The sequence below is a fragment of the Lynx rufus genome, unplaced genomic scaffold (assembly GCF_022079265.1).
Source record: "Lynx rufus isolate CCGP_SWC_20201006 ecotype Redwood Valley unplaced genomic scaffold, mLynRuf1.p SCAF_2, whole genome shotgun sequence".
NCBI lineage: Eukaryota > Metazoa > Chordata > Mammalia > Carnivora > Felidae > Lynx > Lynx rufus.
In genome coordinates this window covers 111,496,139-111,568,227 of record NW_025814834.1, presented here as the reverse complement: position 1 = coordinate 111,568,227, position 72,089 = coordinate 111,496,139, and the positions used below count along the sequence as shown (strand labels likewise).

The following is a 72,089-nucleotide window of genomic DNA, read 5'->3' as shown; positions in this document are numbered from 1 at the left end:
GGGACCTGGTAGGAAGCACTCATTAGTTAACCTGACACTGCAGAAAGCATTGTGGAGAAATGGGGCCCACGTCACTACCAAGCCGCTGAAGCAAGCCTCACCTGGAGCCTGTTCCCACTGGGCTTTTCATTTGAGTTAGTCAGAATCTCTCTATGGCTTCAGCTGGTTTGAACTGCATTTCCCATTGCTTGTGATCAAAAGCAACCTAACGAATAGATTATCACACATTTTTCAAGGGTTGCAGGCCACGTGTGGTACAGCCCCCTGACATAACTCAGGATGGAAGGTGGAGGCAGGGAGAGGAACGGAGAGGAATTTTATGAGCTAATTGATTTTTATTTAAGAACTGCAAAAGTCAACATTGGCAGGCACAACTCTCTTGGCCCTAGGAAAAAAGTGTGGAGTATGCAAATTTGATCTGAACAATTGGGTAAATATTCATTCACTTTAGGATCCTGCCCTCTTCTCCTGGGAATGGTCAAGCACAAGTTCACTCAGCCCTCGACCCCCACACTCAACAATCCAATGCATTCTATAAACACTCCCCTCCCAGTTCAGATATTGGAGGGGACAGGGCACTGGCTCCTCTCAGGGACCCCCACTCTCTAGGCTGCATCCACAGCCCTCTGGTCATCTTCCTCCCACCAAAACACAACCCCTCAAGATGGGAAATCTGTTGCTACATCTCCATGCAAGCTTCCCAAGCCTGTCTTTATGCTATTAAACTGTGTGTACTAAGTCCTTCTCTTTCAAAAAGCCAGGCTCTTACCATTAAAAACCAAGACTTTTGAGACTATGTCTCTACTATGTGTTTTGGGGCATATTTTGGAATCAAAGTCAATCACTTCTCGGCCTTTTGGCTAAGATCAAGTGTGGAATCAAAGTCAAACTATGACACTTGGTACATTTGTCCATGTTCTCCAGAAAAAGAGCCAATAGGGTGTGTGTGTGTGTGTGTGTGTGTGTAAAGAGATTTATTATAAGGAATTGTTCCATTGGTGATTATGGAGGCTGACAAGTCCGAAGATCTGAAGTCAGCAAGCTGGAGACCCAGAAGAACTGATGGTGTAGCTCTGGTCCAAATGCCAACATGCTCAAAACCCAGAAAGAGCCAATGTTTCAGTTTGAGTCCGAAGGCAGGCAATATCTGATGTCCTAGCTCAAACCAGTCAGGCAGAAGGTTTTTGTGCTATTCAGGTCTTCAACTGATAGGAAGAGACCCACCCACATTGGAGAGAACAATCTGCTATACGTAGTCTATGCATTCACATGATATCATCAGCTCCCTCACAGACACACACAGAATACTGGTTGACCAAATGTCTGAGCACCCTGTGGCTGATACAAAACCAACCATACACTTGGTTCCAGGCTGTATCCACCTCTACGCACTGGAGGCAGGGCACAGGAAAAGTAACCTTTTCTGGGGAAAGATGAAAAGATCTCATGTAACATCTCTAATATTTTCCTGCTGCACTGATTTCCATCTGCAGGTTTTTACTAGCAGGCTTCCCCCAGCCATAAATTCCCTTCTTCCCTCCTTTCTCCCTGTGGCTCATTCTACTCCTCCTGATCCCTGAAGGCCCAGCAAAATGTGTACCCCTTTCTGTCTGAATCCCCCCTCCCAGAAAAGGTAGCAGGCAGGGTTAATGCAGGGTACTCTCTGCCCAAAGCTGTGGGTGGGCGCTGGCCAGCAGAAGCCAGCGTCCAACTGCATCCTAATGGAAGAGGGGTGGGCCAACAGACACGAAAAGCTGGGGGCCAGCCCAGCGATGGGAGGGCAGGAGAGGAGAGCCCACAGAGTAGTCATGGACACCCACTCAGGCCTGCCTCATTTTACAGCACACACCTCTGGGGACAAGATGCACTGAAGACAACTTTGTCTCCTTCACCATCTGGTCAGCACCAACCAGCCGAGGCAAGGAGACACATTTGTCAGCTGCCACCAGCACGTGACCCAAGCCTGGCCCCTCTGGCACTGCCAGAGAAGACAAAAGGGGCCCATTTGCAGGGCTGGTCCAGGGTAATGGTTATCTCCACTGCTGATAGCACCCTTCCCTGAAAAACACATAATGCACCATAAGCACTGCTCAGAGGCAGATAAAAATAGTTTTGGATCAAAGAGGTAGTTTCCTTATTTTGTCTCCAGGGACAGATCAGAGGGCTGGACTGCATGTGGGCAAATCAGTTTTTGCTCTTGGCAGGAGTTCCAATGCTTTCCCTCCACAAGCACGGAAAAGTCTGCCAATGTCGATATGTGAGGCTGAGATAATAGGCTGGGACTGTGTTTTATCTTTTGTTGACCCACTCCCAGCCTTCAAAGTCTCTGCTATCATTTTGTAGACAGACAGGCTAAGCCCAGACATCAACGGCAATAGCAGAAAAGTCCATCAGGCCTGTTGGACCTGGGTGGCTGGGTAATGATGGTAATGACCCCCACCGCAGACATCTGCCTGCAACTCTGCCTTCCCATTTAGCAGGTGAGGAAACCGAGGCTCAGAGGCCACAACATTTTGTGAAGGGCCGGTACTCGACCCAAAGTCCAGCTACATCCAAACCTGGAGGTCTTTCAGGACTCTGCAGAAGTGGAATCAAAAAGTCTGGGCTTGACTGCTGTCTCCAGCACTTAAAGCTGTGCCATGTAGAACCAGGCTCTTAATCTCTCTCAGCCTCCATTCCTTCATCTGTAAAATGGGTGTCAATATTCCCAGGGTGGGGCGCCTGGGTGGCTCAGTCAGGTAAGCGTCCAACCTCGAGTCAGATCATGATCTCGCGGGTTCATGAGTTCAACCCCCTGCGTTAGGCTCTGTGCTGACAGCTCAGAGCCTGGAGCCTGCTTCAGATTCTGTGTCTTCCACCCTTTCTGCCCTTCCCATGCTTGTGCTCTGTCTCTGTCTCTCCAAAAATAAATAAACATTTAAAAATTTTTTTTTTGTTTTAATTTAAAAAAATCTCCAGAGCTGTTTGTGACTCAAAGGAAATCATGCAAAACGGCTTTGTGATCTGCAAATTGATGCGTAGATACTGGTTGTTGTGTTGCTATACTTGTAATTGAGCATTTAGTGCATTCGAGGCATTGCTGCTCACCAGGTCTCTTACAGCTGAGAAAGTCTGGGCAGGAAGGCCTTGCTCACACAGCCAGGAGGAGGTGAAGTCGTCACTGGACCTCCGCAGCTGGCTCCAGTGCAGCCTAAACACAGCGATGGTTATCTCGGATGATTTTCCTATGCTAAAGACTGTCCGGGGTGATGGTGCCTTTGTAACAGACCTCCCCCTCCCTTCGAATCCTCCCAAAGGTCTGTTCTCTAGGACAATTCTCAGTCTAGGGAAAAGAAGATCTGATAAAGAAGTCACACCAAGGTGTTGCTGCTGATAAGGGCTCAGTGTATAACCCGTGCCAGGTGTTCGCATCCAAATCAAAGTCTGAAGGGACCATGTTTAATTCAAAGAGCTTAATCCGACAGGACAGGCAGAGGGTCAGTGCCCATCAAACGAATCTCGGTGGCGCCGCCCCCTTCCAACAGCAAGGAAGTGCCTGGAAACAAGGCAGGACCTTGCCTCCCAGACTGCCTGGTCCAAGGGTTTACCTGGATTTCCTGGGCGCTCAAAGGGCTCGCTCCGACACAAGGACATGGGCGGGGCCTGAGTGGGCCAGCCACGCCCTGGGGCGGAGCTCCCGCAGAGCCACACTCCCGCCCCGCCCCCTTCCTGCCTGGCGCCTGGGAAAGAGCTTGAGCTCAGGGAGCCCCATTCTTTCTATTCCAAGGTGGTACATCTGCCCGCCTACGGACTACGGTGGAGGTTAGGCAAATACATGCACACGAATAATACTTGCAGAGCAAACAATCACGAGTGTTCATTGCTCCCTTGGCCCCCATGCGACACATACCCCACCTGCTTCCCACAGGCTTGGGCTTTCACGGTGCTGTCACTGCCATGCTGAGCCCCTAGCCGAAGGTCTAGCCCCCAGTCCCCCTTGCAGAAGGTCTGCTTGGGCCAGAACAGGGTGGGCCATCCAGAAGCACACACCCCCAGCAAGCAGGGCCACAGACAAAGACCAGAGGAGCCACAGTGAGCACACTCCCCTCTCAGGATTTAACCAGAGGCCCGGAAGAAAGTACCTTTCGGCTAGGGCGCAGCTGGAGCACTGATTAGCCATCCTGAGCCATTCTTCTGGACAGTGCTGAGGGACAGCTGTGAGTGAGGATGAGAGGGAAGGACAGAAAGAAGGAGCAGGCGGAGCAGTGGAGAAGAGCAGAGTCCCCTGACAGACATGCAGTCTCACTCGGGCGCCACAACAAAATACCACAGACTGGGCAGCTCCAACAGCAGGCATTGATTACACAGTTCTGGAGGCTGGACGCCCAAGATGATGGTGCCAGTGTGGTCGGCTTTCGGTGAGAGCTCTCTTCCTAATGTGCAGACTTTTCCTTGTCTGTCGTCGCCTTCTCACATTTGGGGGGGGTGGGGGCGGCAAGGAGAGAGAGAGAGAGACAGCAAGCTTTCTGGTGAGGAACACTCAGCACTGAGCCCATCTGTTATAGACTGAATGTTTGGGTCCCCCCCAAAACTCATGTTGAAACCCCACTATGACTATTTGGAGACAGGGCCTTGACAGTCGTAATAACGGTTGGAGGAGGTCAGGAGGGTGGGGCCCTCATGATGGGATTAGTGTCCTGATAAGAGACACCAGAGGGCTTGCACCTGTTCCTCTGCCACTCTCTCTCTCCCCGGACTGACTAGCTTCATCTTCCCTCTTTCCTTTCCCCTTGCCTGGTCTTATCTAGTCAGGGGGAGAGGACAGTCCAGCCCTACAAGCTTGCTCATCTTTGCAGAATCTTCTCTCTGAAACTCCATTTCTGCCTCTTTCTTCCCTTCAGTATTAAACAAGGGAAGGAAAACAACCTTTAAGACAGAGGGCAGCAGGGCCCAGATGAGTTACCCATGGAGGAGCAGAGATTAAAGAAGAGAAAGTTCAGGGTGGGTCAGAGCCCAGCACACGCCATCCCAAACTATGTGAAGCGGGAGGACTGCTGAGAAGGGGCAGCCAGGGAGAGGGAAGGGGAGCCCGCAGGGGAGTCAGGATGCCCAGATGCCAGGCAAAGAAAGCATTCCAGGAACGGGTAGGAGCCAGACTGCCAAACACTGAGAAGTAGAGAGGGGCACAGAAGTTCAGTGTAAACTTGGAGGTCATTGGTGTCTGTGACAGGTTTGGTTTCAAGGAAGTGGTGGGAAGAAGGATAATTATGGGGGGATGTTGCGTGAGGAGGATGGATGGAAGAAGAGGCAGCCCATTGGGAAATCGTGGGAAGTGAGGCTTCAGGGAGGCTGGGGTCCTCCCTGCGGCTGTGAGTGCCCTGTGGAAGAAGCTGTGGCATTGTCCTGGAGGAGACAATGGCAGAAGTAGCCATTCCAAGCTGGCTAGGCCTATGGTAATAATCCTTCTTGTTTACACATCATCTCTCATCAAAGAATATTTGCAAATCACAAATGTTAATCAGGTCTGTCTTATTTGTTCTTTGTGAAATACCTTTATGGGTTTTTTTTCTGATTACAAAAAAAAAAAAAAAAAAACATATGCTTGCAAAAAAAAAAAAATCAAATGATCCAGAAAAAGCATAAGCTTCCTCCTCAATCCCTCTCTCTAAAATTAACTACTGCTTTGTGTAGATCCTGCTTTTATAAACTAACAATCATGGACATCTTTCCATGTCAGTACACAGTGGTCAAGTTCATTGTTTTAACATGGTGAGGGAATTCTACTGTCTGTTTCCTCCCGGGTTAGGGAGGTCACCCTGATTCCTGGGACATATGATACTAGCTCATTTACCACCACCCCACACTCTTCCCATCCCCTCTGATCTATCCCCCACCCCTTCACAACCTTTGGGGCTGATCTGATTCTTTTGGCAATTGATGACATTTCATTTGATGTCAGTCTATATGCTGTTCCGCATGAATTTCTCATATCTTCTTGTATCTCTCCCCAGTTAAAGTCAAAGATTTATTTACTGACATTGAATAAACTCCTTTGTTCCCTCTCTCCTTGTTTCTCTCTCTATTTCTCTTTTCCTAATTTATTTCACTAACAATTGTTTTTAACAGCTTTATTGTGATATACCTCACATATCTTGCAAGACATCAATTTAAAGCATACAGATCAATGTTTTTTAGCACGTTCACAGGTACATACAACCAACCCCACAGTCATCACTTACGAGTTTTAAAACATTTTCATCACCCCTAAAAGAAACCCTCACCTCTCTCCCCACTCTCCTTTCAGACCTAAGTAATCGCTCACTTACCTTCAACTTCAGTAGATTTCCCTATTCTGGACCTTCTATGTCATATGGAATCATGTAATGTGTGATCACTTGTGACTGGCTTTTTTCACTGAGCATGTTTTCAAAGTTCACCCATGTGTCAGTGCTTAATTTCTTATTATGGCAGAATATTCCTTTGTATAGTAGGCCACATTTTATTTATCAGTTGATGGACACTTGAGTTGTTTCTACTTCTGGCTATTAAGATGATGTAACTATAAAGATTCATGTGCATGATATGTTATCATTCCTCTTAGGTATATACCTAGGAGTGGAACTGCTGGGCCATATGATACTATGTTTAATTATTTGAAGAACTGTCAGGGTTTTCCAAAGTGGCTGCACCATTTTACACCAATAGTGCGTGCGGGTTCCTATTTGTCCACATTCTTATCAGTATTTATTATCTGACCTTTTATTCTAGCCATCCTAGTGTATGTGAAGTGGCATCTCATTGTGGTTTTGATTTGCATTTCCCTAATGGCTAATTCTATTGAGCATCTTTTCATATGTTCATTGGTAATTTGTATATGTTCCTTGGAGAAATATCTCTTCAGATCCTTTGCCCATTTTCTACTTGGGTTATTTGTCATTGCATTATTGAGTTATAAGAGTTCTTTATGTACTCTAGATACAAATCTCTTATCAGATGTATGACTTTCAAATATATTCTCCCATTCTGTAAGTTGTCTTTTTACCCTCTTGACAGTGATTTTGAAGCAAAAAATTTTTAATTTTTATGAAATCCAATTTATGTGTTTTTTTTCTTCTGTTGATCATGTTTTTACTAGAATCCTTTGTCAAGTGCTGAAGTGACAGAATTGAAGATTTATCTGTACATTTTATTCTAACAGTTTTATGGTTTTAGCTCTTACATTTAGACCTTTGATCCATTTTGAGATGTAAAAATGATGTTTGAGTTTTTATATAAAGTTTGAGTCTGGGTCCAACTTCATCTTTTGTATGTGGCTGTCTAGCTGTCTTAGCACCACTTTTTGAAAAGCCTGGTTTCCCCCATTGAATGGCCTTGACACCCTTGTCAAAAAATCAGTTGACCATAGATGGGTAGGTTTAATTCTTGACTCTCATTTCTATTTGATTGATCTATGTGTCTATCCTTACACCAGTACCACACTGTCTTCATTACCATCACTTTGTACTTAAGTTTTGAAGGTGGGAAGCGTGAATCCTTGTATTTTTTCTTCTTTCTCAAAATTGTTTTAGCTATTTGGGACTCCTTGTAATTACATGTGAATTTTAGAATCACCTTGTCAATTCCAAAAAAAGGAAAAGAAAAGGAAAGGAAAGGGAAGGGAAGGGAAAGGGAAGGGAAAGGGAAGGGAAAGAGAAGGAAAGGAAAGGAAAGGAAAGGAAAGGAAAGGAAAGGAAAGGAAAGGAAAGGAAAGGAAAGGAAAGGAAAGGAAAGGAAAGGAAAACAGCTGGTGTTCTGGCAGGGATTGTATTGTACCTGTAGATCAATTGAAGAAGTATTGCCATCTTACCAGTATTAAGTCTTCTGAGCCATAAACATGAGATGTTTTCTGTTTATTTAAATCTCCTTTCATTTCTTTCAATGTTTTAGTTTTAAGAGTATAAGTTTTGCACTTATTTTATTAAATTTATTTCTAAGTGTATTATTTATCTTGTAATTGAAATGATTGTAAATCATTGTAAATGAAAGTGTAAATGAAATTTATTTCTTAATTTCATTTTTGGATTGTTCATTGCAATCATAAAGAAAAACAATTGATTTTTTATTTTGACCTTGTGTTCTAAAACCTTGTTAAGCTCATTTATTAGTTCTTAGAGTTTTTAAGTTGGACATCCTAAATTTTTTAGTATTTTCTATATACAAAGTCATGTTATCTCTGAAGAGAGATACTTTTGTTTCTTCTTTTCAAACCTGGATTTTTTTTTTCCTTGTCCAATTGCCCTGGATAGAACCTCCAGTACAATGTTGAGCAGAATTGGCAAGTGCAGACTTCCTTATCATGCCCCTGATCTTAAGGACAAAGTTGGGGCACCTGGGTGGCTCAGTCGGTTAGTGTCCTTCAGCTTAGCTCATGGTCTCACAGTTGGTGAGTTGGAGCCCCACATCTGGCTCTGTGCTGAGCTGTCAGCACAGGGCCTGAACCCTGCTTCAGATTCTGTGCCTCCCTCTCTCTCTGTCCTTCCCCTGCTCGTGCTCATTCTCTCTCTCTCTCAAAATAAATAAACATTAAAAATTTAAAAAAAGAACAAAGCATCTAGTCTTTAACCATTAAGTGTGATATTAGCTGTGGAGTTTTCATAAATGCTCTTTATCAGGTTGAGGAACTTCTATTTTATTCCTAATTTGTTGAGTGTTTTTATGATGAAAGACTGTTGGATTTTGTCAAATGCTTTTTCTATATCTATTGAGGTGATTATGTGGTTTTTATTTTTTACTCTACTGGTATGACCTATTACAGTAATTGATTTTCTTATGTTTAACCAACCTTGCCTTCCTGGGATAAATCCCACTTGACCTGGTATATATTCTTTTACATGTTGTTGGATTCAGTTTGCTAGTGTTCTGTTGAGGATATTTGCCTCCAAGTTCATAAGAGATATTGATCTTTAGTTTTCTTAGGACGTCTCTCTCTGGTTTTGGTGTCAAAGTAATGGTGGCCTCAAAATGAGTTCATAATTGTTTCCCTCTCTTCTATTTTTTGGAAGAGTTTGTGAAAGATTGGTATTAATTTTTTCAGTTTGGCAGCATTCCCTAGTGAAGTCACATGAACCTTAGCTTTTCTCTGTAGGTAGTCTTGTGAACATCCACTCTTTAATTTCTGATTCTAGTTATTATCTTCTCACTTTTTTGCATGATTAGGCTAGCTAAAGGATTATCAATTTTGTTGATCTGTTTAAAGAACCAGCTTTTGGACTCATTGAATTTTTGTTGTTTTTCAATTCTCTATTTCATTAATTTCTCCTCTAATCTTTATTATTTCCTTCTTTTGCTTTATGTTAGATTGCTCTTCTTTTTTCAGTGGAAGTTTAGGCTATTGATTTGAAGTCTTTCTTTTTTAAAAAATGTTCATTTATTTTTGAGGGGGGGGAGGGGCAGAGAGAAAGGGGGACAGATCATCTGAAGCAGGGTCTGCACTGACAGCAGAGAGCCTGACATGGAGCTTGAACTCACAACCATGAGATCATGAACTGAGCTGAAGTCAGATGCTCAACCAACTGAGCCACCCAGGTGCCCCTCTTCTTTCTTAATATAAGCATTTACAGCTATATACTTTCCTCTAATGACCACTTTTGCTGCATCTTATAAATTTTGATATGTTGTATCTTCATTTTCACTTATCTTAAAGTATTTTCTAATTTCCCTTTTGATTCCCTCTCTTATCCACTGGTTCTTTAGGACTGTGTTGTTATTTTCTCAAGTTTTTTTTTCCCTGATATTGATCTCTAATTTTGTTCCAGTGTAATTGGAGACCACACTTTATATTATATCTATCCTTTTAAGTGTATTGATGTTTGTTTATGGCCTGTGGTCTATGCCAAAGAAGGTTTCCTGTGTACTTAAGAAGAATATGTATTCTATTGTTGGCTCTGTTAAGTCTACTTGGTTTACAGTGTTGTTCAAGTTTTCTATTTCCTTGTTAATCTTAAGACTAGTTCAACCCACTATTGAAAGTGGATAATTGAAGTGTCTATTGTTATTGAATTTCTTTCTTCATTTCTGTCACTTTTTGCCACCTGTGTTTTGATCCTCTTTTATTAGGTGCATATGTATTTATAATTTTATACCATTCTAATGGACTGTCCCTTTTATCATAAAGTGTCCCTCTTTGTCTCTAGTAAAAAAATTTTTTGTTGTAAAGTCTATTTTGTCTGATATCAATATAGCCATTCTAGCTTTCTTGTGGTTTCTGTTTGCATAATATATCTCTTTCTATCCTTTTACTTTCAGTCTATTTGTGTATTTAAAGTGTGTCCCCTGTAGACAGCATATGACTGATCATGTTTTCTTATCCATCTGAAAATTTCTGCATTTTGATTGGGCTGTTTAATCCACTCACATTTAATGTTATTATTGATATACCTGGATTGACATCTGCTATTTTACTTTTTGTTTTCTATATGTCTCAAGTGTCTTTTGTTCCTCTGTTCCTTGTCTACTGCTTTCTTTTGTATTAAAGAGCATTTTCTGATGTAACATTTAATTTCTTTGATAATTTTTTCACTTTTTCTTTTTTTTTCTTTTTAGTGATTGCTGTAAGGTTTACTGTGTGTATTTTAAATTATCAGAATCAGCTTCAGATTCATACTAGTTTAATTCCAATGATATATAGAAATGATACTCCTATGTAGCTCTGTTCGCTTTCCCTCTTTTTTGTGGTATTATTGTCATATATATTATATCTATTAATGTTATAGACCCAACAGTACATTATGATAATTATTACTTTACTATCTGTAGTCATTTCCTTAGCCCAGTGCATCTTTGCTTCCACCCACTTCCTTTGTACTGTTCTTGGCAATATATATTTTTCTATATGTTACACACTCTATAATACATTATAAACATACTATTTTATAGAATTGCTTTCTAAATCAGTTAAAAAAAGAGAAAAGCATGCATTTATACTACCTTTTATAGTTATGCAATTGCCTTTTTTTTCCCTTTTTCATGCCTATGTCTCTTTTCTACCCTTCCTTTTCCCTCACTCTGACTTCCCTCCCTCGGTCCCTTATCAGGAATCTTCAAACCTTCTTGTGACATTTAGGACTAGGAGTATCTGGGTGACTCCTCCCCATGCTGTGGGAACTGTCCTATAGGGGGAGCCCCACAAGACCAGGAGGAACAATGAAGGTCCTGGTGAGCTCTGTGCCTTTGGAGCTTGCCTAAAGGTAATCACACACACCAAAAAATGCATCATAGTTGATTGAGCCCCTACCTCGTGCCAGGACCAGATGAAGCATGCCACATATAAGATCATTATGGTCAGGACAACCTGACCAGGAAGATATCATTCCCATTTTGCAGATGACAAAGGTTAAATGACTTCCTAAAACCACAGCTGAGACCAGATTTTCACACGTGTGTCTGATTACAGTGCCAGAATCAGATTAGCTTCCCAGGACATGGGAAGGAGTGCATATTTTATCTGCATTCAGGACATTCTTTGAATGAAGGCAAAGGGCATCTCCAGGAGGTACTCTGACAAATCCACTTGGCTTTACTTTGTTTCTCTGATAGAATACAATTGTCAGGAGGGGAAATGTATGTTGATGTTGGTTTAAATTACAACTCCCTTTACCTTCTCATGAAATAATAAAACACTTGTCTAAAGGGGGAGAAATTGAATCACATCCATGTTCCATCAAGCTGGGCAGCATCACCTCAGAATACAAATGATCCTGTTACTTTTCAATAGTTTTTAAAGACTTTTGTTCTCATTATAAAAACAATGGAAGCATTAAAATGGAAATAATATATAATTCTCAGAGGAAATTTGAGAACGCAGAAAAGTATGAAGAAAATATAAATCACACAAAATTCCTCCATTCAAAAACAACCAGTATTAATATTTTGGCCCATATGTTTGTTTGTTTTTCAAGTCTTCTGTGTGTGTATTGTATGTAAGGTCCTACTTCTCTCATTTAACATTCCATGGCCTTAATCCATGTCATTAAAATTTCTTCATATATGTTAATGTAACGGCTGCCTGATTTTTCATCATATGATGACACTTCATGTTCTGCAGCATCCTCATTGCACAGATTTACACTTTAACACAATTACAGGACCTCCTCCTGGCACTGGTGATAGGCCAGTGACAGAAAGTCTCCTCTCTGTCACTAAGATGTGGTTCCTGTCCCAGAAGTTGATGGCCTCAAAGGAGTGGACTTAGAATTTGGAAGACATGGAGCTAGCAAGGTTGCAACTCAAAATCAAAGAGAAAAAACAAACCCAGGAGAAAAATAAAATGGCCCAGTCCACTGATAACTCCATCATGGGGGCTCAAAGACACGGGGCTCAGGTCTGGACAGAGTAAAATCCCGGACACTCCCCAAAGCCATCTGCTCTGAACTGGACTGTGATGGAGAGTGGGGTGAGGCAGGGGCCACCAGCTGTGCCAAGGGGGTTCAGGGTGGAGACAGGCAAGGAGAGTTGGAAGAGGAGTGGACAAGTGTGAGCAGCTGAGAGCAATGAGCAGTGTTCAAGTCCTCCCCAAGGACATCTGGCCCCTCCACATCCCTCCAAAGATATGTTTAAGGAGAATATCAAGATGCAATTAAGGACAATTGATTAAGCAGCTGTGTGCACGACTGATTACTGGAAGTGAAGACCACATAGGAGTGGACTAGTTAGGGCCTGCCCACGTCCACTCCTCTCCTCCAGGTGGCAGGACCCCAATGTCTCTTGGGTAACCCATTCCTCACTACATCCAGTCTTGGTGGAAGAGCAGCTAAAGAGCCCATCCTCCCCCAGATGGGAAGGAGCCTCAAACACTGTCTCTGGGACACAAATCAGTGCAGGCACACAGAGCCCAGCATAGGTTGGCAGTCACTCATCTTGCCAGGTCCCCAGGAGGGGACTGTCCTGGGACTCCTGCTCCTGTCCTGGCTCAACTCAAATCATCCATCAGCTCTGGTGGCTGCTGCAAAGCCTTTGAAAACTTTCCCTTTTCTTTGAGTTGGCCACACAGTTTCTGTTACTTTTCCCAAGGAATCCTGTCCAGGGCTCCAGGCCTGGGCAGAACTGAGCTGCTGGGATTCACCCAAGTCATGGGCTGGCTGGTGCTGAGAACTCTGCTCTGTCTGCTCTGGAGCTAGGTGCCTTCCCTGACCCACAGCTCAGGCTTTTTGCATGCTTAGCAGCTGACTGCCCAGTGCTCCAAAACCTCTGAAGCAACCCTCATTCAGCACCACACGATGAAGTCATTCCATAATGGCAGGCATGGACACAGCACACAAAATTGCAGCGTGCTTTGTCTGCCTGAAATTCTCCCCTTTTCAGCCAGAAGACATTCTGGTTAGGGGAGGGGCTTGAACACCAGGGACACTGTCTCAGAGCTGATGTGCATTCTCCCTGCTCTAGGTAACAGGATTCAGGGAAACCAGGGAGGGTGAGAGGAGGAGGTGTATGTCCACGTGAGCATGCTTGAGCATCCGCTGATCTGTAAACCGGTAGGTGTGGTTGAAGGACTCCAGGCCGGAAGAAGGCATGGAGCAGGGAGGAGGGGGGCGCCGCAGAGCTGAGTTCTGCTGGTGGGCACTTTCCAGAGGCTCAGCCTCAGTTTCCTCATCTGTAGTCCCTTTGGGCTTTGATGAAAACACAGTTTGTGAGGACTTGCTGATTATTCTTGGGGCTGTGGGGGGTAGGGCATGTTTTTATGCCTGTCCTGTGTCAGCATTGTATAGGATTTTATTTTTTAAATGGTGGTGGTGGTGATGATGATGATGATGATGATGCCATTTTAATACAGTGGTGTCCAAACTTCTAAAAATATTCATTATGGAATATTCAAACTTTTTTTAACAGTGTGTCCCATATTTTAATGAAATCTGGTGTGGAACCCAGTATTTAAAAGTGTTTACAGAGCAAAGCAGACCCCTCTGGGGCCAGGGTACAGAGCCCACAGCCTCCCTTTTGCCTCCCAAGGCAGTCTCTGTGGCATCCTTATGGGCATAATTTGAAAAATAGTTTCAGAAACAGTTTGCAAACCACTTTCCTCTCTCTTTTTTTAATGTGTATTTATTTTGAGAGAGAGAAAGAGAGCACACACGGGAGGATGAGAGAGAGGGGAAGAGAGAGAATCCCAAGCAGGCTCTGCACCGTCAGCACCAGAGCTGACGCAGGGCTGCATCTCACCAACCTGGAGATCATGACCTCAGTGGAAATCACTTGGTCGGCTGCTTAGCTGACTGAGCCACCCAGGTGCCCCTGCAATCTACTCTCTTAACCAGAGAACATTATTTTATGGAAGAACTGGGGCTCTGGGCCACAGCACAGTGAAGGTACTTTCCACCTCTCCCAGGACCCCATTCCAATGGCTGCTCAGTCCTTTCCTGGATTCCAGCCTCCCGAGAGAAGAGGGCCTTGGCAAGGAGCTTTGTGGTGACAGCGGCTCATAGGTTTCCAGCTGCGCTGAGTCCTAACCTCACTTACTACTCAAAGCACCCTAAAATTCAAATACCATTAGTATCTCCATTTTTCAGATTAAAATAAGAAGAAAAAAAAGAGCTTGAGAAACTTAGCTAAAAGCAATAGCTTCTAAGTGAAGGATTGAACTCCACCCAAAGTCCATGCTCTTATGCACTCTATACAGGAAACAGTGGGGACACCCAGAGCCACAGCAGAGACCCTAGGATGAGAGGAGGGGACAAGCATGCCAAGGTTGGGGTGCCCAGTGCCCCTACCACCTCTCCTGGCACAGCCTCCAAGGGATGGAGGGCAGCAGTAATAAAACCCCTCCCTCCTACCTGGATGGGAACCTGGGAAGTTGAAGTGGCCTTGGCCCCGGAAGGCTGAGAGGAAGGCAGATGGGGTGCAGGATGGAGTTGCCTGGGCTTTAAGGGGAAAAAGTGGAGGCACCCTGAGATCCTATCTGTGGTCCAGTCCAGCTCTCTAGGCCAGAGAACACAGAGGACCCCACCCCTGCCTCTTTTTAAATGTAGGGACCCGCTGCACTTTGATAATGTATATCTGCTGCCCAACCCAAAACAGATCCCTATGAATGTTTGTGCCCTTCCCTCATATGACCAGTGCCTTTCCACCCTGGCAGAGGGCACATCTTGGAGATAAGCGTGTGCCATGAGAGCTCATTCAGAGCCCCTTCCAGGAGCCAGGACCCACTGCAGAGCAGCCAGGAGAAGGGACACTGGGCTAGGTAGCAAGCAAGACTTGTACCATGTATGTCATCCTTTCTTCCTGGCGCCCCCTCCAGCTGGTGTGGCCTAGGGAGCTTTGTGAGATAGGGTGTGTCCCTCCCCAACAGGTGTCCAGACAACATGGGAATTAATTGGCCCACTCTGTACTCAAGCCAGCACCAGACACGTCTAAAAGCACAGCCAGCCTCTGCACAGGGCCACACCAACTTTTCCTTGCGCTATTTTAGGGCCCTGCAAACAGAGGTAAGATGATGGGCTGGACTCCCCAAGGCGTATCTACCCAGGTGCAAACACATAAGGGAGCTGTTCTCTCCTGACTGGGCGTGGCCAGTATGATGGTGAGAGGATGCCCCCTTCTCCCTGTGGTCATCTCTCTCACGTAGCACTTTGCCAAGACAACAGCTGCAAGAAAAGAATAGCCCTGCGAGCATCAGTGAGGCCGAGCATTCCACATAGACAAATAGAACAATCTGCACAATCAGGCAATGTCAGTGGAGATCACCCACTCTGTTTTCAGGAAGCCCAACAATCTGTCATGTGCATGGTGCATGATCAAGAGAGACCTCTCTTTCCAACTTCTAGCACCACATTGTTAATCTCCCGTAATGGCTGGAGACTAGGGAGCATGTCTGTGAACAGTGTGATCGCCCAGCCACTGGCCTTCTCAACCACATTCTTCCCCCAATGGTCATCGCATCCAGAATGAAGAACTGGAAGGTCTAGGGGCAGTCACATGAAGAGGAAATTGGGCACACAAATCAGGAAGCAATCTGACATCTCAAGATCAGCTCAACTGAAAACTTGTCACAAGTGTGCAGAGGCTGACAGATGTTCCCATGAAACCACAGGTGCTTTCCAGCAAAGCCAGGTCCTATAGAGACTGGAGGAGGGAAGCAGACAGAACAGAGAGACAAAAGAAGAGGCAGCCCAGCCAGGGCCAAGGAGGCTTTGGCCAACTCTTACAAAGGTCACTTTTCTGTGATGCACAGCAGTTCAGAGCTGGAAGGAAACTCAGAGATAGTTTATTAATAATTTGTTCTGTTTCCTAAAAACAAAACAAAACAAAGCAAAACAAAACAAAACAAAAACCCTGAGACCAAAAGGGAAATGACTTTAATGGTTCACTAAGTGACAACCTGCAAGAGAAATTCAGGTCCCTTGCCAACACCTTCTCAGACAGACAGAACTCCAATTCTCCACCCAGGGGCAAATGAAATATTCAGTAAACATCATTTAATCATATGTGGTCAAGACCCCATACTAGGTGCCTGGACAGATAGCAGAGGACAAACATATAATCACACAAATCGCTATTTAATATGAATTGTGCTAAAACACGTGTGGGGCTGACACTTATAATCAGGGACCTGACTCAATCTGGGACTGGGAGACAGGGAGAACTTACCTAAGGAGGGGATATTTAACTTGACATTGGAAGGGTTAACCCAACAAAAGGTGGGCAGAGAGTTTCCAGGAAGCAGGGACCCCCTCCCTTCTTCCTCCCTCCCTGCTCCCTACCTCTTGTCTCCTCTCCCTCCTTCTCTAACCAAACTTATTGCTGCAAACCAGCTGACTACATTTCTGGCCTCCATGCCCAGTACAGCCATTACACACCATGGCCAAGCTTCACACAGTCATTGTCTCTTCCTCTCACCCAGCATTTTGGGCCCTGTCCCCACCCCCAAGGGTCCCAGCCTCATCCAAACCCCTCACTGCATGAGATGTGGGTTCCTCCTGCTATAGAGTCTCAGACCCTACCCCATACCAGTCACAGGGCTTTCAGCAATGCATGAACAAATGAATGAATTGAATAATGTACCCATAAGGTGTGGCAACTTGAGGGAAACTCTGAGATCCCTGTTTCCTCTGGCAAGCAGCCTACTGCACCCAGCACAGTAGATGTGCTCCTGAGACCTGAACAAGTATACAGACCCTTCTCCACATGACAAACAGCCATCCTGGAGCCTGTTACCTCAAGGCACTTCTCCGTTCAGTGGTCCAAAACATTGCCTCATTGGAATGCCCTCCTCTTGTTTGTTCATCCCTTAAAGCTTGGTGAAATTCTTATTTCCATCCCTTCCTTTCATCACAGCTCATGAGAAAGGAAATTACTTTGAGCCTTTGGTGTCCACCCTAGGGGTGTGGTAGAGAGTGCTCAGGGTAGGAAGAGATTGGCTGGAAGGATCTCTGAGGGCCTTCCCCTCCAACATTCTAGGACTCCCAGGCACTTAGTGGTCAGGAAGACACAGCCCTGAGCAGGGACAGTGACGTGCCCCAGACCCTCCAGCTTACCTGTGGCAGGGCTGAGGCTCTGGCTGTGGCCTCAGTTCTGGGACCATCATCTCACCTTCCTAGTAACTGTTCAAGAAGCATGTCAGGGCCCCGCCCACATCAGCTTGAGTTTCTCCATGCCAGGTCACAGGGAGCCCTCTGTTTGGGAACTCAAAAAAAAGTGCTCTGAGCATTGCATCCAGACAGCAGACCCACACACTCAGCTCCAGGACCATTTACATTTGGACCTACTGGGGCAGGCTCTGAGGAAAGGGGAAAGAGCCATCTTGTCCAGGTCTGATCTGTTCCATCTGCTACCCCCACAGCTCCCAGTGGAGTCAGGGCTTCAGAATGATTGATAGATAAATATCCTGGTTACCAAGATGCCTTGCCAGAGCCTCTGACACAACCTGTGACCTGCTGGCTCACCTGGATGGAAAGAAAAGGGAGTTCACTCCTGTTAGTTGATAGAGTAGCATGAACAAATCACTTGAGCTTCATGACCTACACATGTGAGGTGCTGCTGCTGAACTGGAATTTAAAAACCAAGACAGCTCCTTCTGTATCTAGGAGTAGATAGAGGATGAGTCACCTCAAAGTCCACTTTGTTTCTGGGGAAATCACAGGAATGGTCTCTCTCCAGTTGTGACATCACTGAGGCACCCATGCCCCAGGAAAGACTGTAAGAGGATCTTTAGTTTTCTGTGTCACACAGTCTCCAGCACAGGATCCCAGGGAACTTCTTGAAGGGAAAGGAATAGCATCACAGCTCTGCAGCCCCAGGGTGAGGCACAATGCAGCCTTCTCAGAGACCTGGAACGAGGCCCCCACCATACCAGCGTCCACCAGGCTGTGCAGGGCTCGTGTGCAACAGTGACACCACATGGCAGCAACAGAAACAACAGTGCTCTGGCTTGGATTCTCCAGCTCTTTCTCTCCCCTGGTGTCTGGAAGCAGAACCAGCTCCAGGTTCTTCAATCATTGAGGCAGTTTCTGCTCTTCCTACCAGTGAAGACTGCTGAACACTCTAGTAGCTCACTAACAGTTAATCATACCTCCCTATCTCTACCAAGCTGTCAAGGAGGCCATTCCACTTTTGCATGCTCTGTCTTGTTTGATGATCACTAACATACCCACACTGTCTGAATTTTGCAGATAAGGATGTTTAGGGGTTAACAATTTCCCCCAAATCACATGTCCCAAATATATGGCAATGCTGGGATCTCAACCAAGCTTGTGTGACTGCAGGGTCCACACTCCTGCCCTCCACAAGGCCCCTCTTTGCCCACAGCAGAAGCCAAAAAACACAGAACATCTCAGGGTGCATTGCTTTCAGGCACTATCACCCTTTGGGTTTAGTCTTGTTAAAACTTCCCTGGAAACCCGTCCTTATCCGCACCTTCTCCAGTCACGTTTGGTTCACATGTGGATCAAAGACCATATGTGCTACATGGCATGGCTCTTCCTCCCCACCCTACCCCCATTTTGCTTAGCTGGTGCAAGAAACATGCCTAAGCAATCAGCATAACTTTAAAAAATCAATTTGTATTCTGTCAGCCTGAGTATCATTAACAACTTCTGCTAATACAGCAGTAATGAACATCTGGAAACACAGCAGCTGTTGGAGGAACGAGGTATAAAAAACACTAAGATGACAGCTTGTTTTTCATAAGTTAGATTGGCTCTGGGCAAATAGGAGAGGCAATGAACAAAAGGGGAACAAGAGAGAGAGGAGGAGAAGGGCGAGGGATTAGCAGGAATGCCCATGAACAGATTCACTGTGCAAAGGCACTCACTGCTTGAGCACCAGTGGCCTGCCTTCTCTGAGCCAGGCCCTGCCCAGGGTAAGGGATCCCAGGGATCCCCTGCCAGTCAGAGGCCAACAGTTCAGCTTATGGAGTCTCCGTGCAGGTGAGCACCAGGTGCTCAGAGAGCTCCCAGCAGGATGGATAGCTGGCTGAGCAGGCTGGGAAGTCTTCCCAGGCTGGAGACATTTAGGCCTGGCCTTGAAGCCTGAGTAAGGGTTTGTGAGATGAGCAAAGGAAGGAAAAACTACTAGTGTGAGGGCAAGGAATCCCCAGGGGATCCTGGGGACGCTAGGTGTGGTCAGAGCAATGTCATTGGAGTAACAGGGACAGAGGCCAGTCACAGAAGGCCTGGGAGGCCCTGTAGGTGTGTGTGCATGGGTCCTAGAAGTAGAGGCTGGCATGGGTATTGTGAGAGTCCCATGAAAGGTGGGACCGAGTGACCATCCCCATGGGACACAATGTCTGAGGCACAGGTGGGCCTTTCCTCATCTAGCACCATGAGCACCCAGCAGGATTCAGCAAGCATCAGGGCAGAGGAGGTCTGCCTTCATGGGACCCACAGACAAGGAGCAAAATCAGCAGGCCAATGTGACACACACCCTGGGAAGGTGCTATTTCAGATGGAGTGACCTTGAGTGTTTTCTTAGAGAAGATTAGAGTGAGAAGGCACTTGAGGGCATAAAAGCATGACCCAAGTGACTTTAGGGGGAAGACGTGCTGAGAAACTAGCATGGGCAAAGGCTTGGTGTGCTCTAGAGAACCCCAGGGCAGGTAAGAGGGAGGTTGGTGGGAGAAGAGAGGCCAGAGTAAAGGAGCACACTCAGGCCCACCTGCCATAACTCAGGCCCTGAGGACCATCTGACCCCACTGGAGAAAGCAGAGCTTGGGCACTTCTGGGTCTTTCCAGGGCTTCTCACTGAGAAGTGGGGCTGCTCCTTCTTCCCTGGGACTCCACTGTGTCTGCTCCTCATGTCTGCTTGGACATCTGGGATGGGTGGGGGCCCGCGGGGGAGGCCTTGAAGGGACAGGATTCCTCTGGGGTTTCTCTTTCCTTTGGTAAGTTCCCTCTTTGTTCAGTGGCCAAAGCCTTGGAGTCGTCCTTCAGTGATTCACAGATTTAATCTAAAATGCATCAGCAGACCCTTGGCCTACACCAGCCCCATGCTGAGTGCTATCAGAGGAAGACTGTCTTGACATTTTTATAAGGTATCTTTCCTTTACCAAAAGGATAAGTCTCAATTTTGAAAAATCAGAAAATGTAGGAAACACAACAAAAACAAAAAAAAACACAGAAAAAAAGTGTACATAATCCTACTTCACAGTATTTCAGTGTTTTCCTAAGTATATAGATGGACAGAAAGACATACTCACAGTGTTTTGCTTCTGTGTTTGTCTTCATCTGTAGAAGCTGGTTTTTCTCCCCCTCAAAGTAGCATCACTATTTTGCAGTACAGAGCAGTGGGACAGGAAGGCATAGCAGACACTTTGGGACTCTTTGGAACCTCTGATTTGCAGGTTGATGATGGATCAATCAGCACACAGACCCAGGCCTTTGGGAGAGGGTGGAAGAGACACCTACCTCTGCCTCCTGAGATGTGAAATGAGGGTCACTTTCTTGGCCCCTGAACTACATTACCCTGGGGAAAGGCCCATCTCTACTAGTGACCTGGACTCAATGCCAGTGGTGAGAGCCCAGAGGTTCAACCTGAACCTCATCGCAGAAGCTGCCCTGGCCCAGTGCAACTTTGAGAAGCAGTGGCTGAGCATGGGAGAGTGAGCCCAAAAGAGCTACCCCTGGGCAGGGAGGCACCCACAAAGGAATCCTCCCAGCAGGGCACTCTCCAGCCAGTGGATCAGCAGAGGGTGTGGGATGGGGATTCCCATAACAGCAGTGAAAGAGGGAGGAGACATGAGGTCTCTTTCACTTAGTGTCTAGACAACAGCATGATCTTTGCACTGTTTTGACTACTGTAGTTTTATAGTGAGCTTTGAAATCAGGAAGTGTCAGACCTCCCACTTTATTTTTCTTTTTCAACGTTTTGTTTTTGTTTTTGTTTTTAGCTAATGGTAATTACATATGAATTTGAGGATTGACTTTTCCATTTGTGCAAAAAAAGTTACTGGAATTTTGACAGGGATTACACTCAATCTGTAGATGGCTTTGGGGACCATTGCCAGCTTAGTAATATTGTCTTCCAATCCATGGATATGGATGTCTTTCCATTTAATGAGACCCTCTTAAATTTCTTTAAGCAATGTTTTATAGTTTCATTGTACAAGTGTGCAAGTCTTTCTACCTCCTTGGTTAAGTTTATTCTTAGGTATTTTATTCTTTTGGATGCTATTGTAAATGGAACTTTTAATTTCTTTTCAAATTGTTCATGGCTGGTATGTAAAATCACAACTGATTTTTGTGTGTTGATCTTGTACCCAGTAACTGCAGAATTTAGAGCTCTAGTAGTTATTTTGTAGATTCTTTGGTATTTTCAATATATAGAATTATGTCATCTGCAAATAGAGATACTTTTCTCTTTTGCAATTTGGATGCCTTTTATTTCTTTGTTTTGTTTAAATGCTCTGGCTAGGACTTGCAGTACAGTGTTGAATAGAATTGGCAAAAGCAGACATTCTTATCCTGCTCCTAATCTTAGAGGAAAAGCTTTCCATCTTTCATCATTGGGTATGATGTTGACTGTGGGTTTTTCACAAATGCCTTTTATCATGTGAAGGAAATTCCCTTCTATCCCTACTTTGTTGAGTGTTTTTATCATGAAAGGGTTTTGAATTTTTTCAAGTGCCTTTTTTGCATCTATTGAGATGCATGTGGGGTTTTTTTCTCTTCATTCTATTAATGTAGTATATTACACTGATTGATTTTCTTATGTTGAGTCGCCACTGCATTCTGGGGATAAATCTCACTTGGTCTGATAGATAATCCTTTTAATGTACTGTTGGATTTTGTTTTCTTGTATTTTGGCAGGGAAAGTTTGTGTCTACACTCATAAGACATATAGGTCTATAGTTTTCTTGTGGTATTTTTGTCTAGCTTTGGTATCAGGGCCTTATAGAATATGTTAGAAAGTTGTTAAGGATTGAATTGTGTCCCTCCCCCCACCAAATTCATATGTTGAAGACTTAACCCCTAATGTAACTGTATTTGGATATAGGGACTTTAATAATATGGTTAAGTTTATATGAGGTCATAAGGATGGGGCCCTAATCCAATAGGACTGGTGTCCTTATAAGAAGAGGAGGAGACACCAGAGAGAGGAAAGCCCACACGAGGACACAGGAAGGCAGCTGTCTACAAACCAAGAAGAAAGGTCTTACCAGAAATCATACCTTCTGGTGTTTTAATCTTGCATTTCTAGCCTGTAGAACTGTGGCAAAATAAATAGCTATTATATAAGCCACCAAATCCGTGGCATCATATTATGGCAGCTGGATCTGACTAATACAGAAGTGTTTTCTGTTTTTCTAATTTTTGAGTTTGAGTAGAAGTTGTGTTAACTTATTAACTTTTTAAATATTTATTTATTTATTTTGAGAGAAAGAGAGAATGAACAGAGAGAGAGAATCCCAAGGAGGCTCTGCGCTGTCAGCTCAGAGCTTGACACAGGGTTCCATCCCACAAACCATGAGATCATGACCTGAGCCAAAATCAAGAGTTGGGCACTTAACCAATGGAGCCAACCCAGGTGCCCCAGAAGTGGTGTGAATTTTTTTTAAAAAATACTTAGTAAAATTCACCACTGAAGGTATGTGATCATGGACTTTTCTTTGTTGAGAGGTTTTTTTATTATTGATTCAATTTCTTTACTCATTATAAGTCTGGTAAGATTTTATATTTCATCTTTAGTCAGTTTTGACAATTTGTGTGTTTCTAAAAAAATGAGTCCCTTTCATCTAGATTACCTAGGACAATTATGATGATGATGATGATGATGATGATAGGGTATAATTATTTATGGTATTCCCTTATAATCCTTTTAGTTTATGTATGGTTGGTATAATGTCCCCCCTTTAATTTCTGATTTTAGTTATTTATGTCTTCTTTGTTCTCAGTCTCACTAAAGGTCTGCCAATTTTGTTGATCTTTTCAATGAACCAACCTTTGGCTTTGATCTTTTCTAATGTTCTTCTACTCTCTCCTTCATTTATCTCCACTCTAACTTTTATTATTCCTTTTCTTCTGATAGCTTTGGGTTAGTTTGATTTCATTTTGGTAGTTATTTAAGGTGTAAAGTTATCTTGGTGATTTGAAAACTTTCTTCTTCTTTAATATGCATTTACAGCTATAAATTTCCCTCTGAGCACTGCTTTAACTGCATCCTATATGTTTTGATGTGTTGTACTCCTGTTTTCATTCATCTCAAAGTGCTATATAATTTCTCTAGTTATATCTTCTTTCACACATTGGTTATTTAAGGGTGTGTTGTGTAATTTCCATGAATGTGCTTCTTTTCCAATTTTCCTTCTGTTATCAATTTTTAGCCCCATTCCATTATACTCCTATGATGTCAATATTTTAATATGTATTGATAATTAATTGTTTTATGGCCCAAATGTGGTCTATCTTAGAGAGAGTTTCAAAGGCACTTGAGAAGAATGTGTATTCTTTTGTTGGGTGGAGAGTCTTTATATGTCTCACATAAAGGTCTGGTTGGCTTATAGTATTATTCAAGTCCTCTGGTTTCCTTATTGATCTTCTGTCTAGATGTTCTATTATTGAAAGTCAAGTATTGAAGTCTCCTATTATTATTATAGAGCTATCTGTTTTTCAATTTTGTCAATATTTGCTTCATATACTCAGGGCTTTGTTGTTTGGTGTGTACATGTTTATAATTCTTCCATCTAATGTTCTTCCTTGTCTCTTTGTAATAATTTTTTACTTAAAATCTGTTGATGTCTGACATTAGTATAGCCACTCCAGCTCTCTTTTTCTTTCCTTTTACTTTCAACTTATTTGTCTTTGAGTTTAAAGGGAGTCTATTATAAGCAGCATACAATTGGACTTTGTGTGTGTGTGTGTGTGTGTGTGCGTGTGTGTGTGTGTTTTAATCTATTCTGCAAATCTCCTTTAATTGATGAGCTTAATCCATTTACACTTAAAGTGATTATGATAGTGAAGGACTTACTTCTGCCATTTTGCTACGTTTGTGTCTTATATAATTTTTTTCTCAATTTCACCTCCTTTTGTGTTTGATGTTTTTTTTCCAGTGTAACTCCATGACTCTCTTCATTTACTTCTTACATACTTTTTATTTATTTTCTTAGTGGCTAGCATGGAGATTAAGTTAATATTCTACATTTATAACACTATTTTTAATTGATACCAGCTTACTTTCAATAGTACATCTTAATTCTGATCCTAGCCTACTCTATCACCCTTTGCATTAATATTGTCATAAATTACACCTTTATACATTGTGTGCTTATTAAGACAGATTTATACTCATTGTTTTATGCACTTGTCTTTTAAACCATATTGAAAGCAAAAAAAAAAAAGCAACAGTATTAACTCTTGTATTTACCAATCTGGTTATGTTTACTGGAATTTTTACTTCTTCACACAGCTTCGAGTCACCTTCTGTGTGCTTTCATTTCAACCTGCAGTACTCTTTTTTAGCATTTCTTGGAGGTCAGGTCTACTAGCAGCAAACTTTATTATATTTTGTTTATCTAAGAATGTCTTGCTTTTTCATTTTTGAAGGATCATTTTACCAGATATAGAATTCTTGGGTAACAGTTTTTCTCTTTCAGTTATATAACCCCACTGCCTTCTGGTCACTGTAGTTTCTGATAAGAAGATAGATGCTAATCTTATTGATTATTCTTCGTACCTGACAACTTGTTTCTCTCTTGATGCTTTTCTCTTTGCCTTTACCTTTTGACAGATTGATTATAATGTGTCTCAGTGTGGCTCTCTTTAAGTTTCTCCTGCTTGAATTTCCTTAAATTTTTTGCATGTGCAGATTTATGTGTTTCTTCAAATATGAGGAATTTTCAGCTATTATTTCCTCAAATATCATTTTGCCCCTTTCTGTCTCTCTCTCATGCTCTCACTCTCGCTCTCACCCTCACTCTTGCTCTCACTCCTGCTCTTGCTTTCTTCTTCTGGGATTCCCATAATGTGCATATTGGCCTGTCTGGTGATGTCTTATTGGTTCTTCAGGCTCTATTTATTTATTGTCTTTTTTCTTTCTGCTCCTCAGACTGGGTAATTTCAATTGGCCTGTCTCTAAGTTTACTGATACTTTCTTCTGCCACTCAGATCTTCTGTGGAAATTCTCTAGTGGAATGTTTACTCTAGTAATTGTACTTTTCAGCTCCAGAGTTTCTATTTGGTTCCTACTTGTAATTTCTATCTCTTTATTGATATTCCCCAATTGTTCATACAACATTCTTCTCATTCCTTTAATTTTTTGACCACTGTTTTCTTCAACTCTTTTAGTATATATAAAATAGTTAAAGTCTTTGCCTCATAAGCTCAATGTCTGAGCTTTCATAGCAATTTCTAACAATTTTTTTTCCTGTTGAGAATTAGACATTTTGAATATTTTAATATAGTATAAATCTGGAAGTCAGATTCTCCTACCTCCCCAGGGATTGCTGTTTTTGTTTGCTGGGGATGAAGCCATCTATTTGTTTAGTGACATTTCTAAACTATTTTTGCAAAATCTATATTCTTTGTTGAGTGTGGTCAGTGAAGTCTCTGTTCTGTTATCTCACGGTCAGACAGTCACCTAATAGAGGCTTCCTTGAATACCTGAGTCCAATAAGAAAAGAAACAAATAAACAAAAAAGATGTTGTTCTGTCTTTTTAAGTTATTTCAACAGATGCTACCCAGAATGCTGCTTCAGCCAAAGGAGTTGAAACAATGGCCAGCATTTATGTTGGCCCCTCAGTTACTCATCAAGACAGAACAAAACACACAACCTTATTTTTGGAGGGCAAAATTTATTGCCTTCTCTGGCACTGGCAAGCACCCCAGAAAGGCAGACCATCTTCTCTATGGCTACATGCCTTGAAGCTAGGGAATGGGGAAAGGTAGTTGCTACACAAACACCAAAATTTACCAGACCCTTTCTTTACCAAGCACTTCCCTGGATTCAACAAGGATTTGACTCTATTCCAGAGTTCCAAAATAGTTGATTCTGACGATTCATGCTAGTTCAATGATTGTTTTGTTGGAAGGACCAACTCCTGGAACTTTCCATTCTGCCATCTTGTATAACATTGAACTGGTTGTTTATCTACCATTTTGTGGATCACTTTTCTACTTTTTCCATGGATGTTACTATGTTCTGTCTTTGTCTCTATTTTGGTGTAAATTTTTATCATTTATACTCACTTGAGAAATCATCTATTGAGCTGTATTAATTTCTTAACCCCTTTCAATCTCCTCCACATCTGATATACTTCCTCCTTCCTAGTCCCCTCTGCTTTAGGTTCCTCCTTCTTCTCCATCATAAAGATGCAATGCTTTCTTTAGGAGAATCAGATTAAACATACAGTAAAAGGTTTTGTTTTCTAATTATAGTTCGATTTCCAAAATTTTGCAGACTCCTTTTTATTAACTAGACCAAATCCAAATATATCCCTGAGTTGATCACACTCCACTCACTTGCATTCCAGGAGAGTTTCCTGGGTGTCTGAGGAAAGGAGCTCCTGTGTGGGGGAGTGCGGACTTCACATTAACCTGGGGTCTGCCTACAGGGAGCCATACTGCCTGCAATGCCATCCATCATGTATATCCTTGTAAAACACATGGGGGCCAGCAGGACCAGCTAGCAATTTATCTCTTTTGTTGAGAGTTTCCCAAAGAATTAGTTCTGGCACTTATTTATGGCTCAGGGTTTTTAATTCACTAATTTCTGTTCCTATCTATTAATTCCTTTGTCCTGTCTTTTTAAAGTTTATTCTTCTCTTTTTAAGTTGAACTGAAAACTTACTTTATTTATTTCTCTTTTCTGCCTAACATTGGAAGCATTTAAGGTCATGAATTTCTTCATTATAACGTTGACAGATATCCTAGGTCTTGATATATAGGGTTTTCAAATTGCTGTTTTCTTAGTATTTAGCAATTGTAGTTTCAAATTAGTCTTTGATTCAAAAGTTACTTAGGAAATGATTGCACTATTTTTATGTTTGTTTAGTTTTCTCAAGGATGGGGTTTGTTTTGTTCTGTTTTGTTTTTACTTTCTTATTACTTTCCATTTTCAATGCGCTGGGTCAAAGTACTGACCTGTACAATTTCTATTAGGAGGCAGTTACTGGAAAATTTTCCTCGCCTGTTGCCTAACGAGTGAAATGTTTTTGTAAGTGTCCTGTGAGCACAAGAAAAGAACACGGCTTCTCAGTCTGAAGGACACAGGTTTGATATGTAGAACTCATGTCATGCCACTGATTGTACCACTAGTGTCTCCATGTCCTTATTGATGTATCCCTCACTCAGAGAGCTGTGTTACAGTTTTTCACTATTATTGTGTTTTTTCCACATTTTCTGTGCATCCATGGGTGCGTCTGCAGGGGCTGTTGTCAGCCAAGGGGCCTGACGGTACTCTGGAATGCTTTTGTTACAAAGAAATACAGTGGGAAACGGTCACTAAGCAAAGGAAAGGCAGCACATCCAGGGACGGTGGCAGGAGCCCCTGTGTGCCCTGTGGAGCCCAACCTGCCCATCCAAGGGACACTTTAGCCGGCCACCTGCTATTCACAGGACATCCTTAGGCTGCTTTGTGTTCCAATTCTGGGTCATGGCCAGCATGTTAGCAGATTTTACAGTTTCCATTGTTTTGGACAACCAGTCCACAGGAACTGTTTGGGAAGTTGTACAGAAGTATGACACCAAGTTAAAGAAATTGAATTATATGACTAACCCCTGCTTAAAACCCATCTTCCCTCCATTCTGCCCCTTTATGGCTTTAGCTTCTGTGTTGCTTAGAAGCAGAACTAAGGAGGTTGAAGAGGAAGTTTCCATTGTGACTTTCAAAGACCTTCTGGTTTTTCTCACATTTCTGTCATATAGGGCTCAGTAAATTACTCTAGCTCTAGACAGTGTCCACTGACTAATCCGGCGTAAGATGAAAAAGAGTTTTACATCTTTATTCCCTCCACTCCTCCTTCCTCCTTTCTTCTAGTTTTGTAATTCTTGAGTCAATTTCTCTTTGTTTTCATTACCACTAGTATCTTTTAGAGACTTGTATTGAACCAGTAATGCATGCGTCACAAATAAAACAGGAAAACACAAATTAAGAGCATGATGGAATACCCCTATGCTTCCAACATGCTGGCAAACATTAACTCAGCAAGCATGTGGAGACACGGGAACTCTCAGACACGTCAGACACCAGCATACTAGTTGGAGCACAAAATAGTGTAACCACTTTGAAAAACAATTTGGCTTTATCTAGTGAAATTAAAAATATGTTTATCTATGACCTAGAAATTCCATTTCTAGGTATATATCCCAGAGGAATGTGAGCCCATGCGTACACATACAAGAATAATCAAAGCAGAAATATACATATTACTCAAATATTGGACATAATCCATATGATCATCAAAAGTGAAATGGATAAGTGAATTCAGATATATTCACACAATGGAATGCCTCAAAATAAATTAACTGCAGCCTATGCAACTTTCAGAAACATAATGTCAGGTAGAAGGATATAAAAGAATACGGGGCACCTGGGTGGCTCAGTCAGTTGAGCATCTGACTCTTCATTTCAGCTCAGGTCATGATCTCATGTTTCATGGGTTTGAGCCCCACATCCGGCCCCGTGCTGGCAGTGTGGAGCCGGCTTGGGATTCACTCTATCTCTCCCTCTCTGTCTGCCCCTACTCCACTTGCTCTCTCTGTCTCTCTCAAAATGAATAAACTTCAAAAAAAATTTTTTAAAGAATATAGGCAGCACTGTACACAATCTCCAATTCAAATCCCCACCTCCAAACTCCAGTCTCCTATGTCCAACTACCTACCCACCATTTCCATTGCATTTCATATTCAATGCACACAATCTGAATTCTTAACCTTTCCCCTCAAAGCCTGTCCTGCCCACCACCATGGTTTTTGGCAATTCCACAGTTCCAGTGCTCGGGACAAATACCTTGGAGTCATCCTTGCTTCCTTTCTTCTTTTTAATGTCTAAATCTAATGTCTACTGGATCCACTTAAAATTCTGTCCAGAATCCAGCCATCAAGTCCTCTACTGAATGCTGGTCCAGGCTATCACCATCTCTTACTGTGCCAATGCAACAGTGCCTTTGGGTATCCCTGCTTCCCCCAACACTGGCAAGACTCATCGGCCCAACATGTTCTGGTGATTTCTATTCTGCTCCTTGCTCACCCTGCTCTAGCCCTCTGGCTTCCTTCCTAGGCCTTCAACATGCCAAGCAGTCTTGCCACAGGGCTTTTACACCTCTGTTCCCTCCACTTGGAAGAGTCTTCCCCATGTGTTTCTCCCCACTGCTTTCTTCAGTCTGTGTGCATGTTTCAACCTCTTTGGAAGGTTGAGGCCTTTGGGGAACACCTTATATAAAACTTCTCTATTCATCTTCCCCTTGGCATTCCCACCCCTGGGACACTCACCAGTTTCTGACATTTTCTGTCACTTACTGTTTACTGTCTTCCCCAGCCCACTACCATTTCTAGAACATTAACTCCATGATGACAAGGATGTTTTTCTGTTTTCTGCATTGTTATGTCTAACATGCCCAGAACACTGCCTGGCAAACAGTATGCACTTACTTTAGCACAGGGTCCCTAGGAATCAGAGCCTGCGGTCACACATATGTGCTAATACTTGAAGGGAGCAATAGTGAGGGGAAAAAGTGAGCCAGGGAAGGAGGGAGAGCAAAGCCTGTCAGCACACAGCCAAGTAGGACACAGCTAGAGAACACAGAGTGGCCCCAGGAAGGGGAGGCACAGCACGTCACCTGCCTGCCTCTCTCATTGGCCAACATCCATCCCTTGGAGCACTGATTTGCCTTCTTCCCCCTCCCTCTCCAAACAGCCCCTGTGGGTCCACTGAGTCAGATCTGGGCAGAGAGATGTAGGTAGGATCCAGGGGTGACTCGCCCTCAGCCCCAAGGGGACCCACACAGTATGAGGAGATGGGTCACCACAGTGGTTCTGTGCCCCATGGTAGTGGCCTTACTACCACAGAAAGTCTAAGAGCCATCACTAGGACCATTCCAGCCAGGAAGTAAGGCAAGTGGCCAAGTCCAGGCAGATCTCAGCCCAAGCCAACCACGTGGGATGAAGAAACTGGGCCTGGTAGAGCACTCACCATATTTACCGAAATGAATTCTACCTTCCCCAGCTGATCTGGAATACCACTGTAACATGTAATAAATTAGTGGAGTCACTTATTTTTAGTCATTCTTTTACATTATATATTCTACCTTACATTATTTTTATAGATGTTTTATTCTGTTTTGTGCTCTTATTTATAATAATTAACATAACTCAGCGCATGGTTTAATGGTTTGTAAAGTCAGGCTTGATTGCATACTGCTAGCACATTCAGGCCATGATTTCCCAATTTTGTTTGCATATTCCTCCATGGACAGCGGGAATCTGATACTGTACCCAAAACGAGGTGAATGATTCTTCTTGGACCCCCTCACTTTCCACAGGGGTGTCTGCACAGCCTCTCTCTCAGATCTCACGTGGAAGGCTGGTGGCTGGTGGCTGAGGCACCTGTGTAGAGGGGCAGAGCCAGGCCCCAGGGAGTCCCACCAGATGGACTTCACCTTTCCCTGCACTTCCTTGCCCTTGGGGCATCACAGCCAGCCGTGGGGAAGGTCTGGGCCAGGATCTGGTCATGTGGCCCACTACAGGTCCCAAGGCTTCCCTGAAGGTGCGTTGGGGTGTCCAGTAGTACCATTGTACACTTAGTCACACAACGTCCCAGCAGGTGTCAATAACATCAACAGCATCGAGTGTGGTAACATGCAGTGAAGTAACCAGGACTAGGGCAACCTGGGGAGGGTGGCCCCAGAGCCGTCCTTTCACAGACCCGACTGGGGAGCAGTACCATGAAGGCCAGAGCCAGCAGAAGGGTGTGGAAGGACCAAGACTGGCCAGGCCTGCAGTCAAGGAGCAGGGCACAGCATGGGGCACAGAGACCTCAGGGATGACCACACTGGCCAGCCAGCTCAGGCAGGACAGAGTGTTCCTGGGGTAAAACCAGCTCTCTGTGTCATGCACAGAAATGAGGAGGACTCTGTGGAAGGTGAGCATGCCCCAGAGCCCAGAACCTGAGGAGGGAGGGCAGGCCCAGGCTGAGAGCGTGGGGCAAGAAGTGTGAGCATGGGCCATAGGGCAGCCCGCCTGCACCCACTCCACATTCTTATTGACCTTGTCCCAGGCCCAGTGAGTCGGTCTCCATTTTGTAATTACTGTATTGTCTGAGGTCTTGTAAATAGCCTTGAATCCTTTGTGGGAAGAAGAATGGCATTCATTAATTAACAAATTCATTAGCAAGTCCTTTCCATCCATTCTTATACCTGGGCCTGCCCATTGGCACAGCACCCACCTTGGGCACCCTACAGGTGGGGAGGGGGCAGCTTTAGGGAGAAGGCCATGTACAGACAGGCAGGGCAGCCCCACTTGGAGACACTGGCAGCCATCCTGCCTTACAGGGCCTCTCCCTGAGGCCTGTGGGCAGAAGACAGAAGTCTGGAGCTGTGGAACTGGGTACCACCCTCAGGGCATCCTGGTTCCCTGAGTGTCCCCCACCTTCTCTGTGCCCTATCAGCAGGACAGTCCCACTTCCCCCCTCCACTTCTTCCCAAACAACATGCCCCACCCCATGGTCATCATGGCACCTGGACCCACAGAGGCTGTGTAGTTGGGCCGAGCTCAGTAGGCACAGGGCACACTCCTTGGCGTCCTAAGCCTCAGCCACCATCAGGGACCACGGGGACAGCCCGTACATTGGTCCCTCCCCAGCACTATAGTCAGGGCAAGCATGGCCTCCATTTGCCCCTGCAGACCCACTTGCCCTGCAGCTTCCTGTTGGACCTGAGGACTTTGCCAGAGGCTGGAGACAGAAGGAAGCAGGTCAGACCAGGCTGGTGTCCTCTGGCTCTCTCCCTGCCAGGCCACAGTAGGCAGGGCTATGACCTCTACCTGCAACCATGGCCTGTGTGAGCAGCCCTTTCCTACAACCAGAGCCTTCCCCAGGTTCTGCATGGCCCCCAACTCAGGCCTCCATGGTGACAGTTCCTATGGTCTTTATGCTCCCTGGTAAGTCAGGATCAGTGGGCCATTACCTGTCTGGACCCTTTCCTGAACATCTTTTTCATTCAAAGCTGGCTCAGACAAGGCTCTTTATTGGAAAGGGAGAGAAATATGCATAAGTCCCCTTAAGTGCTATGTCAGAGGTCCCCCCACCATCCTCAGATCGATGACTTACTGAGAGGACAAGCTGTTATACACACAGGTATGGTCTATCACAGTGAAAGGACATAGACAAAAACCAGCAGAGGGAAAAGGCACCCAGGAGAAGCTCAGGAGAAACCAGGCACAAGCTTCCAGGGGTCTTCTCCCAACAGTGTCACACAGGGACACGCTGAACTCCCCCAGCAACAATGCAGAAATACGTGCAAAGTTCCAACCATGGAAGTTCACCTGAGCCCTGTGTCCAGAGTTTGACTGGGGGTCAGTCACATAAGTCTGCAACATGTACATGACTGACTCCAGCCCCCTCCTGGAGGAAACCCAGGCACTGGCTATGAATCACACTGTCTGCATAAACTTATCTTGCCCAACCGGTAAAGCATGGCCCAAGGCCTCAGGCATGCAAAACACTCTTACCAGACAGAATATTCTAAAATCTCTGGAGACAGGCCTTTATTTGGAATGGGTAGGGTTTGAGCAACCCAGACCTGCTGACTTAACCCTTTCCTACCCAGCCACAAAGCAGAGTAAGGAGGGGCACCTGGGGGACTCAGTTGGTTAAGAATCAGACTCTTGATTTCCACTGAGGTCATGCATGATCTCACAGTTCGTGAGATCAAGCCCCACATCGGGCTCTGCACTGACAGTGAGGAGCCTGCTTGGGATTCTCTCTATCACTCTCTCTCAAAATAAATAAATAAATAAACTTTTACAAAAGCAGAATAAGGGTAAAGTACTTCACAGAGCTCAGGGCTAGGCTGCTGGCTGGGCTGCCAGCTGGGCCTCCAGGGAAGCAGAACAGAACAGGAAAGTTCTCAGGCATCGAGGTTCTCTCCTCCCTCTTGCAGGGGCCTCCTGGTCTCTTTTCCTGCTTCTTCCTACCTCTGTTTCTTTGTCTTCCTTCTCTTCTCTTCCTCCATCCTCTCCCCTCCATTCTCTCTCTCTTTTTCTCTCTCCCCAGCCCCTCCCAACACCTTCCTCTTCTACAGGTGTATGAGCCAAAGGTAGTTGCCCCAGGCCACCTGCCCTACATGCTCTCTTGGTTCAAGTACAGTCACAGTCTTCTGGAGCTCAGTTCCAAGGGATGGGGAAAGAAATCTGACTGGTCCAGCTTGAGCCAGGTGCTCACACCTGCTCCAGTCGGCCACAGCCAGAGAGGTGGGGTACAGAGAAAAGTGATGTGGGCTGGGAGGACTCCTCACAACCATCCACTCCACAGGTGCAGTGCTCTGCACCCACAGTGGAAGGTGAGACACTGGGGCTCACACAGCTAGTAGAGAGAAAATGCACATGTGGAAAGAAGAGCCTGGGGAGGCCATACTGCCCTTTGTAGTCAGACAAGCCATCAGCACAGCACCCTGGAACTGGTCTTTTTAAGAAAGGCCTGAAGAAGCCTAAAATAATCTCAATCTAAAATGATTTGGCCTCATTGCCAAATAAGAAATGTGTTGAGCTGATGCTGCAGCTAAGTCCCCTAGGTAGACATAACTGGTCTCGGAGAAAGGGGACAGGAGCAAAGGAGGCACCTTAGCAAAAGAGACAGGGCTGCAGACCCCTTGTCTTTTGATCCCGCATTACTAGGACCCCTCAGAGGTGACTCTGTCTGTGCTTCATGGAACAAAAAGGACACCAGTGATCACCGTCCCCCGCCCCCGGAAGATCCTCACCTTGCAGGAAGAAGGAGGCTGGGTAATGAGGCGGGCAAGGGCCTGTGCTGGCCATGGCCATGAGACTAGATGCCAGGAGCATTTTCTTTGACCTGTGTGCAGATGGGGTGGGGGGCACTGATGTTCTTTAGGGGAGAGGGAGGAGGATAGCCAGAGCGCAGAGGCAGCGCACTGGGACCCAGCCAGCAGACTTACAGAGCACTGTTGCAGGACCTGTGACACGGTGTGGCAGGACCAGGAAGCATGTGGTACACTTGGACACAGGACAGACTCCACAGGTTGAGTATGCCTGGGGGCAGCCAAAAGCAGGGAGGTCTCCTCCCAAAAAGGTATATGGAGGCTCAAGCCCATAGCTGGACAAATAAAAGTGGGAACACCTGTTTGCATGTCTTTGCTGGAGAGGTGGGCATGTGACAGCTTGCCCAACTCCTGTCCCTGAGGCACCCTGTCCCCTTGCTCACTCCAGCTTCTCCACTATGGAAACCCAGTCTCAAGAATCATCCTGTTAGCTCTCACAGTGGCAGACAAGACTGGTATTAGATGAAAGGCTATTTCCTCCAGGAAATGTATTGTTGAACATACTGAGACCAGAGGATGGGAGCTCTTACAGTGGCCTGTCCACAGTGAGAAGACAAGGGAGCAATGCTGGGGGCTACAGGGTCCTTCCGTCTGCCCACAGGAGCAAGCCTGGCTCCCACCCAGCCAGAGAGCAACAGAGAGTACATCCAGAGTGCACTTGTCCATCATGATCCCACTGGCTCCCCAAACACTTCTGTGCACCCAATGCAGGGATGCTGGGCCTCCCAGGAGCCAGGGTCATACTCAGCATACATTTCCACATCACCATCTTTCTCACCTCTTCCCCCAGGCTAGGCATTTAACCCCCCTGAGTTGCTGTTTATCCATCAGTAAAATGGATAGAATAATATCAATCTCACCAGGGTGTTATTTAGACTTATTTATTAATGCTGGCAATATACTCAGAGCCCTTAAGATTAAAGCAATAGATCACCAGGAAATATTATCGCATCCTGTTGCCATAGAGATGGTTCCATTCTCCTGGCTCCTCCTTGGAGCCCCGCTGCAGCATTAGGCTCCAAGGGTCTGGAGAGCAGAGCTACACCAGCCAGGACATTAACACTAACAACAGTGATAATTAAATTACACAGAGAGGAAGCCCATGAAATATGTATGGGAGAGAAATGGATTTGATTCATTTAGGCAAATGGGCATGTTTTCCCATTAGAAATGGCTCCCCAGAGCCTGCGTCTGGCTCTCTACAGCACGCCTTCCTTTAGACAAGGCAGGGGAACTGGGAAGTTTGGGTAGGAGGCTAAGTTGGAAGCAGAGGTGGGACAGAGATCCCAATACAATCTTCCTGAAAGCAACAGCCACTGCTGGAGCCCAGAGCTGTGGTGGCGTCTCTGAGTGCAGAAGTCCTGTGGGTTTGACCCTCCTCTACCACTCACAAGCAACTTCCCTAACTTTCCAGTTGCCTCTCACATAAGGTGGGGGTGGTTGGGGGCAGGAGGGTGACCCAGGATTGTTGGAATGATTCAAGGACAGGAATGAGGCACTGGCCTCCTTCACCAATGACCCCTGAGGGAATGGGGTCGCCCACCCCTGTGGTGCACAGAGGGGCTCCAGGTCTCAGAACCGAGTCAGCAAAGTTCTCTACATGTTGTCGGCTCTCCAGTTCACTGTTCCACAGGAGCGGGGGCAGCCACATGAACTGGGCCACGATGCAGAAGCACTGAAGCTACAATTCCAACCACATCTCCCAACCCTCCCTCATGCAGCCCGTCATCCTCACCCTCTAGGCCATCCCAGTCTGGGTCACCCCTTCCAGGAGCTGTGTCCACCCTGAGTGGCCCTCCATAGCAGAGGCCCTGGGGACAGGGACCAGCAGTCTCTCCTTCATGCTCTCTTCCTGTCCAGCTTGGAAGTGAATCTTGGCTACAACTCTCTGAGCCCAGAAATAGAAACAGGTCACTGCCCAGTTTGGAGCTGGGGGATGCCTGAGGGAAGCCTGAGGGAAGTCTGATACCAAAGGCCTGGTTCCCTGAAGGGAGGGACTGGAAGCCCCTGCTTTGAGCCAGATGCACAGTGAGTACTTAGTGAATCCAGTATTGCCCCAGCGACCCTAAGAGGAATGCCCCACACTCCCCACCTCTGCCTACCGTCGACGGCCTTTCCCGAGCTAGCTCGGTTCAGTCCCTGTGGGCCAGGCACAGACAGACAACAGACATACAAGTCAACCCTGAGGGCTTCCTCTCCCCAACAACGGCAATACCATGGGCACCTGGGAAGATGGCTGGATGTGTCCTGAGCCACTGCCCTCCTTTCTTGGCTGTGGTCTCCTCTCAAGGTCTCCCCCTTCCAAAAGGACAGAAGAGCTCCACTACCTGTCATTTATACTGTGCTGTGAATTTAATCCCCATGATAATAACAAGAACCAGTAGTATTTAGTGAGTACAGTGCATGCAAAGCATGCTCTCCTGAACCTGAGAGCCCCTTGAGGCAGCTGGTGTTAACTATGCCCATTTCACAGATGAGGAAACTGGGGCTCAGTGAGCTTAGTCATTAGTTCACAGTCACAGAGCATGTCATCAGGGACAGGATTCAGACCCAGCATGTTCCCCTCTCCTGGGAAACTTGTATTCTTAACCACATCGCTCATCATTGCGGCAAGGGCTCTTTGTGCAGAGATGGGTGGGAGCAGGTGTCCTGACTTTGCCCCTTTGCACCCCACCTCCCTAGAAGTTTTATAGAGCTCTCTTTTAACTGTGTGCCCTGTAATATCCAGGGGAGAACAGCTCTCAGCTCTCAGGCCTCCCGTGGTAACATGAGTAAGGAGCCTGGGTCTCACAGACACAAACAGAGAAGGTCAGGGAAGAGCCCACCCCAGGAGCTGCCACCAAGCAGCCATCCGAAGTCCCCAGGGCATCCCTTCCCTGGGAAGTCATACCAGGGCCTGAGTCTGGTGTCATCCTGGATGGCTCACCTCAGTTAGGCTTTGTGTTTCCCCCTCAGACCAGGAGCTCCTCATAGGCAGGGACAGAGCCTTATTCATTTGAGGCCTGGACCACACCACACCCCTCCCCCAAAACACACACACAGAGTGAAACCAGCTTCATCTTCATCTGATGCCAAGCCCAGAGTTTTCTGGGCCCACTTTACTAAGGCTCAGAAAGATTAGCAGAGCCCCTGCCACGAAGACACTAGGCCCTTATTCCTGTAGCTCTGGGCATTAACAAGTAGAGTGCTCATGCCCTTGCACAGCAAAGGTCATCTCAGCAGGGTCCCTTCTCCCCTTGCAATGTCCCAGGCACTGTCCCAGGCATGGAGGAGACCCAGGGAACAAAACAAACCCCAGCCCTCATGAAGTCCACAAATCTACACCAATGGCATTGTGCTCAGGACTGGGGAGGGGGTGGGAGAAGGGGGTCCTCACTGAGAAGGTAATAGCTAAGCAAGCATCTGAAGGGTGTCTAGGAGCTGACCACGGGGCATCAGGAAATAAGAGTGATCCAGACAAGGACACAGCACGTGCCCAGGCCCTGAGGCTCAACCTTCTCACTATGTACAGGTAAATGGAAGACATCTTGTTGATCTCCTGGTGGTCATATGGTGGCCTGGCACTTGCCAGCTACTTTTAGAGTTATCCACAACCATCTGACAACCATTTTGCTCTTAAGAAAACTGAGACTCAGAGACCTCATATGGCTTTCTAAAGGTCATTCACTAGTGTGTATGACTTGATCACTGGTCTGCCTGGTTCCAAAGCTTGTGTCTGTCCACATGCCCTCCTGAATGCCAAGGGTCCAGCTTGCCACGGGCTCACCCAGCAGGCTTTGGCTTTGATGTTCCTCCTGGGGAATGAATGAATAAATGAGTGAATGAACTAACCAACACCAAGATACCCCTTCCATGTGGCGGTCTCCTGACCCCTGCTGGCAGGAGAAGCAGCTTGGCTGGGCAGGGGATTGGCTCTGGGGCCATGGCCGGCTGAGCCTGGAGTCCAGCCTGCTGCCCCATAGCCTCAGGCCAAACCTATGGAAGCAGAACAGTGACCCCAGGTCACTCCCCTTTGCCCAGCTCCAGGCCCAGGATAGGCATATTGGGTTGACCAGCAGGGGCTACACACAGACACCCACTCTTGTCTCCCAAGTTGTTCTGATCCACCCTGTACCGCAGTCCTTGAAGAGTGGCAGCAAGGAAAAGCATCAGAACCCCTAGGACCACCCCTGCCCACCTCTCTAGGCATCCCATCTCCCTCCTTCACCCTTTGGGTCCCAGCCACACAAGGCTTCTGCTGGTTCCCTGCAAAAGGCCACTCAGCCAGGCACTGGGTGTGGCATCCCTCTGCCTAACATGCTCTGCATGAGCACTCTTACTTCTGAGACTCTGCTCAAATGCTGCCTCCCCCAGGTGGCCCCCTGACCCCCAAGCTCCATCAACATCCCCTTGGGGGCTCTGCCCACCATGGGTTGACCACACGTTATGACCACAGTACCCAGTGTTGACCTCGTCCTGGAAGCAGCCCCTGACAGTGCATCCCGGTGCCCTCTGTACCCAGACAGCCACCAACAAGCTGTGCAGAAAGCATCTGGGGATGGAACCAAGCCCTCTTTGCACATCTTGGGCAATGTGTTTTCTTTTTCTGAGAGTGCTGCAAATCCATTTGCCCGACAGTGATGGGAATGGGTATTGTCAGTGGTGGGGAGAGCACATTATGAATGATTCCACTTGAGTCCATTTTTAAAAGGAGGAAATCAATATGCTCTTCCCGGCATCGTCGGCTCCCCTCACCTGACCTCTGTGCTCAGGCCCCAGCGGCTCTTCCCACCACCCTCTCTCTTCCTTCCTTCCCAGAAGGGGCCGTTCCTTTCTCCAAACCACCCACAGAGCCTCAGGAAAACAGGCTTCTCTTCTAGGGAAAGTGCTGGGTGCAGACACCCACACGGGACACTGGGGTAGAAGCACTTGATCTCCAAGGATAGTCTGTGTTTGAGGAACCTCCACAGACCCCGGTGAATGCACTGCCCCAGCCTGGGGACTCTGAAATCACAACCAAGCATGGGCCTACCACATGCTGGACAGTGCCTGGCATTCCCACACAATGTTTGCAAAAACTCGGGGAACACCAAGAAACAGTCCCAGGATCCACCCTAGCACCTCCATCTGATGGGCTGGCAAGAAGCAGGCTCAGAGAAGCAAAGCGGTGCCCAAGGACACACAGCTCAAATGTGGCAAACTCTGGATGCTAAAGCAGGCTTTCTGCAATAGCTCCATGGGCTGGCTCCGGGAATGCACAGGTCCTGGGGCCACACCGCCAAGGGTCAAACCCCAGCTCTGCCACCCGAAACCTGGACAAGTCACTTAACGTCTGTAAGCCTCCTCTAAAACAGGGCTGATACAACCTCCTTGAGGTGGTGCTGGGAGGCTGTCCGGGAAGGGCCCAGCCAACACGAACCACGAGCAAGGCAGTCCAGAGCCCACCCCTCCGGGCTATCGGCCACTGGCCTCTGCCACCTCCCCTCCTCACGGACCTCAGGCCTGTCTGTTCTCTACACCCTGGGTATGAATCCATCCTGGCCTCACCTGGCTGTCCCTCTTTCCAAGAAGCCTGCAGCCTGTGTGGCAACAGCTGTACACATCTCTTGGCCTCAGGCTAACTTTAATAATGAGTGTTCAGTGAGGATTCCTTTTACTTTATTAACTCTCCCTCACCCCAAAGTCAGGCCATTCATTTTCCTGTTTTGTTTTGGAAGCATTTCCACAAATCCACTGTGGAGGCAACATGATTCAGCTAAAAAAAAAAAAAAAAAAGAGGGGGGGGCCACCACAACTTGCAGAGACTGGATCCCAGCTATGTCACTGACAGGCTGTGACCTGAGATGCTGTCCTTCCATCTCCAGCCTCAGTTTCCCCCTCTGTAAAATGAAAGGGTTGAACTAGCTAAGTCACCAGGGCCCCTTCAGTGGCCATGGCTCCTCCTTTCTGGGAAAGATGCAGTTTCTACAGGGCCTGTTTCACTCAGGATAGTGCCTGTACTGGCACAGGTGACGACCCACATTTAGCAACTTACAAATCAGAGAGACGTAGCACTGCTCACACTGTGAAACCCACAGGAGGGCTTCCCTCACGCAGAGACCCAGGTGGAGGTGTAGAGCTACTTTCTGGAATTTAGCTGGCCACGGGAAGAGGTAAAGAACTCTGAAGGGCCTGACATCAGAAACGAAATGCCCATCCTGGGCATGACACTCATCACTTCGGCCCTCAGTTAAGCCAGAACCAGGCACTGGGCCTTCCCTGGCAAACCACAAGGGAACCAAGGAGTTTCCACTGCCGTGTGCTGGAAGGTGGAAAGCCAGGCATATGAGGAATAGCCCACTGATCACCACCCACGCCTGAGTCTCCCAGGGATGAGGGGAGCAGATGGGTGCTGTATGGCCCTTGGATAGCATCAGGTCTGAGCCCTGGGCGGAGGGGAGGGAGAGGCTTGGCTACACGGGCCTGGAGTGTGAGGAGTACTCTGGGCCTGGCATCTTGGGTCCCCCCTCGTGCATCTAAGCATTCCCACAAGGACTCTATACACAGGGCAGCTTCATGGGGGAGCAGGAGTGAGAAGACCATGCTGGCAGACACCTGGGAGCCCTGGGAATCCCAGAAATGCAGTGGTGTGGGGGTGGGGAGGATGAGAGAGACCAGTGAGGTCAGAATTAAACCTTGGAAATTAGTGCTGTTCATGTAGCTTCCTCCTCACATGCCGGGAATAGATACCCCAACCCTGTCTGGGGAGGTCCTTCCTGACAGAACGGCAAGAATGCACAGGTGCAGGAGAGATGGCTCCAGGCAGTTAGAGTGACCATCCTAGGGCTGCATTTACTGCACCTTCTAGCATGCCAGCCACAGGCAAAACCCAATGTCTGTCAAAGACTGTTTATTCATTCACCCTTCACTCATTCGGCAAAATAGGTATCAGACATGAGCAATACCCAGCCCCTTCCCTCAGACACTTGGGCTTGGAGTGGGGACCAAGCTCTTACTTACCCAGGACATCCCTGACCCTGTGGCCCTGACAGGAGCATCATCCTATGTTTTCCAGGACCTTTCAGGACCAGGCCTTGGGAAGAGACGCGGTTGGAGCCTGCACTGAGCTGCTGCCCACCAGCCTGGCGTGACATGGCATCTCCACAGGCCTCTGCACAATGACACCAGGCTCAGGCCTGTGGCAGCAGGTATGTTACCACTCCGATTATACAGATGAGGCAACAGAGGCCTCCAAGAGTTGCCCAGCAAGGACTAGACCCAGCTGGCCTGCCTCAGGAGAAAAGTGAGTGCACAGCAGCCAGCAACTCCATGCACCTCCTTCAGGGAAGCGGGACAATGGCATGCGTGGGAGGGCCCACGCTGGCCTCAATCCCAGCAAGCTGATAAAATCTTTGGTTTGCCCCTGGGTCAGGTCCTGCTGGCACCTCTTCCCCAAGAAGCTTTCTCTGCACCCCCCATGCCACCTCTGCTCCCCTCACCACAGCTGGAAGGCCTTGTCTTTGGCCAGCTGCCCCCAGCACACAGTGGGTTCCCAAGGGCCAGGCCCCACCATCATCCCCTTTGGCCTCTGAGTCCAGCACAGGCTCTGCTTTGATGTGATCAGGACATTCACAGGACGGGAAGCATAAATTCATTTATATCCACCTTATACCAACACAGTAACAGCATTTCACATTCTCTTTTTTTAAATAACTTTTGTCTTAATAGAAAATATGTAAAACACCAAAAAATTTAAAACCCATAAATGCACCGTTGACATATTCATATATTTCCTTCCAGGCTTTTCTCTGTGCTTAGCTTCTGTTTGTTCACAAAGCAAAATTGCCAGGATGGGGTATGATTTTGTAGCCTGGTTTTCGTACTCAGGGTCACATTGCAAGCACTTTATAGTGTTAATTCATGTGTTGAGTAAACCATGTAATGGCTGCATGGCATTCATTCTAATCGCTCCATAATTTAGATGGCCATTCCCCTAATGTGGACGTGAGGTAGTTGCCAATTTCAGGCCACATAGAAAAGGCTGCAGGGCCTCTTTCTGGGCGAGAATCGTGGTCTGCATGCCCAAGGCACATTCCCACCTGGCCTCCTTGCTCGAAGCCCTGCCTTTGTTAAAGCCTGTCACCCAGCATCCCACTGGCCCTGTCCCAAGAGGAGGCTCAGGAATCCCTCCTCTGCAGGACCTCCCAACTGCTCCGGGCCTTCTCCCACCTCCAGCCTGAAGAGGGCTGGGTGTTCAAAGGCAGTGTCTCCCCAGCCTGAGCTCTCCCTCGGCCCCCCTCTCCCCTACTCTCCTCACTCCCTCCACAGAGGGCTGGCCCAGGCCAGCCATGCAGGGACTGTGCAAAAGCCATACCTGACAAAGAGCTGGTTACCGATTTGAGAGAAAACCAAGGCTGCCTTGGGGAAAGGTCTGGAATGCCCTTCTGGAAAGCACATACAGGCCCTGGGAGGGGGGCTCCCTGAGGTGGGCACTCCCCGGCCCCTGGGTGTCTCTCCCTCTCTGTGCATCTCCTCTCCTGCCAAGCCACCTACCAGAACCACAACAGCCCACTCTCAGTCCCTTTCTCTGCACAGGCTCTGTTGGCTTCTTCAGTTCAGTGTCCACTCTGGAATCTGACTGGCCCAGCCCAAGCCCTTGGTAGCTTTCCCTGGGGCCTAAGTCTCTGGTCGGTCATGGACAGGTTCCTGGTTCAAGCACCCTCCACTGGTCACTTATCTCAGGTGGAGGGAGAGAAGCAGCCCTGACCCCAGCGACCTAGGGCAGTGGACACCCTGAGGAAGGGGCAAGGGAAAGAATGCAGTCACCACAGGTATGATAGGCAGAAGACACGGGTCTCGACGGCGGTGGCACCAAGGGCTGGGAGGACACGCTGAGCAATGACCAGAGCAAGGAGTATGTCTTACTCATGGTGGTGCCCAGCAGAAGGGACTGTGCTCCTGGGTAAGCAGGGCAGGACCAGCAGAGCCCACAGAAGCTGTCACAGCAACAAGCACTGCCATCAGCAGATTACTGGTCCCACACAGCTAAGCAGGCACCAGAGGCCTCTGCCTGGGGCACCTCTGGAGAGAGGCAGGGCCCAAGGGGAAGAGTAAGATGCCAGACAAGTATCCCTGGGGACCCCTGTGTACTGGGGGCTGGAAAGTGGAGGGCACAGCAGAGAAGGGGACGGCAGGATCAGGGGCAGAGGCAGGACACCCCAAATGGTCTCTAGGCTGCTGGGTGCTGTCAGCTACTGCAAGGTGGACACAGCTGCAGACAGCAGCCTGGCCTGAGGTCCCGCCCTCCTGCAGCTGGTGGAGGCAAGGCCATCTCTCCCCCTCACCTAGCCAGGGACGTCTCTGAAGGCCACTCTGGCCCAGCGCTCCCCGTGCAGCTGGCCTGCATGGCAGCCATCCACTTCTCCCCGCCCACTCTTGCTTCATCCCAAGATTCCTCCCCAAAAGTACAGGAAGCCAGTGTACGAACATCACGTGTGAATCCCAGGAAAGCTGAGGAAGCAGGGCCACCGCCAGGCTGGCATCAGGCCTCTCCCTCCTGAGCCTTCAGCCTGCCCCCCTCTTGTACCACAGCTTACCGCCTACCCCTCTGGGACTCTGTGAACATTTCAGCACCTCCAGACTTTGCTTTCCTTGCTCTTGACCTACACTATGCTTTCCTTCCCTGACCCTGTCCTTCCAGCAGCCTGTGCCATCTGATGACTGCTGCCCACTGCTATGGCCTCTCAAGCCCCACTAGCAGGCCTACCAGGCCCCACCCCACAGCACTCTGAGTTTGCCCCATCCTGCCTCAGCCTTGGCTTCAGCCTTCATGCACAGGACAACTGTGCCACGAGGAGCCTAGATGGGAACAGACCAAGAGCGGGTCCAGTGGGGCCCAAAGTGTGCGGTCAGAGACAACATGAGTAATGCTTGCCAGCAGAGCTTTGATTCGGAATTACTGGGTTGTCCCACCCTGGGGATTTCTCAGCCATAAGACACAGAAATGGAGGGACCAAGAACCCAGCTGCAGTGTCACTTCTGCTTGTCACATGAATGAAAGAGCAAAACCCCACAAGGGACGTAAGGGGTCACAGGGATGGGCGAAGCGTGGTCCTGAGAGCATCATCCTGGAAAGGAGTAGGGCCTAGCTGGGGAGGGGCTCCAGAGCATGGGAAGAGCCATGGACGGGGTCGGAGGGTGGGGGTGGAGTGCATGGGTAACCACACAGGATGCCCAGGAGCGTGGGCCAGTCCAAGCCTGTGGCAAGATGGAGTGCAAAACTGAGGTGTCAGCAAGACGGGCTCCATCCAAAGGCCGTGGGAGAAGCATGGGTCCCAGGCCTGTCTCCTGGCCTGGATGCTCGTCTTCTCTGTCTTCACATCATCTTCTCTGTGTGCATCTGTGTCCTGGCCGCCCCTTCTCAGGAGGACTCCAACCACACCGGATGTGCAAATAAGGCCACATGCTGCTGTCCTGGGGGTTCAGACTGCAACACAAGAATGGGGGAAAACTGGGGTGCCTGGGTGGCGCAGTCGGTTAAGCGTCCGACTTCAGCCAGGTCACGATCTCGCGGTCCGCGAGTTCGAGCCCCGCGTCAGGCTCTGGGCTGATGGCCCAGAGCCTGGAGCCTGTTTCCGATTCTGTGTCTCCCTCTCTCTCTGCCCCTCCCCCGTTCATGCTCTGTCTCTCTCTGTCTTAAAAATAAATAAACGTTGGAAAAAAAAATTAAAAAAAAAGAATGGGGGAAAACTCAATTCAGCCACAGCAGCATCGGTGGATTGCATTGCCTCACCAAGGGAGGCCTGGCCCAAGGACGGCAGGAAACCTGCTGGAGGCTTTTGCACATCCTTACCGGCTGCGGGCCACCTGGGCAGTGGGCTGGCTGCTCCCTGTTGCCACCCGGGAGACGACAAGAGGGAAGGAAGCGAGGCCCGGAGCCAGCTAGAGCTCCAGCAATCCTGTCGTCAATCATCAGACACTTCGCTGCCTACTTTGGGCTCTAAAATAACACATTGATTTTTGAGCCAAAGCTAACTTTAGTTACCAGTGATGCTGCTAACAGGGGGAAATAAGTAATCATCATTAGAACTGAATCCAAATGAATGAGCTAGCCTGGGTCTCACTGGGATTTGGGCTTCTTCATCTTCTTCTTCTTTTTTTTAATTGTCACAGTTTGCTGACATAGTTCTTCCTAAACTGAAGCGACATGAAAGAAATCTTTTACAAAATATGACACGTTACCATTTGGGAAATATTAAAGGAATTGATTATTCTGCTTATCTGCTGCTGTTCTACAAACCATCCCAAGATTTGGTGGCTTCGCACAATACCATTTTGTAACATCTCACTATTTCGTGGGTTGGGAATTGAGGTAGGACTTGGCTGGTCATTCTTCTGCTCTGCGTGACATCAACTAGGCTGCTCCATGGTGCTCAGCTGGCAGCATGGCAGGTCCAGGACATCCCGAGTCACATGCTAAATCCCTCCCATCATGGTCTCTGGGCTCCCCACATGGCCTCTCCGGCAGGGCCCAGCAGCAATAGTCTATGCAGAGGTGCTGGGACCCAAGCCCATGGTGGACACCATGGGTGAGAAAGTGCTTAGTCCCTTTTGTTGTGGGGAAAACATCTTGGACAGGAGCCAAAGGAATGGGCAGCAGGGACTAGTTATGTTCTTGTCAGCAACCAGCAGGAGTCTGGAACAAAATGCTCAGCTTACAAAGCAACCCCAGACTCCAAAGGAGACGGCACCACCCTTACCCACACTCACACTGCTTGAACTGCTAGTCTCTCATACACACTCACCCACACTCACACCTGCTCCTATGGCCAGTCTCTCATACACTCACCCACACTCACACTGCTCCTACAGCCAGTAACTCATACATACTCACCCACACTCACACCTGCTCCTATTGCCAGTCTCTCACGCACACTCACCCACACTCACACTGCCCCTACAGCCAGTAATTCATATATACTCACCCACACTCACACCTGCTCCTATGGCCAGTCTCTCATGCACACTCACCCACACTCATATCTGCTCCTACGGCCAGTCTCTCATGCACACTCACCCACACTCACACTGCTCCTACGGCCAGTCACTCATACATACTCACCCACACTCACACCTGCTCCTACGGCCAGTCTCTCATGCACACTCACCCACACTCACACTGCTCCTACGGCCAGTCTCTCATGCACACTCACCCACACTCACACCTGCTCCTATGGCCAGTCTCTCACGCATACTCACCCACACTCACACTGCTCCTACAGCCAGTCACTCATACATACTCACCCACACTCACACCTGCTCCTACGGCCAGTCTCTCATGCACACTCACCCACACTCACACCTGCTCCTATGGCCAGTCTCTCATACATACCCACACTCACACCTGCTCCTACGGCCAGTCTCTCATGCACAGTCACCCACACTCACACTGCTTCTGCGACCAGTCTCTCATACACACTCACCCACACTCACACCTGCTCCTATAACCAGTCTCTCATACACACTCACCACACTGCTCCTACAGCCAGTCACTCATACATACCCACACTCACACCTGCTCCTATGGCCAGTTTCCCATGCACACTCACCCACACTCACACCTGCTCCTACACACACGCTCTCTTATATACACACTCATAGGCACCCACACTCATGCACATTCTCACACAAACACATGATCACATGCACATCTCTCTCTCTCTCTCTCTCTCTCACACACACACACACACACACACATACACATGCAGTCACTCTCACAGACTCTCACACATGCTCACACCTGACACTGAAGCACAAAGCTATGGACCCCTGATGGAAAGTCATGGAGGATACATGAAAGAGATAACCTTCTCAGAAATTACTAATAGTCTACCAGGCACCAAGCCTATGACAGGTGCTGGGAAGCAGCAGAGTCGGAAGGAGACACAGTGCTGATTCAGATGCTGATTCCTCCTGTTTCCTTGTACAGATTTGGCTTCATAATTCATGGACTCAAGGCCCCAGCCTAGAGGTACACAGTGGCTCCCACAGGACATCCAGCTAGCAAAGGGACCTTGTCTAGCCTTCAATGTTTTGTTTTGTTTTGTTTTGTTTTGTTTTAAACCAGATATCAGTTTTTGAAACTCAGGAGTTATCACATAAAATCTAAATTCTGGCTTCTCTAGAAAAACCGGAAAAGCTTGGAACTCATGTGAGCCTGAGCGCTGGGTCTGCTCACCTCACAGCTCAGGGTGCCTGTCCAGCCCCCAGTGCCTGGAATGGTGGCCTCCATGTCATAAAAGGGCAGCTCTTAGAAATCATCTACCTCAAACCTGTAATTTCCTGCTGCAGATTCAGGGTCTGGAGAGGAGGAGGCCCTGTATGAGGCCACATGTGGGGCAGCCCAGGGCCACTTGGCTCAAACCACCTGCAGCAGGACCAGGGTGGCACTCCCTGTCTTCTCCTTTTCTCTCTCCAGTACCTCGGATAGCCTCAGGCCCAGTGAAGTCTCAGGAATGCAATCGTGGGAGAAAATGCAGGCCAGGTTCTTCAAACTCCACTTCCAAAGGAGCTTCATGGTTCCAGAAGCTGGACAGCCTAAGACAGAAGTTCTGCCCCCAGAAGGATAACTGTCCCCAAGTCCCTTTAGGGGTCCAGATTGTGGGTCTGTGTGGGGCCCAGCCTGATGCCAGTGTCTTGCCCCTTCTGTGTCCCAGGGGCCCTGTCCAACCCCCCCACCCCCGGCTGGGGCTCCCACTCCCTGGAGCACCAGTCTCCCATCCTCACCCCTCCATGACCCTCCTTGATAGCACCCACTGCTCACACAGGCCTCATCCACAGTCTGAGTTCTGAGCAACTGAGAAGACCCAGGCCCCACCTCCTACACGAACAAAGGAAGTTCCAAAACCCCCACCCAGGACATCGGGTGACATTGGGTAATGACACCTACCCTCGGGGCTGTCATGAAGACAAAATGAGACAACGCATGCCATGATCTGACACCGAATAGGTGCTTGGAAGATGACAGCTGCTGGCATTATTATCACCAAGGAAAACTTCACATCCTCTCCATACTAAATATGGCCTGCAATGTACAGTGGAAGAGATTCTTTAATTCTACCATATGTCCTAATTGGAAACATAGCTTGAATCACTGCCACTTGCCAGAAGAAAAAAGAGAAAGGCAAGCCAAAAAAAAAAAAAAAAGGTTTTTCTTGACTTCCTACAGACTAGAGCAGTTATCAGGCAAATGTCTTCCCCCTGACTCTGGGATTTTCCCAACATCTCCATCATCTGCTTGCACTGGTTTTCATCTCTGCAATCATCCCACAGGCTAGGGACCCAAAGGAGCATCTTTGAAACCCAGCAAAAACTATGCATTAATGGTGATCTTTCAGACAATGCACACAAGGAAATTTATTGAGCAAATCTTCACAAAACAACTTTTAGACAGATGGTGATGGGCCCATCACAGCTAAGCCAAACCAAGTCCCCACTCCAGGCAGCTCAGAGAGGATGGGGGCGCCTTGTTAGGGCACCCCTGGCAGAACACTCCAACGTGACAGAGGTGCTGGAGCCCCTGCAACTGTGAGGTCATGAAGCTCATGGACCAGCTGGGTAGAGGATGCCATGGCGTGACACACGGTCTCACCCTGCATCACAGAAGGCAGGGGTACCTGCCCGGAGCTGTGAGCCAGTTGCTCAGAATGGTCACATTAAGAAACAGAGCCATATATGCCTGAATGTTGAATAAGTGGACCAAGAATAATCAAGCTAGCCACACATGGCACAATGATTTGCATGTGTTCAGCTGAGTCAATGAGGGAAGATAGGAATGAGCACCACTGATGGTGAGAAGGGAGATGAGCCACTTCAGATCCTCTTGGCCTCCCATCTCTGTTCCTGCTCCTTTGGTCTCTGACCAACTTCACACAGATGAAATGAAGTTCCTGGCCCCTGCCTTTGCCCCTGCCACCCCTGCGACCTGAGCATCCCTGCTGACATCCCCAGGGAGGCCATCACATCTACACACATGTGTCTGGAGGAGCCAAGTGTTAATACCCCAAGGACAAACCTTTATCCAGTGGTGTATACAAACCAGTGGGCAAGTTCCTTCCCTGCGGCTCAAGGGATACCCTGAGACCCAGGGTACAGCTTCTTAGGGACGCTGTTCTCTTAATCAAGTCTAACTCAGTGATAATCCTCCCACGTTCCCCCTTCTGCCCTCCTCCACTGCCCTGGTCCTCATGCCTGCTCCCTGGGTTTGCACTCACCAAGGAAAACATCCTTTGCACAAAAGCAGTACACAGCATCACCTACACAGAGATCATGTGGGAGATGTGAGCCACAGAATATCACTACTAGAAGGGTCTTCAAGGCCACCTTGTTTGACCCCAAACCTCCCCTTCCATTTTATAGATGAAGAAACTGAGACCCAAAGCTGAGAAGGGAATTCATTGTCCGAGGCCATACAAAACATTTTAAAACAGGAGTGGATATGTTAATATCAGATAAAATAGACTTCTGAGAAGAGGAATTACTAGAGACAAAGAGGGATATTACATAATGATAAAAGGACCAAATTACCAGGAATACATAACAATCCTAAATGTGTATGCACCAAACAACAGAGCCTCAAAACACATGAAGCAAAAACAGAGCTGAAAAGAGAAACAGATAAAGCTAAAATTATAGTTGAGACTCCAACACTCTCCTTTCAGCAACCTGCAGAACCACTAAGCAGAAAATCAGCAAGGATATAGAGGGATTGCTAACAACACAACCACCCAAGGAGCTCTAATTAACATACATAGAGCACTCCACCCCAGAATAGCAGAATACACATTTTAAAAGTGGCTATGGAACATTCACCAAGATAGACCATATCCTGGTCTATAAAACCACTCCTGAATAGGCTGATAATCACTAGAGGGGAGGGGGTGGGGAATGGGTGAAATAGGTGATGGGGATTAAGGAGGGCACTTATTGTGGTGAACACCAGATGTTGTATGTAAGCAATGAATCACTAAATTGTACACCTGAAACTAATATTACGCTGTATGTTAACTAACTGGAATTTAAATAAAAACTTTAAAAAACCCACTCTCAACAACTGAAACTAATGTAATATTGTGTATTAACTATACTCAAATAAAAAAAAGTTTTAAGTCTCAACAAATTTAGAAGAATTGAAACAATACAGACTGAGTTCTTGGACCATAATGGAATGAAACCAGAAATCAAAATCAACAGACACAGTGAAACTAAACAACACACTTTTAAATAATCCATAAGTCAAGAAGGAAGCCTCAAAGGCAATTTAAAAATACATGGTAGGGGCGCCTGGGTGGCGCAGTCGGCTAAGCGTCCGACTTCAGCCAGGTCACGATCTCGCGGTCCGTGAGTTCGAGCCCCGCATCGGGCTCTGGGCTGATGGCTCAGAGCCTGGAGCCTGTTTCCAATTCTGTGTCTCCCTCTCTCTCTGCCCCTCCCCCGTTCATGCTCTGTCTCTCTCTGCCCCTCCCCCGTTCATGCTCTGTCTCTCTCTGTCCCAAAAATAAATAAACGTTGAAAAAAAAATTAAAAATACATGGTATACAATGAAATTGAAGACACAACATTTTTGTGATGGAGCTAAAGCAGGGCTAAGGGGGGAACTTATAGCACAATTTATATTTGTATTTATTATTTATAGTGACATTAGATATTAATAGCCTAACCAATCTCAAATCAAATATAAAATCAACCTAAGTTCCTACCTCAAGAAACTAGCAAAGACAGAGCAAAATACATGAAAAGCAAGCACAAGGAATAAAATAATAAAAAGAGAAGTCAACGAAATTGAAGATAGAAAAACAATATAGAAAAATCAATGAAATAATAAATTGGTTCTTTAAAAAAATCAGTGAAATTGATAAACCTTTAGCAATACTAACAAAAACAAAAGATAAAAGACACAGATCACCAATATCACTCCAGATTCCACAGTCATTAAAAAGGTAATAAGGGAATACTGTGAACAGCTTTAAATTCATAAATTTGACAACTTAGAAGTGTACCAATTCATTGAAAACTATAATGTACCAAAACTCAACCAAGATGAAATAGACATCTGAGTAGCCCTATAATCATCAATGAAATTGAATTCATAATTTAAAAGCTTCCAAGAATGAAATGTCCAGAACCAGATGGTTTTACTGAAGAGTTCCATCAAATATTTGAAAGAAAAATCAACACCAATTTTACAAAATCTCATCCATAAAACATAAGAGAGGGGAATACTCTCATCCCAAAACCAAAGACAAAACTGTGCTCCAATCTCTCTTATGGACTTCAGATGCAAAACCCTCAATGAAATTTAAAAGAATTCCAACAATATGTAACAAGAATTATACATCATGATCAAGTGAAATTTATTCCAAGAATGCAAGACTGACTCAACATTTGAAAATCTATCTGTATAATACACCATGTCAACAAACTAAAGAATAAAATCCATACATTATTATCAGTTGATGCAGAAAAAGCTTTTAACAAAATCTAACACCCATTCATAATTTAGAAAGAAAAACTCTCAGGAAACTAGGAATAGAGACAAATTACCTCAACTTTTTAAAGAATACCTTCCTCTCCCCAAAAAATTATAACAGTAATATTTATACTCAATGGTAGAAAAAAAACCTGAATATTTCCCCCAAGAAGTTCTAGTCACTACAATAAGGCAAGAAAAGTAAATGAAAGACATCAAGAAGGAAAAAAACACAAAACTATCTGTATTGAAGATGACATGATTAACTACATAGAAAACCTTAAGGAATCTACAAAAAAAAAAAATCCTCCTATAATGAATAAGTGAGCTCAGCAAGGTCATAGGATACAAGATTAACACACAAAAAAATCAATCACATTTCTGAAATGAAATACAGAAAACAAATTTTAAAACACAATACCGGGGCTCAGTAGCCCCGGTGGCTCAGTCTGTTAAGAGTCTGATTTTGGCTCAGGTCATGATCTCATGGTTCATGGGATCAAGCCCCACATTGGACTCTGCACTGACAGCACAGACCCTGCTTGGATTCTCTCTCTCCCTCTCTTTCTGCCCTCCCCTGCTCTCTCTCTCTCTCTCTCTGTCTCTCTCTGTCTCTCAAAATAAATAAATAAAAAATAAAATAAAATAAAACACAATACCATTCACAATTGCTCCAAAGAAAGTGAAATAGTTAGATATACATTTAACAAAACATGTATAGGATCTATATGTTGAAATTTACAAAATGCTGATGAAAACAATCAAGGAAGACTTAAATGAAAGGAGAGATATTACACTTCTTGGATACTCCATGGATTTGAAGACTCAAAATAGTGAGATATCAACTTTCCTTCAAATTGATTGATAGATTTAATGTGATGCCCATAAGGTTTTTTATAGACATAGAGAAACTTATTCTAAAATGTATAGGGAAAGGCACAGGAACTAGCATAGTAAACAACATTGAGATAAAAAAAAATTAAGTGGGAATAATCTATCTAATATCAAGGCTACAGTAAATGTGGCATTGGTAGAGAAATGAATACATAGATCAATGGAATAGAATAGAGAACACAGAGTAGAACTAAATATGTCCAAGTAATTTTCAACAAAAGTGCAAAACCAATTAGATAGAAGAATAGCCTTTTCAAAAATAAAAAACAAAACCTAAAACCTCATATCTTACACACACACACACACACACACACACAAAAGTTCATCCAAAATGAATCATAGACTTAAATGCAAAACATAGTACTATAAAACTTTCAGGAAAAAATAAACAAATAAGGAAAAATCTTCAGGATCAGTGCTAGGCAAAGAGTTCTTTGACTTGATACCAAAAGCATCATCTTTAAGAGGAAATTTTAATAAGCTGGACTTTATTTTTTTTTTAATGTTTACTTATTTTTGAGAGAGAGAGAGAGAGAGAAAGAGTATGTGAACAGGGGAGGGGAAGAAAGAGAAGGAGACACAGATCCCAAGCAGGCTCCACACTCTGAGCTGTCAGCACAGAGCCCAACACGGGGCTTGAACCCACAAGCTGTGAGATCATGACCTGAGCCGAAGTCAGAAGCTCAACTGAGCCACCCAGGTGCTCCTAAACTGGACCTTATTAAAATGTAAAACTTTGGTTCTGCGAATACTCACATAAAAAAGATAAAAATGACAAGCTACAGACTTGGAGAATATATTTGCAAACAACATATCTGAAAAAAAGGACTAGTATCTAGAATACATAAAGAATAATCAAAACTCAACATTAAAAAAATATATATATCCAGTCTGAAGATGAGCAAAAGACGTGAGAACACATTTCACTCAATAGGATATACAGATGGGAAAAAAGCCCACGAAAAGACAGCATCAGCAGCCACTAGAGAAATGCAAATTGAAACCACAAGAGGTATCATCATATACCTATGAGAATGAGGGTATGGTAAAAATAGTAACACCACCAAATACTAGGGGAGCATGCAGGGACACCAGATGTCTCACGCTTTCAGGCACATCAAACGATAGAGCCTCTCAGAAAAGCAGTTTGGCAATTTCTTCGCAAAAGCAAACATGCAATTGCCATAGGACTCTGGACACTATCCTAGAGAAATGAAAATTTGTGTTCTCACAAAAACAATTACACAAATGTTCACAGCAGCTTTATTTGTAATAGCCCAATCTCCAGGGAATTATGCTGAGAGAAAAAAAAAAAGCCAGTCTCAAAGGGATTATATGATTTCTTTCATATAACTTTTTTGAAATAGTAACACTTAAGAAATGGGGGACAAACTAGTGGTTGCCAGGGATTGGGGGGGTGGGGCAGGTGGTGGCTAGCAGTGGATTAGAAAATGCTAACAGGAGGGAACTTTGGAGTGTTAACATGGCTCAGTAACCTGACTGTGCTGGTGGATACATAAAACTACACAAGTGATAGAATTGTATAAACACAGGCCTACACACACATACACACACACACACACACACACACACACTCATAAATAAGCCAAAGATGGCCAGTATGTATTGCCCCTGAGTTGTTTATTTCTCCAGCTGTGGCTGAGACCCATTAGGTCAAAAGCCCTCAGGCACCAAATTCCAATTTACACACATCCAATTATTTAAAAAAGCAGCCCAAACAAGCAAAGTTTTAGCCATTTAGAGACTGCCTGCTTTGCATATCTCATGGAAACTCTCCCAATAGCTGTTCTTTATTTATAAGATAAAGCCCAGGGGCACCTGGGTGGCTCAGTCAATTAAGCTTCTGACTTCCACTCAGGTCACAATATCAGTTTGTTTCATGGGTTGGAGCCCCTCATTGGGCTCTGTGCTGACAGCACCAAACCTGGACCCTACTTTGGATTCTGTGTCTCCCTCTCTCTCTGCCCCTCCCCTGCTCGCACTGTGTCTCTCTCTTTAAAAAATAAACATTTAAAAAATTATAACATAAAGCCCGATGCCCCTGCTGCACTTCCCAACTCTGTGACCCGGACACGCCTGGGGTGCGGCTAAGTGACACCACCTGGACACTTGAGCCCTCTGCCCCACCTGCTTCTCTCCCAGAAGGTGTCCTGCCCTCCTCTCCTTCTGAGTAGTGACACCCCTCTCTGGACCTCATAGCCTCTGCACAGATTTATGTTGGGAAGGGTTCCCCCACATGCAACCCTGTCTCAACATGACCTCATTGAGCCTGTGGTGTGTTACTGCCCCACATGGTCATATCCTCCCCTTGATCAGCCCCATCCCTCAAACCACTCCTCCCACATACACATCCATGTACAAACACATGCACAAATGAATGAAAGTAAAACTGGGGAAACCTAAATAAGATCAGAGGGTTGTATCAACATCAGCATGTACTGTGTGATATTATACTATACTATAATTTTGTAATGTTACCATTAAAGGAAACCCTGTAAAGGGTACAAGTGAACCTTATTATTTCTTACAACTTCAAGTGAATTTATAATTATTTCAATAAAAAACTTATTAGTGGGGTACCTGGGTGGATTAGTCAGTTAAGCGTCTGACTTTGGCTCAGGTCATGATCTCATGATGCTGCCATGAGTTCAAGCCCTGCGTCGGGCTCTGTGATGACAGCTCAGAGCCTGGAGCCAGCTTCAGATTCTGTGTTTCCCTCTCTCTCTCTGCCCCTCCCCACTCACACTCTCTGTCTCTCCAAAATGAATAAACATTAAAAAAAATTTTTTTTAATTTTCTCTTATGGCCCCTGGGTGGCTCAGTCAGTTGAGCATTTAACTCTTGGTTTCGACTCAGGTCATGATCTCACTGTTTATGAGTTCGAGCCCAGCATTGGGCTCTGCACTGACAGCCCGGGGTCTGCTTGGGATTTTCTCTCTCCCCCTCTCCCTGCCCCTCTTCCCGCTCGCTCACTCTCTCAAAATAAATAAATAAACTTTAAAAATGTTTTCTCTTAAAATATTTCTGGCTACTCGCAAGTTCTGCCCACACCACTCTCACTAAGATAAGTGATAGAATGAACAGACCTTTCCTCAGGCCTGTGTGTTGGTTCCACCACAGCAGCCCCACAGAACTGCTGAGCAGACCCCATGCATGCTAACACAGGCACACACACACACACATGCACACACACGTGCACACACATGTGCACACACATGCACACCCTGACATGCCCTACACGGAGGCCCTCTGCCCTCTCCCGCTGGGGGGAACAGAAGCTCAGAGTCCCACTGGTCTGCATGCTACCCTAGACTCTATTCCCAATTCTGGCCTCTTGAGCTAAACATGGCCACTCTGAGCCCCAACAGTCTTATCTGTAAAATGTGGATATGGCTCCACCCTCCAAGGTGCTTCTTGTGAGACCAGAAATTGAATCTGTGAAGTGTGTATCATCATCCCCATTTCACGGATGGGGACGTTTGGGACAAGGCTGGGCCTGCATCCCTGCCCTGGCCGTTTTGTCCTGTGTGCCTTCTCCCTCCATGTGACTGGGTCATCAGGAACCCCGGTGGAACCTGTGTGCATCAGGACACAGGCTTGGCCCAGATCAAATTCAAACCTGGACTTTGTTAAGCAAATGTTTTCTTTCTTCAAACCTCCAGCCCCACGTGCTACAGCAGGTAGACTTCTGGAGCTGCAAGGTGGGGAGTGAGGGTACACTGGAGAGCTTCAGGGGCAGACCCTCAAGGAGTGGACACAGGAAGGGTTGGAGGGCCAGAGGGGCTTGCCCATGGTCCTACTTCCACCCTGCCTGGGCCCACCCACTCCCCCAGCACACTAAGCCACACAGCACATTTGTCAGACCCCTGACTGGAACCCTCCACCCCCATCCCACCCCAACCAAGGGAATAGCTGTGCTTGGCATGCCTACGCCTAGTTAGTGGGGAGGAAATTCCAGGAGGGCTTCTAAGGCTCTCCAAGCCTTGAATCTACCAACTGGATAAGGGAGGGGACAGATAACCAACGCAGCTCTGGGAAAGACAGGGCAAATGGTTGAGTCCAACCCCTCCTCCTGGGCAACTGCCACAGCCGGGCTCCACACTCTCAGCTTGGGAAGACAAGGTCAGAGGGCAGAGACCCCAGGGTGGGTAGAAGTCAACCACAGAGGGTCCAGAATGCCAGAACCAGGCCAAACTAATGAGAAGCCCAAGTAGCCCCGGTCATAGTGTCCTCAAAGCACTGGCTGAGAGATTGTGTTAAAAATTCCTAAGTCCATAAGAGGCCCCCAATCTCCCTGTACCACCCCAGAGTCATGGGCCTCCTTTAGGCAGAACTTGGGAAGGACTGTGACTGGTTAATGTGGGGGCTAGCCCAGCGCTCTGCACACAGACAGGAGACAGCTCTGAGACAGGCTTGGAGAGCCACCCTCATCTATATGCTAATTAGCCCATGCAAGAATTACAGGGTTAATTAAGCATCTCTGCCCTCCTTCCATTTTATCTGCCCTGGACACAGAGGCAAGAGGAGGAAATCACAACCTCTGATCAAATTAGCTGTCCGCAGGCTGCCTGGGCCTCTCCTCTTCACAAGGCTTCAGAAACCAGCCCCCAAAGTCCATCACGTTTATTTCACAAGGCACAAGGGATTTAAAAAGTGATTAGGAATCAAACCCAGGAGCAACCAGCCCCTGACCCCCTGCTCTCAATTTCCTTGGTGCAAAGAGGGTGTTTTATCGCAGCATCCAGGCTACATGCCCCCTGAGGTGGGATGGCCAAGTTGGTAGGAAAATGACTGTCAAGAAAGGAGGCTGGGGGCGGGGGAGGGGGACCTGGCTGTGAGAGGCTTCCTCTTGCTCTCCTTGCTCTTGCCGTCGATGCAGCACCCCAGTACTTAGAACTGTCAGAAGGGTGAGGGTTTCTTCTGTCTCTGCTCCAGTGTGTGTAAGTGATTTGAATGCACCTCAGCATTCTTATTTATTACAGGAGGACATGGCACAAACCTGGCAAAGGAAGCCCATGACATGGTGCAGGTGACTCGGTGGCCCATGCAACAGGCGTCGAGGGATAACAGGCAGAATGTCGATTTTCTTCCTTCCCTTTCTTGGCTAAGAAAACAGGAAGTTACCCAAATAAGACAAAAGAGTTTATCTGGGGTCTTAGAATCGCCACTTGGGAAGCGTAGATTCAGGCAGCAACCCAAACTTCATCCTGTCGAGGAGCAGTAAACACCCAGGGTCTTTATTAGCAAACTGCAGAAGTCTCCAGAAACTTGCACCGGTTGTCTTCCAAAAATTCTGACTGGAAGACATACATTTTACAATGTACAAAATTATCTGAGTACATTGTGACAGTTACTAGGAAAATATTTTTTGCAGAGTGTCCAATTTTTATCAAGAATGTGGGTGCAGCAGTCCTGTGTTCAGTCATATGCTTTTGCCCAGTTCAATAGTTCAACGCAGTTTCTGTTTCAGGAAAAAACAAAACAAAACAGGAAGAAGCTTTAGTCCCCAGAATAGAGTCCTTCGTGCTCGAAGGTTTTACACAAGTTCATGCCTTCCATTTATCCCCTAGTGCCCCAAGTCTTGGGTTCCCATTATTCTCTTCTGCAAAAAAATCCTCTCAGATAGCTCAGTGTGAACTCGGCAGCCTGAAATGCTGGGGAAAGAGAGCGTCAGTAAATGTGTGCTGAACAAATGAGCTGGAAGCGTGCGAAGATCAGTCAGGAGATGGCAGGAGGGCCCGTGGGTATCCTTGAGAGACACCAATCACCACCCTCTTCCCCGCCAGGGTCAAGGCCAACCTTACAAGCCTCTCAAGAAGCACCCCAAGCACCATGGCCAACCAGCCAGATTTGGCATACAAGATAAAGCCCATCACTCAATCCCAATATAGCCACTTACAAACTGAGCCCCAGGGAGAGGCAGCTAGTTACTGACAGTGACAGGAGCGGAGCGTGGCTCTCCTAACACTCTCCACACACAGACTGAGTTTGTGTGTGTCAGCCTCGTGTCCCTGGACAGAGTGCAGTTATGAAGAGACAAGCCCAGGCTCCTTCCCCACACTGAGCCCAGTGCATACACACCCTGTGTATGTGATGGGTGCTACTTCCATAATTAGGTACGTCACTTGGCACAACAGACTTCAAGACTGGGAAATTATTGGGGCACCTGGGTGGCTCAGTCAGTTATGCATCCAACTTTGGCTTGGGTCATGATCTCACAATTCATGAGTTCCAGCCCCGCATCGGGTTCTGTGCTAACATCTCAGAGCCTGGAGCCTGCTACAGACTCTGTGTCTCCCTCTCTCTCTACCCCTCACCCGCTTGAGCTCTGTCACTTTCTCCCTCAAAAATAAACATTAAGATTTGTTTTTTAAAAATATTGGGGAATTATTAGGACCTAACCTAATCACATGAGCCCTTTAAAAGGAGAGTTTTCTCCAGCTGGTGACCAGCAGAGGAAGTGGGAGATTCCAAGCATAAGAAGGACTTAATGCACCTTTGCTGGCCTAAAGATGGAAGGAGGCATGTGACAAGACTACGGGTGGCCTTTAGAAACCAAGAGCAGTCCCCAGCAGAGCATGTAGTCCTCCAACCACAAGGAGCTGAGTGCTGCCAACAAAATGAATTAGCAAGCAAAGCCCCAAATAGGCACTTCTGGAAAGAAGCCATCCAAATGGTCAACAGGTATGTGAAAAAGTGTTCAGCATCACTCATCACCAGGAAATGCAAGTCAAAATCAATGAGCTATCAGCTTGCACCTGCTACAATGGCTGTTACCAAAAGGACAAAAGATAAGTGTTGGTGAGGAGGTGGGGAAAAGGAAATTCTGTACACTGGTGTACAAATTAGTACAGCCATTATGGAAAACAGTATGAGCTACAATATGATCCAGCAACCCCATTTCTGGGCATACATTCAAAGGACTTGAAATCAGGATTTCAAAAAGATATTTGCACTCCCATATTCATTGCAGCATTATTCACAATAACTAAGACATGGAAATAATCTAATGTGTCCTTAGATAAATGGATAAGGGAAATGTGGTACAAACATATAATGAAATATCATTCAGCCTTTAAAAAGAAGGAAATAACCTTTGTTACAACATGGATGGAGCTGGAAGACATTACACTAAGCGAAATAAGCCAGATACATGAAGACAAATACTGCATTATCTCACTTATATGTGGAATCTAAAACAGTCAAACTCATAGAAGCAGAGAATAGAATGGAGGTTGTCACGGGCTAGTGGTGGGTGGAAATGGAGATATGCTGGTCAAGGGTACAAAGTTTAAGTTATGCAGGCAGGATCAGTAAGTCCTAGAGATGAAATGTGTAGCCCGATGACCATAGTTAACAATACTGTGTTGTAAATTTGAAATTTGCTAAGAGGATAGATCTCAAATTAAACCTAACCACACTGTGTGTGTGTGTGAGTGTGTGTGTGTGTGTGTACATACCATATATACATATGTATATGGGGGGCCATAGATGCCATGCAGGCTCTCAAATGGCTCTCCCACATATACACAATGTGTATATATATATATATATATATATACACACATACACATACATACATACATACATACACATACACAATGGAATATTACTTGGCAATCAAAAAGAATGAAATCTTGCCATTTGCAACAACATAGATGGAACTGGAGGGTTCCATTATGCTAAGTAAAATAAGTCAGTCATAGAAAGGCAAATATTATGTCTTAACTTATATGTGGAATTTAAGAAACAAAACAGATGAACATAGGGGAAGGGAGGGGAAAATAAGATAAAAACAGAGAGGGAAGCAAACCATAAAAGACTCTTAAACACAGAGAACAAACTGAAGGTTGCTGGAGGAGAGGTAGGTGGGGGGATGGGAGGATGGGCTAGATGGGGGATGGGCACTGAGGAGGGCACTATTGGGATGAACACTGGGTGTTATATGTAGGTGATGAATCACTAAATTCTACTTCTGAAACCATCGTTACAGTATATGTTAACTAACCTGGATTTAAATAAAATTTTAAAAATTTTTCATTAAAAAAAACTAAACACATGTGCGCGCGCACACACACATACACACACACACACACACACACGATAACTATATGATGTAATGGGTGTGTTAACTTGATTGTGGCGATCATTTCACAATGTATGAATATACCAAACCATCATGTTGTACATCTTAAATATATATAATTTTTATATGTCCAAGGAAAAAAAAAAAAAGAATGAACAAGAGAGCGATTTTTCCCCAGAGTCTCCAGAAGCAAACTCAGCCTGGCCAAACCTTGTATGTCAGCCTCGTGATTCCCTGAGCAGAGAACACAGTCGCACCATGCTGAACCTCTGACTTACAAAGCTGGGAGCTGGTACAGCCACGCAGTCCATGGTAATGGTTACACAGCACAGAAAGCTAACACAGGGAGGATGTACCACAAATGTGCAAGTAATCAATTGAACCACACTTGGTCTGGTTGGGGCAGAGAAAGATCTACCTTGAATTGAATTTTTCTTTATTAGACACTGGGGAGAGAGACACAGGATCTACCAGCATGTGCTTGTCATAATTTATGCAAATCTGACCCTGTGAAAGAAAGTCCTCGTTGCACTCCAGGACCACGTGAACTAGAACTGGCCCTGAGGAGTTCACCCAGTGCTGCTGCAGAGTTTTCTGAGGAGATAGGAAGTACTCCACAGTGTCTTTGTGGAGTGTGGGTGGGAGGGGAGAAGGAAGGGAGGGCTTGCCTGCTTCTTTGCATGTTCTTTTCACTTTGTCTTTTACAAAGCTTCAAACATCGCACTGTTGAAGGCACGCTCTAGGCCTCACACCTCTATTCATGTCTATCCGGGAGCCATAGATGCCACGCAGGCTCTCAGATGGCTCTCCCCTTAAGCCAGTGTATGACCTGCTCTGGCACCTGCTACCCGAGACTGTCTTCCCACCAGTGTCAGCCCACATGGGCAGGAACTTTCCCATGGTCCTGCCCCATCCCCAGCCCAAGGCCAGGCCCTGGAAGGTACCAATAAACATCCTGTGCACTGCAAATGCCTAGAGACCCAGCAAGCCCCATGTGTAAAATAATTCCACAGGAAACATGTAAGCTGCCACAGGAGGCAGGGGAAAGAGCTTACCCAAGAGGTATGGCAGCCACCATGTTTCTTCCTAATGGCTGTGCATTTCCCTGGAGTCCCTTCCAGACTGCAGGTAAATGTGGAGTCTGATCACACCCACCATTGGCTCTCCCTCACAACACTCCACTAAAATGACATCAGTGGATTTTTTTTAAATATATAAATCCATAAGAACTGAGGGCACAGACGCAGATGCAAAATGGCAGTAACGTTTTGGAATCTAGGAAAAGGCTGGAGGAGAGTACCAGCCCCAGGAGGACCCAGGAAGCTGCCCTCAGGGAAGCACAGAGGCAGTGCCCAGGGAAGGAGTTGGCTGGCCCCAAACAAGCCCGTGGGGCCCAGGATAGGAACCCCCAGGGCACACTGGGAGGCTGGAAGGAAGTGTGGGGAGAGGGCCACAATGGGACAATGTGAGAGGGGCACCATCAGTAATTGTGCAGCAAACATAACCCCTGCTGGCCTGGGGAGGAAACCCCAAGGGCCCCAGAAGCTCAGGGGCCCTCCTGTACTTCTGAAAGCCTGTGAGTCAGGACATCAAACGTTTGCTTCTGGAGAAACTAAGCCAGAAGGCTCCAGCCTGGGGGACCCAAGCACAATGGAGGATGGGCGTGAGATGCAGAAGAGAAACAGAGGAGAAGAGAAAGTCTGTACTCAAACAGCAGAACAACCACCACCTAACCCACTCCTGGCTCTGGCCCCAAGAGAGAAGACAGGATTATTGTGCAGAAAAGAGACCCCAAGGTCCAACATCTGGGGGTCCCCACTGATAAGTTCTCATTGCCAGCTGCTCACGTAGCCTCTGGTTGACTGGCCCTCCCATACCCCAAGGGCTCCCCACTCGCTTTGAGTGCTTCATTGTTAAATCTGAACTGGCAGCCAGCAACCACCAAACATTTGAGGCAATCTTCTAACATGGGGAAAATGAAACCAAAATAGAAAAAAAGGAGGAAAAAATTTAAATCAGAAAGATCCTGCAGGCACAAAACAAGAATAGGGTTCTGTGGGAAAAGTAACAGATGCATGAAGAACTCTTAGAAATTCAAATAATAATGTAATGGCTGAAATAAGTAGAACAAAAAGACAAAAATTAGTGCAGAAAGAGATGGAAAGCAGAGAAAAACAAGAAACTGAAAAGGTCAATTCAGAAAATCTGCAATCTAGAAAATGAAAACATAGGAGAGGGAAACTATCAATGAGATGATATTAACTATTTCACAGGTCATCTTAGTCTGCTCAGGTGACTGGAACAAGAATACCATGAACAGCAAATACTTATCCCTTGCAGTGCTGGAGGCTAAGTCCAAGACCACGGCACCAACAGGGTCAACAACACACAAGGGCCCTTTTCCTGATTCACTGACATCTGTCTTCTCTCTCGCTGTGTCCCCACATGGTGGAGGACTGACGGAGATCTCTGGGGCATCTTTTCTAAGGACTACTCCCTTTCATGAGCAAAGCACCACCCAAAGGCCCCACCTCCTAATACCATCCCATTGGGGGTCAGGTTTAACATAGGAATATGCAGAGAGGGGGACACAAATTTTAGTCCATAGCACAGGTCATAAGGTTCAGATTGAAGGGGTCCACTGAGCACCCCACAAAATGAAAGAAAAACACCCCACATCAACATACATCATCATAACATCTTATGGTGCCAGGGGGAAAGAGAAGATCCTCAAAGCTTCCATAGAGAGGAAAAAAAGAAAGAAAGAAAGTTGCTCATAAGGGAACTAGAATGGCATTAGACTTTCCAACAATGAAACCACAAATTCAAATATAATGGAGCAATGCTCTCAAAATTCTCAGGGAAAAAAATTGTTTAATCTGGAAGTGTATATCCAGTTGTATGGCATTCGTATTGCTCTCTAAACCTCCAGTTTTCCCTCCTTCTATTCGTAAAGATTAGATAGATAAAACTCTATTTCTGAGACTTGTTTACAGCCACTGTCCTGTATATTAAGTGGGTTTTGTGTTAGGGGGAGGCAATTTTCATGAAATCCTGGTTAAGAAGGTGTGGACACCAAGCTATGGCAGTGGTAGAGGTGGTTTCTTTCTGTATGACTCAGGCTGCCTGGAAGAATTGAGGGTCTATGCCTCAGCTTGCAGGAGACCAGAGGCTTCCTTAGGGGGAATGGCTCCCTTGTGAGCATTCTGTATCATTCTGAAAATCATCCCAAGGAGACTCACCTAGAAATTGTCTCTTTAGCCCTTTCAACACTGGTGTGAACACCTGTAATGATCCCTATTTCCTGCATTGAATGTTGGACCCTGCCCACACAGCTGCCGAGCTGCCCTGATGACGTTGGTCCTGATCTCTCAGCCAACCTCTCCTGGTCTATGCCACCAACTGTTGTGTGTTGGGCTCCCAGTGGCGTACACCACAGTGGTCTCCAGATGACGACCCTCAGGCCCAGACAGAGTGCCTAGAGCTAGGGTTCCCCTACACCCCACCGCTGCCTTTTGCAGGGCAAACTCTGGGATGTGGTATTCACCCCAGGGCTCCTTGGGAAGGCTGTGACTGGCACTCCTGCTGAAATCAAACTTGACCTGGCTTCCTCCTCCTTGCCCTGCTTCCCCACCCCCTCCCCCTTTCTCCTAGAAGTATCTTTTTAATGAGTCATCTTCACACAAACCCATGTCCCAGAGTCTGCTTGGAGGAAATATTTTCAGACACATAGGGACTCTTTTCATAACTTTTCATAACTTAGGGAACTATTAAGAGGACATGCTTCAGCAAAATGATGATGTGAAGCAGGCAAGGAAGCCATGAGACCCAGGAGTCCATCCAGAGCATGATGCAAAGTAAGCCCCAGGATGACAGTCTGCTTGGGAATCTGGAGAGCAACCAAGTTCCAGAAACCCCGTGTGGGAGGGTCTGGGAGAAAAGGAAATTGATAGAATGTCAGTTTGACTATTTGGAATATAAAACTGGTTCATATAGAACTGATCTGGCAAAGTGGTTAGGAAAAATAAACATAGGTACATGGAAAACCAAATAAAAGGAAAACATGCCCATGTTAAGTCCAGGAAACATCATCATTGTCTACTTCACTTAGCGGTAAGCAAAATGTACTGTCATAGTAACAGAAACACTGACCATTGATTTAACCAAAAGTTGTGACAAAAAGTACACCGAAGGATGGCGGAAAGGCCAATGCAAGGAAGTCCATGCAGAGCTAAATTGCCATCTTCCACTGCAGTCCATAGACAATGTTTAAAATCGATTAGTCAAGAAATAGCAGTGTCAGCATATTATTTCGAAATATGGAAGTAAATACCAGCTGTGTGCATTGCAAACAGAAATCTATTTGTTATGAATTTGCTTTTTTTTTAAGTAATTTACCCATTACTTCCAAAAAGATGAAGCATAGCTTCTGATGGAAGGTACATATACACACACATGCCTCCCACATCACAAAAATGAATAAGAACAGAGCCATGGAGGAAGACACATACAGAAGCCCTCTACTCAGGAGTCCACCAGGGTCACAGCCAAGGAAGACTCAGCAGTCACACAACTCTGGATGCTCTCCATACTCAGCAATTTAAAAACTCACCCTCTATCTGAAAACTCTTACCCACCATCAGCCATGGCTGCCTCAAATTCCACAATGCAGACTCTCAGTTATCTGAGTTGAGCATTGCTCTCTCTTTAAGAGTTGTGTTTCCTTGCACACCACATTGAGTATTAGAAAAGCACAGGCTGGGTTCCCGTTCTAAAGTTTGTTTGTATGTTTAGGAAGCATGAGTGGGGGAGGGGCAGAGAGAGAGGGAGAGTGAATCCCAAGAAGGCCCCAGGCTATCAGCACAGAGCCCAACACAGGGCTCTATCTCATGGTTCATGAGGCCATGACCAAGCTGAAATCAAGAGTCAGACACTTAACCAACTGAGCCACCCAGGTGCCCCAGGTGGGTTCCCATTCTAGCTGCATGCCCTGGGCAGGCTGCTTCAAGTCTTAGAACCTCAGCTTCTCTGTGTGGTGGGTTACAAAAATGGCCACCATCCTTGACAGCCCCTCCCGCTATTCTGGGCAGCCCCAGTCATTTGCTTTGACCAATAGCAAGTGACAAAAGTGACATTGTGCCCACTCTGAGTCTAGACCTAAAATGAAGCCTTTCAGCTTCTATCTTTGATGCTCTTAGAACCCTCCACTGACATGGGAATGTGCCCGGGCTTTCCTGCCACAGTCCAACACTTAGCTCACAGGGTTGTTAAGATGTAATGGTGATATATGAAGTCACCATAAGCACTCAAAAAAAAAATATCCCTTACCTCTTGCCCCCATCTCTAATGCATAAGTGCAAAAGAGTTCCTGGCAACTGTTTTTTCCACTGAGGAGTCCACACAATGAGGGCAGGGCTCCCAAAGGAGAGAGAAGAGCCCCGCATGCAGTCTTCTCACCCTTCCATCCCTGCAGTCAGGGCCACACAGCCACCTGATGCCACAGCAAGCAGCTCAGCTCCACAGGCGGCTCCGAAAAGGCAAAGATTTAACCGCTGTAATTGGCTTATTGATTTTGCAATCACATTTTAAGATGCATAATCTGCCACCATCTACATTGGCCATTACAGCATCCTTCCAGGGGAGTTTTATCTCCGCCACCTGTGGACCAGACCCTGTGCCAGGAGGCACAGAAAATGACTCTTCCTAATCACACTGGAATTGCAGCAAACACGGCTCATGGCAGGCCCACCAGCCATTCCCCAGACGTCAATGGTGAATTAAATGATGAACCAGAACTCAAGAACTCTCTGCACTGACCCTGGATGGCCTACCTCACTTAGCCACTGCACTAAGTTTGTCTACTTCACTCTGACTTACACAAGACCTCACTTCTCCCTAGGGGTAGGCTCTCCTGCCAGAAGAGCATGGGGTTTGGAGTGTGAACACCTGGGCCAAGCCAGTCATTCTACATCTAATAGACAGCATAGCCACAAGATATACACCCCAGAATATATGGAACTGCCCACACAATCATCTATTATCTGCCAAAGACTCATGTCCCTCCAAGAAAGTAGACTTAGACACTGTCTCCCACACAGACCCCCACCAGAGAGAACCAGCAGGTGTCTTGGGTCTGCTAAGAGTGTCCTAAGCACCTAAGCTAGGCCAAAGGGAAGAAGTCAAAGTCTAGAATCAAAGTGTTTCAAAACTGTAAGGACCAGGCAGCTCATTGAGTCCACTCCAGCCCCCATTTTATGGGTGAGTGAACAGTCACCCAGAGAGGGACAGTAACCTGTCCAAGGGACCTCAGCTCCTGAATGGCTGAGCACAAAAGCAAATGCTTGACTGCCCACGCAGTGCTCTAACTGCAGGGCTTTCTCATGAGCAGACCTCAATGCTTAGAGAAAATATGTCATCTCCATGAATAAGAGAGTAGCTCCCTAGGCTTTGCCTGCTCTAGGTACCATAATCTTGACTGTGGGTGAAAAACTGTCCATCTAGAGGGCTTTTTAACTCAGGACTAGATGCAGCTAACCAAGGGATTAATTGGCATTGCTTGGACACATACTACCTGAGAAGATCTATTCACCTACATTAATGGCAGCAACATGAAGGATAGACAAAAGATTTCAAAACCAACATCTAGAATCCGTGGCCAGTCTGTGCTTCTCTCATACCAGATTCTCTGGATTCTCTCCAGGTCCCTTGCAGTTATCGGCCTGTGCTCTGTTTGTGTGATCTCAGTGAGCCCCAGTAACAATTTGCAAGTAATTCTCAAGCTCACTCCATGCTTTTGCCAGAAATTTACTTCAAGACACCAGTTTTTCTCAGTTGGTTTAGATAAGGCTTTGCTTCCTGTATTGTGCTTTGGCAAACCCTCGGTGTGCTACAGCTTCTGGCCACTCCTACCCCACCAAGAGCCGTGGCTTCTCTGAAGTCCCTAGGTCAACATTGGGCCAGAAATAGACAGGAGTCTGATGTGTAGAATCTCAGAACATGGTCTTGATTTCCTGCTGCCCATCAGCATTGTAGGAGAAGGGGATGTGATCCCTCCGCTCAGTGCTGAGGAGTTCATAGCCTGTACACACTGCCCATCCCCTCCTTTCACCATCACAACCCAGGGCCCTTAATGAAAAGGATAACCCAAAGCCCCTCGTCCTGAGGACACATGTGCTAATCTCACCTGCCCCCTTACTGCATGATGCACAGTGTATAGCAATGAGCACCAGGAAATCCCCAGGTGAATCTGCCACCTCACACACCTCAGCACTACTCTTGTTTAGCCCACAGAGATTGTGGGCTATTGGCTCCTGACCTACTCTCTAGATTAGAAAACGCACAGTGGAGCATGACTGCTGGGCTGTCCATGGAGAAAGGGTCGCCCCCTTCTCTAGGCCATCCATAAGCCAATTCTAGCACAACCCTTGCTCATTCACATCAGATGTGCAGTCTCTGTCCCCCGTGCAGGATCCCTCACACCATCTCTCTCGGCTGCTCCAGCAAAGCTCCTGCCCAGCTTTGTCTCTTGGGCAGGAGGGCTCCAACCCAAAGTGGACACTTCCTTGCAAAGGACAACGACACTTCCTGGGAAATGCCATCACACCACCCCAGCCCACAGCAGTGATTCATGTTGTTCCTGGTTAAAAACTTTATTCTTTATATTGAGTATACTGTGTTAACACATAAAATCTGTCCTGTTTTGTAAAATAAGTATATTCTTTAAAATAAAGGGAGATCAAATTTTGAAGGACTGAGAAGCTGGATTTACAGAGGCAAATCTTACCATCCTGAACACCACAATAACAGCAGCAAAGCCAGATCCTCACAATGAACACACTGCCCCCAGTGAGAGTGGGAGAAGACAGGGAGCCCTCCAAGGTGTCAGGTGTCATGGGTGTCCCTGCCATGATCACTCAGGGACATCTAATATGTTTGCAGCCAGGCCCTCCTTAGACCTGGTACAGTCTGTGATCCCTGCTTCCCATGGGTATCCCCACACCCAGGGTTGCTACCCCGTACCTGGTCTCACCTCCCGGCTTTCCCACTGCTGCTTGATATCCGACAGAATGACACCTGGGCCTGGCATTCAGAGCCCACCTCATCCAGCCCCCATTTCACCTTCTGCTACTCCTCTTACCCCAGGGAAGATTCACTCCAAATCCAAGCACCTCATCAGCACATACCACCAAATGGGCTCCCACTTTGCCACCTTGAGAAATCCCACTCATGCCCTATAATTCAGGCCAGATGGCTCTCCAGGGGCAGCTGCCTCCCAGGGGCCCCTCAGTACTTCATCTTCTCCCTCAGCCCCTCAAGAGGTGCTATCCCATGGGATGCCACCTATCTGTCCCCTAGGGCCTGTAGGCCATGGCAGAGTTGGGGTCTTACCTCTGGAACCCAAGTGCCCATGCTGTGCCTGGCATGTAGCAAGCTCTCAATGTCTGGTGACTGGATGGCTGAATTAATGAAAAAATACAGAATAAAACCTATGTGCAGAACAAGAGTCCCGGGGGTAAAACGAGTCCCAATTAACGCAATAAGTGGCATTTTGTTGTCTCTATTTCAGGACACATGAAATAATTAGTGCTTGGTACACAGAGAACTCTGAGTGTGAAGCTGGATGTAATCAGGTGTCAAAACACAGAAACCTAAAGAGAAAAATAAATCATGTGCTTGGTTATGAAGGGGCAACTTCTCTGGATGTTTTCTCTCTGGAAGAGAGGCGTCTTGCTGCAGATTCCAGCTTGTTACAATGGGAACAAAGGCAGCTGAGAAATGTAGCAGTCCCTCTCCAGACGGGTGGCTGAGCAGCCGAGCACCATGTGGCCGGCCTGCCAGCCCCAGGTAGTAACACAGTGTATGTCTGCTGAGTGCCAACCATACCAGGCACTTTACACTCACAAAACTCTCGGAAAGTAACACTCTTATTATGTGCATTCTGTCAATGTGGGTACTGAGGTTAACTAGGCACATAATTTGCTCAAGGGTTCAGACCCAAGTCTATCTAGATCTAAGACATGCACATATATACACACTCTGACAAGGAGAACTGGGCTCCTCCTTCTCAGCCCACGAGTCCATGGCACTGCTCAGTCGTCAGGCAACTGCCCCCTCCTGAGCATCTTCTCGGACTCTCTTGGCCTCTGGTTCTCCTAATCATCAACTCCTGACTCCTTGGACACCAGTGCATCCAACCACACTGTGATTCCAATGCTTACCTCCAACAGGTCACACTCCCAAAGTTTCTGGCTCCTCCCACCACATCCAGACTCACAGATGAGGTGCTGTCAAACACCAGCAATGCAACCCTGCACAGGGGATTTCTGCCCAGGCTCCCCTTCAGTCTTTCCACTCATCTTCCCAAGAAAGCATTAGTTTGTAATCCTTGCCTCAGGCTCTGCTTTCTAGGGAACCCAGGCTGAGACACTGCCTTGGTGTTTGCCTCTACTTTCCTTTGTCCCCAACCCTGCCCTCCATCCTCCTTCCTGCTAGAGGCGTCTACTCCCCTATGTGGAGGGACTTCCTGGAATGTGGAGGCTTCCTCCAATCTGTCTTTTGAAGGTTTGCGTTGTAATTTACATAAATGAAATTGTACCACAAATTTCATTCCTGTCCTTGACTTTTGCACTTACCCCTGGTTCTCAGACCACTTGCAGTGGTTACCTATGCTCAGCAATGGCATCCACTGCTGCATGGTGCCCACGGCATGGCTGCAGTTCACTTACCCACTCCCCACCACGTTGGTGTGTCTCTCAGAGCAGATCTGGGAGGAGGATCACTGGTCCCATGCTGCACGCAGTCTAAGACTTCTCTCACACCAGCAGAATACAAGGGCTCACTTCCCCACATCTTAGCCAAAGCTTGCCATTATCTGATGTTCTAAGTTCAGTATGATTGGACAGGAAGCAGGACCTCCCTGTGTATCTTATTCCTGTTCAGGTTAGCAGCTTTTCTTCTACTCATCAGCCATCTAAGATTCATCGCTGCTTCCTCGAGTTTTCCCTTTGAGCTCATATTGCCCCAACAGTATTGGCCACCCCGACTGGTCACCCTCAGAGTGAGTTTCCAGAGCTTAGGAAGGAGAAGGAGGGTGCACATCAGGACACAGAGCCCATTGGACCTAACTCCTCCCCAAATGCCCCCCTGGGGAGTGACCCCAAGTCCTCCAGGGGAAGTTCAGGTTTCATGGGGTCTAAAAAGAATCTTGACTCAACACATTTCAAGTTTTATTTCTTCCACATTCCCCACCTTATTCTCTAGTTCAGGAATAACAGATCAGGTGCATCTGTGTGAAGGCCTCAAGACCAGGATGTTATGGCCACAAATGACCCCATGTGTACCTGACCCCAAACACTGCTGGTCCTCAAAAGATCTCACTGTAGGAGCCCAGAGGTGCTGGGTCACCCTGAGTCAGCCTGGCACCCTGGTGTCAGGCATCCAGTCCTTCACAGGGCCAGAGTCCAGCCAGAGGAGCAAACAAGAAACAAGAAACAGCTCAATGGCTCCTCACTGCCCACAGTATTTCCCAGAGTATGTTCCACAAAACCCATTTCTGTGTTACATTAATACGAATTACAAACTAAAAGTGGCCTGTCAGCCTTGGGTCTGCCAGGAGATTTTCAACCTTTAGTGTTTGGGGGTCCTGTTCCTGGGCTCCCAGGAAAGCTGTCCTTTAACATTTACAAAGGTCAAAATGACTTGGCAAAACCTCAGAGCATGGGGTCTATTTCTGCCTGGAGAACACATTGTCTGCTTCGTTGAATAGATAGATGATAGATAGATAGATAGATAGATAGATAAACAAAAAGGAGCATTCTAAGCACAAGATAAGAAAAAGAAAGAAACCTCCCTGGTTCCCACAAGCTTAAGGTCCAACAGCCTTGATGTACTAAAGATAGAAGATAAAGTCTATAACTTTCTGGAATGTCCTTTGTCTTGATGATTCGTAACTCTTTATGTAAAAAAATGTATATAACACTGCACCAAATGTTCCTTTCTCAAACCACTCTCTTCTTGGTGAGGACTATGTATCCCAGGCAGCTGTCCTAACTTGGGCTCCAGTAAAACCCTCTTCCTTTCTCCTTAAATTTCTATAAAAAGGTTTGCCCGTTTTGCATTGGCACCACCCCCGCCCCCAGAGGGCTGTACTTCTCAGACTACCCAAACCACGGAG

The 72,089-nt window shown here is 46.5% G+C and overlaps 1 long non-coding RNA gene across 1 annotated transcript; it reads right to left on the bottom strand.

Annotated features, from left to right (window-relative positions):
- Positions 1–44,201: 44,201 nt before the first annotated feature.
- Positions 44,202–70,720, bottom strand: LOC124516447 (uncharacterized). Its single transcript, XR_006963046.1, has 3 exons — positions 70,642–70,720; positions 57,830–58,291; positions 44,202–44,874 (listed from the first exon to the last, which is right to left on the bottom strand). It is a non-coding gene; the product is annotated as an uncharacterized LOC124516447 (long non-coding RNA).
- Positions 70,721–72,089: the final 1,369 nt, after the last annotated feature.